Here is a 72,089-nt window from a genome sequence, read left to right as displayed (position 1 = left end):
TGGGTGTTGGAAACACAACTCGTATTTATGAGTTGTGTCAACAATTTTTTGGATTGGAACAGGGTGCTTTGGGTTTAGAAGAGTATTACTCTAAAGTGATGGGTATATGTGAAGAACTCAAAATTTATCAACCTATCTCTTCTGATGCTAAAACAATGTGAGGAGTTTAACGTTGTTCCGTTTCTAGTTGGCCTAAAACTTAAGTATGAGTCGGTTCGCTCTCAAATTCTGGCAAGCCCACAGCTCCCATCATTTCTTGATGTGTTCTCTCAACTCCAGCGAGCCATATTATCTGGACCTGGATCTCAGTTATCTTTTGACCAGAGTAATGAGAGATCCGCTTTAGTTGCTTCTTATGTTGCTCCTGGTGGGCATGGAGGCCGGGATGGTAGAGGTGCACGTGGGGGACGTGATGCCAGAGGTAACCGTACTTGAGGTTGTGGATCTCATAAGTGCACCCATTGTGGTCGCACTAACCACTCGGTGGACTATTGTTGGGATCTACACGGGAGACCATTTGGGTCCGCTAATCAGGCCATTTGCCAAGACTCTACATCACAGGCAACGAGTTCCAACTTGCCTCCAGAGATGATCAGCATATCAAAGGATAAGTATGATCAGTTTTTAGTTACACGAGCGGCTTCATCTTCCAGAGCTACTCTTACCCAACCAGGCACATCATTCACATGTCTTGTCTCGTCTATCCAAAATCCATGGATCATCGATTCAGGAGCTAATGAACATTTAACTGGTTTGTCTCATTCCTTATCTGAGTTATGTACTATGTCATTTCCCAAGAGTGTTACTCTTGCTAATGGTTCTCTTGCTAAAGTTACAGGCATTGGATCCACCAAGCTCATTGAGTCTATATCCCTGTCATCCGTTCTATATGCTCCTAGTTTTCCCTTTAGCTTGCTGTCCATTAGTAAAATCACTCAAAACCTTCAATGTTCTGTGACATTTTTTCCTCTGTATGTATCTTTCAGGATCTCAAGACGGGGAAGAAGATTGGTACGGGGCATGAAACTGGTGGTCTGTATTACCTCGACGTCGAGCAGTCACCCACTCGAGCCCTCACTTCCTCCTCCGCTTTTGAATGGCATTACCGTCTTGGACACCCATCCATTTCTCTTTTGAAACGTCAAGTTAGGGATCTTAGAAATGAGTCTCCCTTTCCTTGTAAAGCATGTCAACTTAGTAAACACCACCGTGTGTCTTTTGTACCTCGAGTTGATAATCGAGCATCTTCTTCTTTTGCATTGGTTCATTATGATATATGGGGACCATTCAACATTGTATCAAACAAGTTTCAATATTTTGTTACATTTGTTGATGACTATTCTCGTATGACATGGTTATTTATGATGAAAGCAAGACCTGAACTCCTTTCCATATTCAAAGTCTTTCGAAAAGAAATTAAAACTCAATTTGGACAAAAAGTTCAGGTTTTGCCTTCTGACAATGCTAAAGAATATCAATCTACTGCCTTTGATGCTTACTTAAGCAATAAGGAAATTGTTCATCAAACTTCATGTTCTTACACACCCTAACAAAATGGGGTGGCTGAATGTAAAAATCGTCATTTGTTAGATGTAACTCGAGCATTTGTACTGCACATGCATGTTCCTAAACCTTTTTTGAGTGATGGTATTCTTACTATGTGTCACCTTATCAACCGTATACCTTCATCTGTCCTCGATGGCTCCTCTCCCTTCTCCATTTTGTTTCCCTCATTGCCAACCTTTGCCCTTCCACCCAAAATCTTTGGGTATGTTTGCTATGTTCATAATCTTGGTCAAGGCTTTGATAAACTTGATCCACGTGCTACCAAGTGTTTCTTTGTTGGTTATTCCCGAACACAAAAAGGATATCGCTGCTATAGTCCTGCTCTTCGACGCTACTTCACAAGTACTGATGTCACATTTTTTGAGTCTATACCCTATTTCTTAGACACGTCTTCGGTTGTTGAGTGTGATCCTTTACCATTACCTACTCTGACCCTTTCTCCTCCACAGTCACCCACTATTACCCAACCTCCTTCAATGCATTCTCTTATCCCTCTACAGGTGTACTCGCGTTGCTCACAGACCCCAGCTCTCTTGCCTTTACCAACTTTGTCTTCATCTTCAGACCCTGAGTTACTCAGTGCTTCAGAATCTCCACCTATTGCTCTCCGAAAAGGTACTCGTTCTTGTGTTACTCAACATCCGATTAGCCAATATGTCTCCTGTGATGCATTGTCTCCATCTTCTTCATCTTTTACTTCTCAATTGTCAAAAGTTTCTATTCCTAAGACAGTTCAGGATGCTTTATTTGATCCAGGATGGAGGATAGCCTTTGAAAATGAAATGGATGCTCTTCACCATAATGGGACATGGGATCTTGTTTCTCTGCCGCTGGGTAAACAGTCTGTTGGCTGTAGATGGGTATACACAATCAAATTCCATCCTACTAGCACTGTGGAACGTCTGAAAGCTCGCTTGGTAGCTAAGGGTTACACTCAAATTAATGGCATTGATTACGATGAGACTTTTTCTCCCGTTGCTGAAATTTCATCTGTTCGGGTATTGATTTCTCTTGCTGCTAATTTGGATTAGCCCTTATTTCAGTTGGATGTTGAAAATGCATTCCTATGGAGCAGCTACCTGGTTTTGTTGCTCAGGGGGAGTGTCGAGGTACAGTTTGCAAGTTAAAAAAGGCATTATATGGTTTGAAACAATCTCCTCGAGCATGGTTTGGGAGGTTCTCTGATAGTGTATTGGCATTTGGTCTTCATAGATGCCAAACAGACCACTCGGTATTTCATCTGCATATTGATGCAGGTCATATCTTATTGATTGTATATGTAGATGATATTGTAATTACTCGGAGTGATTCAGTTGGAATCGCCAGGCTGAAACAATTTTTACATGATCAGTTTCAGACAAAAGACTTGGGTAAACTCAGATACTTTCTTGGAATCGAAGTTAGTAGATCTAAAAAGGGTATCAACGTATCTCAGAGAAAATATGTGCTTGATCTTTTGGAAGAAACTGGCATGTTGGGTGCACGGCCTATTGACACTCCTATGGATCTAAATCGTAAACTCTTAAAAGAGGAAGGTGAGTTGTTTGGAGATCCAGGTCAGTATCAAAGACTTATTGAAAAATTAAATTATCTGACTATCACGAGACCTGATATTTCTTATGCAGTAAGTGTCTCACATTGGGATGCCGTAATCCATATTTTTCAGTATCTTAAGCGAGCTCCTGGCCTTGGGTTGTTGTATAGACCAAATGGGCATCTGAGAATTGAAGCTTTTTCAGATGCTGATTGGGCAGGATCTCCTTTAGATAGAAGTCGACTACTGGATATTGTACCTTTGTAGGAGGCAATTTGGTTACATGGAAGAGTAAGAAGCAAACAGTAGTAGTTCGATCTAGTGCAGATGCCATGAGATTGGGTTTCCAGCTCCTGTCACCCTTCAGTTATTTTGTGATAATCAAGCTGCAGTACATATTGCGTCTAATCCTGTATTCCATGAGATGACTAAACACATTGAGATTGATTGTCACTTCATTCGAGATAAGATATTCAGTGGTGACATCTCTACACCCTTTGTGAAGTCTGCTGATCAACTTGCAGATGTGTTTACCAAACCACTTTGTCATAATCGGCTAAAGTTTATTTGTTCCAAGTTAGGTTTATATGATATATATGCCCCAGCTTGAGGGGGAGTGTTGGAATACATATTGTAATTAAATGTATAGTGTGCGGGTATAATGGTCACTACTTGTACATGTATAGTTGAATATTCATTAATAAAACAGAACACAGTTTTCTCTCTCTCTCTCTCTCTCTTGTTTATCGACTACAAACCAATATGAGTTCAGGGAACAGAGTTGCCATTTGGTAGTTTAACTGAAGTTTTAACAGTAGTTAAGATTTTAGTGATCCAAGTTTTACAGAAATTTGTAGCCCATGATCCAAGGTATATTAGAGAAAGCATTGGAAAAAATGGAAGTATGAAAAGAAGAAAAAGTAGAGTGAGTTTGAGAATCTGATGGAGGGAAAAATAAATGTTTACCTAACATTTCCATTAGAGATTGAGTTGGAATTGGAGTTAAAGAGTTGACCGAGAATAGCCTACTTAGTTTACAGAAGCATGACCTTTAACTTTAGATTGCTGTTGTAAGAAACTCAAAAGTTGTTGGCACTGTTTTTTAGTAATAGGCAATTGAGGAACTGTAACACCATGGTCTGGAAAAGATTCTCCAGAAACATTGTTGGCTAGAGCAAGTTTTGACTAGGAAGTCTTGAAACCAATGGATACCCAAGAGTTTGATAACATTTTCCATTGTATGTCCAATAATTTCACAGTGAGTACAACAAGGCTTACCCTTTCACATGTTGAAATTCTTGCTATCGAATTTTTGTGCAGGAGTTGGTTGACTCTTTGTTGCTAGTGCGGTACTCTCAAGGGAAGAAGAAAGTGAATAAACTTAATCTCTCGCTGCCTTTCTTCTTGTAAACAAGGAAAATACTTTGTTTAATAGTAGTAAGGGTTCCATAAGAAAAGGAATTGTGCAAATCCATCAAGAATTGCATTGTATATTTTCGTTGTTGGTGATTCATAAGAGTATTCTAAATCCCACTAGTGTAAGAACCACAAGAACATCTAGGCAATGGATTGTAATTTTCTAATTCATCTCAAAATGACTTCAGCTTGGGAAAACAAAGACTTACATATTCTTGATCTTGAGCAAAAGTTAAAATTCTTTTCTGCAACTGGAAGGTTCGTGGACCTTTGCTATGAGAAAATCGATTCTTGAGTTCATCCTATACTTCCTTTGCGGAATTCCCAAATAAGGCACTGTAGCCTATATATTTCAAAAGAGAGTTTATAATCCAAAATTGAATCATACTATCGCATTTGTCCCATGCTTCATATAAGGAAGTAGTCAAAGAGGGCTTTTGATTTCTTCCATTGATAAATCCTATTTTGTTTTTGTCTTTCTGTGCCATGATCATGGAACGACTCCGTGAATGATAGTTGTCACCCTTTAATGGCTATGACACAAGCACAGATCTTGGGATGTCTCCATTGTGGAGAAATAAGGGTTTGGACAATCTTCAATTACTACAAACAAAAATGCTAACATATTGACTGATGAATAAAACCTCACAAAAAAACATAGCAGATTCTTTGATACCATGAAGATAACAGTATTCTTAATTTTCGTTTGGAGAGCAAGAAAAAGTAGAGAGAAACAGAGAAGAAAAAACTTTTGTATATTTCATGATTACTGTATCTAAAAATTTGAGCTGATATGTATCCTTTATATCAACTACACCACGTCCACAAAATAACCAAGTAACTCAATATCACGCATGCACATCAGTCACGTGATGCCAATATTGTTCTTGATCGGGATCCAGATCGCCACAACTAAGACGCAATTCTACTGCCCTCCAAGTCCCAATTCTTGTTTGCTAGGTTGGGTTGCTCACCTAGTCGCAGGCTATTCTAGGAGATGGACCATTGGTTCTTCATGGGCCTCAGTGGCCCACATATTCAACAAAATAAATAGAGCATCCATTGAAAATATATAAGAAATAAGATAATAGGTGCATAGTGATTGACTAGCTCTTGCAAAAGGAAAAGCAGCCTCTGGAACCTAAAAATGGCTAATATTTGAGGTGAAATGATTTCCTTTTAATTGTTTTTTCATAAAATTTTTTGTGATGACATTAAATATTTAATAAATATTATATAACTCATTTAATGTGTCTGAAATCCTTACATTTTGATAACAATCCAATCCCAAAAGATTTCGAGGGTGCGTGATATCATGAGACGATTAAAGATAGGGGTAGTTTTTTTCAAAAAAAAAAAAAAAAAAAAAAAACCTCTTTTGGAGCAATTTGTGAGGACTTCAAAGTATAACAAAAAACCCAGTAATTTGCGAGGAATTCAACAACAGACTTCTTGTTTTGCCTTGGCAGCATATTTAACCTATTTTATCATCAAAATGGATTATATAAATAAAAGCACAATAACAGGTCTACCAGACAATACTATACCAAAATTTATCAAAATACAATAAATCTTGAATCAACTTTAGACTACAATCAACAAAACTACGTACCACTATCAATTGGCATCCAAATTAAACCAAAATATAACCAGGATCAAGTCCTAATTCTACGATGTTTTTAACCTCTGTTACAACTATAATCACTATCCTTATGTATTTCCAAAGTGTCCATAGAATCGTAGGTTTAAGCTCTTATACCACATTTGCAATGCCCCAAACCCAAAACCATAAAAGGATAGACTTCCGCCTATATTTTTAAACATTTCTCCTTATTTACAATATATATTAAATACACCACCTCCAAATAATTCATATAATGATCCGCAAAAACTCATTCAAAAGTTTGGCTAAAATCATTAAGTTCCAAATAATTACAATACAGATACTCCAACAAAAATGTAAAATAACTAAAATATGACCATAAGAAAACTCTTTGTACAACCATAACCATCTTCACACAACAAAACCATGAATCTCCAAAACTTCCAACCTCAAGTGACTAAACCAAGTCCACTTTGGAATCTTTGGTTCAAAAGCTATCACTTCAAATGAAGGAACTTTTTACAACTCTGAAAAATATATGAAATGAAGTAGTAAGCTGCCACGTGCTCAGTAAATAGTAGTTTAATGGGGATGTGGGAGTTGACAATTTTCTTGACTATAAGACAGTGAATAAATTCTAGATAAAATAATGTGAGGAATACAAATTTATTTCAACCAACATATTTAGTCAAATATCATATTCAAGTAAACATAAAAATAGGAAAATCACCAATATACCTCAAATTTATCTTGTCACAAAGACATTATGTCACGAGGGCATCAATATACCATAAAAATATCATGCCATGAAGACATCACGCTACAAGGGACATCAAACATGTCACAAAGACATTTATATGATGGGCTCAAGAATAAATAACATTAACTTTCAAATTTAATAAACTACGTAGAATTTTTTAAACATTCCATCCATTAAAAAATTTGCACAAATACCATAAGGAAAGCATAAATAGTATAAGAATGTGTACAAATCTAAAGTTTATACAAGTTTGAAATATAATACCCAAGTGCATGTACCATTCCAAACAAAACAAATAGTTATTTTATTAAAAACCCATTAAAGAGCCACTTAACTCAATTTCTAGTCAAAATAGTCATGGTATTCCTTCACCAAAGGTCACTCAGAACCTATTTCAAAGTCATTATAATTCGTCAACTTCTACTCCAAATATGATTTCACTTAATTCTAAAATTGCATACAATCCTTAATAACATGAATTTAGACTTGTTCTAAAGGATTATCTTCCAAAATTGATAAACTCCAAATTTCTAAATTACAAATACTAAGATTGTTCATCCGGGACGATTTTTACCTGGCTTGGTTTGGAACCCGGTTAACTAGATTTTGGCTTGAAATAATTCCAGATGTTAATCATCGTAGAAAAATCTGGATATATCCTATCCGGGTACCAGAATTAAATCGAAATCTGGATTTAAAATTTGATACCCGCTTTTTGAAGCAAACAGAATCTCTAGTTTGGACGGCAATGGATTTTCATGCCAATCAGCGATTTTTCCAAAGAACTGAAAAGACCATTGGTTCTGGCTATGATTTTTCGCTAAGTAAGCCAAAACGATGGAAATTGAGCTCCACTTTTTCTCTTTTTATGATTGACAGGGATGAAAATCGAGGCGCATACCTCCATTTTTTTTTCCTTTTTCATCATTGACAGGTTGCAGGTCCTTTGGATCATTAGTTATGTCTTATAGCCTTCATACCGCCCCATTCTTTTCATCTCTAGTGGAAGAATCTTTGAATATCAAGAACGAGTATGTAGATTTGGTATCTCCCTTCACTTTCTCATGAAACTTGGCTAGGATGTTTTTTTTTTTTTCGTTTCTACTTGTTTTGAAAGGTGATTTTTTTTTTTGTCCTAGAAATTAGATCTATGGGTCCTATATGGCGTTTAGCTCAGGTTCTTTCACTGGACTTCACTTGCGAAGTTTCTCTCCAATTTTTTTCTTCGTTTTTCTTTTTCCATTTGATTTTTCTCTTTCTTATAAGTTTGGCTAATGCCTAGATCAAAACAGAAAGGGTTTATTCTCGACTTCATTTTCATTACAGTAGTTTCATTTTCATTAAATTCTATTTCTTTCTTATTTGCTTTAAAATGTACTTCTTCTCCTAGGCTCTGTAAGACTTCTAATATAATTGAGGTTCTCATATATGAGAACATATTGAATTTGATGTTAAGTTACACACGGCATGCACGAAAATGTTGAAAAGTTTGAAGTCCAGTACTTTTCTACATTCTTACATACTATAAGAAGTCTATGTGTTTCGTTAATTTCTTTTTGATGTTTCCTTGAACTTTTCTTGCATTTTCCCTTGAACCAAATAGATACCTAAAAAAAAAAAAAAAACCCAGTTCAAATCGGAACCCGGATTTCGGGTTTTTAAAACCTGGATTCATACAGATTCCAGCCTGGATTTGACCCGGGATAACCCATCCCAGGTTTGAAACCTGAGTTTCAATCCGAGTATAGCCAGATTCCCGAGTTAGAACCTAGATGAACATCCCTAACAAATACGCTGTCAGATTGCACGACCTCTATCCCTTTATTATTTTAACGAAAGTAAGGTCTACACTCAACCATATAACAGGGACATACGCATAGATTAATTCTAACTAATACCCACTACTAACACTTGAATATTAAAATTCATTTTCAATATACCCTAACAGCCTAATCAACTAGGAATATTCTCAAAAATTCACAACACTAAATATTAACAAATTTTCTATTTAAAATTCATTAAATATACTATTTATGAGAGATGAGAATTTAGGTAACATTGTATTTAGTGGTGATGAAATAGCAATGAGCAATGGCTGTGGGTCTAGATTACAAAGAGAGAGAATATATATATGGGAGAAGGAATTGAGAGAGAGATACGGCGGATTGAGAAAGAGTGTGTATACATATACGATGGGGTTAGAGAGAGAGAGAGAGAGAGGGTTGTTTTGGATAAAAAAATCAGAGAAAGATAGAGGAGTATGAGTGGGTCTGGGGGTAGAGAAAGAGAGAGACGAGGTGAGGGAGTGGGGTTGTGCATAAAAGTGATAATTACTGGTAATGAATAGTATTCAAATATTGTCCCCTACAGTTTAATTGCATAAACGGAATATTATGTTAAGATTGTAAGTTTCCACTAGCAATAAGGAACTAATTGGACTACGGGCGTTGCATCTATCGCAATCGAAACTGGTATTTAAGCAGATACTAATCAATATCAAATACAAAGTTTTAATAATTAGTGGAACATGAGACTGAAAATGAATCCTCTGATTTTGATTTTTACCGAAACGACGAAGAAGTTCCACTGCAATAAATTTGATGGGGGCTTCCAGAAGACATGGTCCACTTATCTTCTATTTATTCTTATCCAAGATTCTTTGTTGACTTCACAATACAAGTAGCCCATCCATTTTATCCTTATTCAATTCTATCCTTCATTTCCTATTCTAAACTTTCCAATAATCATAAAGCTTTTGTTCATGCTATCTTTTCTATTTTTGAACCTAAAACCTTTAAACAAGTCATCTCACAACCTCAATGGCAACAAGCTATGGCAGATGAGATAAAAGTCATTGAAATTAATAAAACTTGGGAACATGCTATTTTGCCTTCAAATAAAACAACAATAAGTTGCAAATGGGTTTATCGCATCAAATTTAAAGCTGACGGTACAATGGATAGATATAAAGTTAGATTGGTAGTAAAAGGTTATACCCAACAAGATGTCCTTGATTTTTTTGACACTTATTCACTTGTAGCTAAAATGACAACAGTAAGAGTTTTACTGGCTATAGCTACATCAAACAAGTGGTATTTACATCAGCTTGATGTAAATAATTTGTTTTTGCATGGGGATTTGAATGAAGAAGTATATATGTAGCTACCACCTAGTTTCTCTACTCCTAATGACCCTCGAGTATGCAAACTCAAAAAGAGTTTATATGGCCTAAAACAGGCCTCAAGGCAATGGTTTTCAAAATTGTCTACCTCCTTATTTCAGTTTGGTTTCACTCAAGGAAAGTCAGATTCATCACTCTTTATCAAGCAAACTTCTAATAGATTTATGGCTCTATTGATATATGTTGATGATGTTATTATTGCCTCTAACAACTTAGAGCATATCTCTGCTGTGAAGAAGTTTCTACATGACTCATTCACAATAAAAGACTTGGGTGAATTGAAGTATTTTTTGGAGATTGAGGTGGCTAGGTCTGCCAAGGGCATTGTTTTGTGTTAAAGAAAATATGTCCTCAACATTCTACAAGATAGTGGTTTCTCTGGATGCATACCAACTGCTTTCCCCATGGAATCAACCTTGAAACTGACTGCAAATGACATATCATCTCCTTTACTTGATCCAGCTTCTTATAGAAGACTTGTGTGTCGTTTCTTGTATCTCACAATCATTAGGCTTGATCTTGCTTACTCAATGTAGGCATTGAGTCAATTTATGGCTAATCCTAGCACCTCACATCTCAAAGCAGCTGAAAGAGTCCTCAGATACATCAAGGCTACACTAGGCTAGGGAAGATTTTTATATGCTTAGTCACTATTGCATCTAAAGGCTTACTCAGATAGTGATTGGGGGTTGTATTTGTAACAGCCCGCTAGAAATTTAACGGTGAAATTTCTATTGGTTTTAGGAATCTCGTGAAGACCCGATAAGTTTTCACTAATCTCTTAATTGTATAGTTGATGTTATTACTCACTATGGTATCAGAAGTATGTTTTTGATTATTGGAGATAGTTAGAAAGTTTTAATAGGACACATGGAAAGATTTTAGCCACCTTACTCTTCCAAGTATACTCTCCACTTTTGGAAAATAGCCTAAGCTGATTTTGTGGATATTATTGGATAAAAGTAAAAATAAAAAGAAATATCTTGAGGTAATTTTCGTGAATATTATTGGGTAAAAATATTTTGAGTTGATTTTTATAGATATTATTAGATAAAAATATCTTAAATTGATTTTTTATAGATATTATTGGATAGAATATTATGAGATAATCTTTTATAGATATTTTGGGTAGGAGAAAACTATACTCAACTCTCAACTCCAGCTTTATCATCTTCCTTATCTCGTCCATAAGTAGCTCCAGCCATCACCTACAAACTTATCTTCATTTACATGTTCCTTTAAAAGAATATCAAATACTTTCTCTTGGACAGCTTTTAGGAGTTTTTTTGCACGCCCATTTCGAAGCTTTTGTAAGTGTTTTATCATAAAGTCTCATTCATATAAGTTGTTTCTTTTTAGTCTAGTTTACATGGATATCTTATTTGTCCCATTTGAAGATCATTTGATCAGTCAAATATTATATAAACTATAGAAAGGTCATTCTGGGAGATAAACTGAAGAATATGTTATAATTTAGAATTTTTGACCAAGCTAATGGATAGATATTGGTCCGAAATTTTTATGGAGTATTGTTAACATGTATATGTGACTATTGGTTGAGGATTTTTGCATGATTAAAGGTTTTGATGAAACATTTTCTTAGATTTAGAAACTTAGAAACTGGAAGAAGAAAAACAGTTTCTGTTTTGAGAAAGTTTAACTCTTTGGTGGTCTAAACCTATTCTAATGACTTTAATAATTTTATTGGAGGATTCTAAGCATCTTATATACATGTTATATTATTATTTTGAAGATATTTGATGCTAGTTTCAAAGATATGAAATTTTATGCAAAGAGATATTCAGATAAGCCAAAGTGTGGATATTCTTGGCTAAATTTATGTTTTGGTTAATTTCTAACCATGTGATCTTGAATTAGAAGCTTATATATGTTTTAGGACATCTTTTTAAACCATGTGATGGTTTGGTTTGAAGATCATATATTTATAAGTCATAGATCAAGAGATTTATCAAAACTAGTTGAGGAAAAAGTTTCTGTTTTTGGACTAAGTGTAAAACCAAAAACTCCAAATGTTATTTTGTGATTTTGGTGACTTTAGTTTGATGATTTAAAGCATGGTTGATGTTAGGATGATATTATGTTAGAAGTAAGATTTGATTTTTGAAATTCTTGGAGATGTTTTGATTTAAGGTCAAAACTTGTGATTCAAGTGCTTGGATCTTTTTACAAAAAAGTTTGGTGTTAATTATTAGCTTTTTCTAAATGGATGTTTTAAGTATGGTTTTGAACTTAGGATTGGAAGATGTTTGTTGTAAAATTTTGGTTTAAGCATGAGTTTTGAAATTGGAAGGAATTGCAACAAAAATCAAGGGAAATGGCATATGGATGTTTCGGCCATAGTGTGTTCTTTATAGTTGTGTTTTGTTTTAAATTTTTCTGAGTTGATATTTAAGTTTAGGATAAAATTTACATGAGGAATGTAAATTTTGGAAACTTTTGGAGTTAGTATGCAAAATCCTTAAGTTATGGGTAAAACGGTCATTTTCCCACATGTAGAGAGTAAAATGAAAATTTTACTCTTTAAGTTAGTATTTTCCATATTTTAAATTATTAGTAATTTAGTTCTAACTTTTAGAATCACTAATTACAGTTCCTCGTGATCGCACTTGAAGTTTTATAAGAAATGCGGAGATCGAGGTAAGTTAGCTTTTAACTTACTAGCAGCCTATTGTGTATGTGTGCTAAGTAAAGGAACTACAGTGTATGTATGTATGTTATCATATATGTCATGCCATGCCAAGTTATCACGTAATTGGCTATTATACATAATTTATTCTGTCATCAATTTTTATCTGTTATATAATATATTCTGTCATGTATTACTGTACATTATAAGTATGTCATGTTAAATATGTTGTCTATTATATGTTATGCCATGTTACGAAATGTTTCTATCTCAAGTTGGTCATGTATTTCAAGTTATGTTCAAATTACGTTATGTTACGTCAGGGCTCCAGTCCTTTCGTATTCCAGTCACGTTTCATCTTGAGTACATTCAGTTTATGTAAAATACATGGGGCCACAACAACTGTGGAGTATGTATTTAACTACATTGTGATGTGTAGAATACATGGGGCTACAACAACTGTGGAGTATGTATTTACACGTAGAATACATGGGGCCACAACAACTGTAGAGTATATATTTTTCATGTTAAGTCAAGTTTGTGTAGAATACATGGGGCCACAACAACTGTGGAGTATGTATTTTTCATGTTAATTCAAATTTCAGAGCAAGTTCATGCTAAGTCAAGTTTTAGATCAAGTTCAGATCAAGTCAAGTTCAGTTCATGTTTCAATTTAAGTTATGTCAATTATGCTATGTTGTACGCTAAGTTATGCTTTAATTACTTATGAATTTGATTATGCACTTATGCTTTTACTGTCATCCATGCATCATTAGCCTGTGTGGAAGTTTTTTTTGTTAACTTACTGAGATTTGTAATCAAATCTCACTGTGGTAGTCCCAACTACTATTCCCCCCGAATGGTAGATCTTGTTACAGGACCTGAAGGAGGATCAGGAGCTAACCAACTAGACACAGTCGACTGAACGACGGTGCGTCGTTAATGTTAATATAGTAGTTAAATTACTACTTGTACGATGGAGTTGCATCTCTAGTACTTTTGGATCATAACTATTTTGAACTAGTGCTGTGATCTTAGTTATTCAATGGATCTTTATATATGAAGTATGTTTTAAGTATTTGGGATATTTTCAGTTTGATGCATAGTATTGCTAAAAAAGAAAAAATTATCCGTTGCGAATATTGCATAATGTTAGATGCATGTTAGGAATATTGCATCTTATATGTCATTTACGGGAGCAGGTAACCTTGTGTTGCATGTCTCGACACTTCAAATGTCTGTTCAATCCCAAACAGAATTTGGGGGCGTCACTGGGTGGTATCAGAGCAATACGTCTCTGGGCAGTAAATCCACATGTCCTTAGGAAATGCACCAAATATTAGGTTTGAAACTTAGTCGTCATTAGGCTTGAATTTCTTAAAGGTATGAGAGGTATTATGTGGTTGTAATACGTATATTCGTGTGTTACAGGAAGGGACAAATGACTCGTGGTAGAATACCTCAAAACCCTGAAGATGGTATCAATCAGGAGAATCATAATTCCCCGATGGATGGAGGATTAGCTGAAGCTGTGCGTATGCTGACTGATGTGCTTAGACATCAGCAACAGCAACAAGTGAACGTACCTAGACCTGAAGTTAGGGGTTGTCCATATGAGAAGTTTATGATTTACCTTTACCCAAATTTTTTTGGTAATGAAGGGCCACTGAGAGCCGAGAAATAGATTATAGATCTCGAGAGAACGTACGAGATTTGTGGATGTCTTAAGGACTAAAAGGTTCTATATGCTGGATACCTATTCCAAGGAGAAGTTGGAATATGGTGGGATACACGTAGGCAACTTCTGGTTAGGGAACTAGGTAGTATGGCTGCATTGTCTTGGGAGAGGTTCAAGGAAGAGTTTGACAACAGATTCTTCCCAGACTCTGTCAAACAATTGAAAGCCCTGGAGTTTGCGTCCTTAACACAAGGTAGTTTGACTGTAGAGCAGTATGCCGCTAAATTCATGGCATTGGGAAGGTTTGCACCACACTTGATTTCAACTCAAAAGATGCAGGCACAAAAGTTTCAAGCAGGACTTCTGCCTAGAATCCGAAGTCAAGTAGCTTGCCTTAGAATAGAGAGTTACCAAGAGTTGGTAAATGTAGGGCGATAGCAGAGGCTGAGCAGAAGGAATTGGCGATCCAGAACATGACCGATCGAAAGAGGGCCATCCATTTACTACAAGCAGTAGTGCTGAGAAAAATAGGCCTTTTTCTAGTCCGGAGAAAGGCAAGGGAATAATGATAGGAGGACAGAAGCCGCCCTTTTATTCACCATGTCCTAAGTGTGGTAAGCTTCATCCTGGAGAATGTTACAGGGGATATGGAGTCTGTTATCGATGCAAAAAACCAGGACATATGATTAGAGATTGTCCTAACGCCAAGCAAGGTAGTGGAGCTGGTGATCGCAAGCCAAGGCCCCACATCCCGGCACACGTGTATGCAGTAACACCAGGTGATTTTGATGTTGACGCACCTGAAACTGATGAAGCTGGCGTCATGACTGGTATTTTTTATTTTATATTTTTTTTCTTTCCTTTTAGTGTTTATGATGTTGCAGGTATTATGAACGTGTTATAATTAATATTAATATTGGTGTATATATTTTTTTTTAGGAAGGGTTAATTTGTTTAGGTTCTCGGCTTGTGCACTATTCGATTCAGGTGCGTCGTAGTCCTTTGTGTCTGCAGCGTTTGCATGAATTTGTAGTTTGCAGATTGAACTCTTACCACGACGGGTTGTAGTATTAATTCCCGATGGGAATACAGTATCTTGTACCCGTTTAGTTAAGGAGTGTCCGTTAGAGCTAGAAGGAAGGACACTGAAGGCTAACTTGTTAGTATTCGGTCAGATGGAATTCGACCTGATTTTGGGGATGGACTGGCTTTTCAAGCACTACGCTAAGATAGACTGTCGGAAACGAGAGGTTGTGTTTGAACCTCCAACTGAAGACAGGATGAGTTACGCAGGAATATCAGTTAAGGCCACCCCACCTTTGATGCGTTGAAAGCTAGGAAGTGTATCGATGATGGAGCCTCAGCGTTTCTATTGATAACTGTAGAGGAGACAACCAAAACTATAGGAATCCAAGGGATACCTGTGGTTGAAGACTTTCCTGAAGTTTTCATTGATGAGTTACCTGGTTTACCACCGGATAGAGAAGTAGAATTCCAAATAGAGTTGGAGTCGGCAACAACTCCGACTCACAAGGCGCCATATCGTATGGCCCCTACCGAATTGAAGGAGCTCAAGCTACAATTGGAGGAACTTTTGAAGAAGGGTTTTATCCGCCCCAGTTCTTCGCCATGGGGAGCACCTGTGTTATTCGTGAAGAAAAAAGATGGATCTATGAGGATGTGTATAGATTATAGAGAGTTGAATAAGGTGACGATTAAGAATAGATACCCATTACCCAGAATCGATGATTTGTTGGATCAATTGCAAGGAGCAGCAGTGTTTTCAAAGATTGACCTGAGATCCGGATATCATCAGCTAAAAGTCAAGGATCAAGATGTGCTGAAAACTGCCTTTAGGACAAGGTATGGCCACTTCGAGTTTTTGGTGATGCCTTTTGGGTTAACCAATGCTCCAGTCGCATTCATGGACATGATGAACAAAATATTCAGACCTTATTTGGATAATTTTGTTGTCATATTTATTGATGACATCTTAATCTACTCTAAGAACAAGGAGGAGCACAGACATCATCTAAGCATGGCTTTAACTATACTTAAGGATCAGAAACTTTATGCCAAACTTAGTAAGTGTGAGTTCTGGCTGGAAGAAGTAAAATTTCTAGGTCATGTGATCTCTAGTAGAGGAGTAGCAGTAGACCCGAGCAAGATTGAAGCCGTAATGAATTGGCAGAGACCGACCAGTGTGCATGAGATCCGAAATTTCTTAGGACTGGCTGGTTACTATAGGAGATTTGTGGAAGGATTCTCCCGTTTGTCTGGACCACTCACTACCCTGATTAAGAAAAATGTGAAATTTACTTGGAATGATAAGTGCGAAACAAGTTTTCTTGAGTTGAAGAAAAGACTTACCACCGCACCGATACTTACACTGCCGGAACCTCTTAAATCTTTTGTGGTATATAGCGATGCATCTAAGGCAAGACTCGGATGTGTGCTAATGCAAGAAGGGAAAGTGGTTGCTTATGCTTCACGACAACTGAAGAATCACGAGCAGAATTATCCTACTCATGATTTGGAATTAGCTGCAGTAGTTTTTGCTCTTAAGATTTGGAGACATTATTTGTATGGCGAGAAGTGTGAAGTCTTCACGGATCACAAAAGCCTAAAGTACCTGTTTGAGCAGAAGAATCTTAATATGAGGCAAAGAAGATGGCTGGAATTAATCAGCAACTATCAGTGCGACATCAAGTATCATCCTGGAAAGGCCAATATGGTAGCTGATGCTTTAAGCCGCAAGAGCAGACAAGAAGCTTCATCAGTTCCTTCATCAGAAGTAAATTCCCTCTTATGTAGTATGAGAAAACTGTTGATTAGAAACCGTAGTCAGGAAACCATGTTGACTACAATCCAAGAATTCATTCCATTGGACTGGGAAGAACTGAAAGACCGTCAAAAGAACGACAGTAAACTTGCGGAAGTTGTAAAAAAGATCGAAAAGTTAAAAGGACCAGTGGACTTTAGCCTCAGAGAGGATGGACTCTATATTACAAGGACCGAAGAGTCATTCCAGCAGACGAAGAATTAAAGGAAAAAGTACTAAAGGAAGCTCATAACACACCTTACACTGCTCATCCTGGTAGTACAAAAATGTATCAGGATTTGAAATAGTCTTTTTGGTGGGAAGGAATGAAGAAGGACGTAGCAGAGTTTGTGAACAAGTGTTCTGTCTGTAGATTAGTAAAAGCAGAACACCAAAAGCCAGCTGGTAAATTGCAGTCATTGCCAATCCCAGAATGGAAATGAGAGGATATTTCCATGGATTTTATAGTAGACTTTCCAAGGACCTCAGCCGGAAATAATACTATCTAGGTAATAGTTGATCGTCTGACAAAAAGTGCTCATTTCATACCCATCAAGAATACAGATTTTCTAGAAAGATTGACGAGAATTTATATAGCAGAGATTGTCAGATTGCATGGAGTGCCTAAGACGATCGTATCAGATAGAAACCCTCGTTTTACATCACGCTTCTGGAAAAGTTTACAAGAATCAATGGGCTCTAGTCTGAGGTTTAGTAGTGCATACCACCCACAAACAGATGGACAGACAGAAAGGACGATTCAAACTTTGGAAGATATGCTAAGGGCCTGTGTTTTGGATTACGAAGGGAGTTGGGAGAAACAATTACCTTTGGTAGAATTTGCTTATAACAATAGTTTTCAGGCCACTATTCAAATGGCACCATATGAAGTCTTGTATGGTAGAAAGTGTAGATCACCTCTGTATTGGAATGAAGTAGGGGAAAGCAAAGTAGTTGGACCAAAAGTCTTACAAGAGATAAAGGACCAAGTACATTTGATTAAAGAAATGATGAAAACAACACAGAGTCAACAGAAGAGTTACGCTGATAATCGAAGGAGGAGCATAGATTTTAAAGTTGGAGATTGGGTCTATGTGAAGGTATCTCCTATGAGAGGAGTAAGTCGTTTCGGAGTGAAAAACAAGTTAAGTCCGAGATATGTGGGACCCTATGAGATAGTGGAGAAAGTGGGAGTAGTTGCATATCGTTTGGAATTGCCAACTGAGTTCCATGGAATTCATAATATTTTCCACGTGTCTTCGTTGAAGAAGAGTTTTGGGAATCAGACACAAATGATAGTGGATCCCGATAGCATACCTTTACAATCCAACTTGACCTATGAAGAGAAGCCAATGCAAATTCTTGACTGAAAAGATAAAGAGCTGCGGAACCGTAAGATCCCATTGGTCAAAGTAGTTTGGCAAAATCATAATATTCAAGAGGCGACTTGGAAGAAGGAAGTTGATATGCGAGCCAAGTACCCCCAATTATTTGATATCTAAATTCAATCTTCTAGAGTTATGTTGGGCTTTTGCTTAATTGATACTTTGTGGTTCACTTGTACGAGACTGACAATATCAGATGTTGTACTTCTTTGTTCGGATATCAATAAAATATATGTATTTCCTTAACTCTTGAATTGTTACTTATGTCGATTTCGAGGATGAAATTTTTTTTTTTTGGAGAAGGTTGTAACAGCCTGCTAGAAATTTAACGGTGAAATTTCTATTGGTTTTAGGAATCTCGTGAAGATCCGATAAGTTTTCACTAATCTCTTAATCGTATAGTTGATGTCATTACTCACTATGGTATCAGAAGTATGTTTTTGATTATTGGAGATAGTTAGAAAGTTTTAATAGGACACATGGAAAGATTTTAGCCACCTTACTCTTCCAAGTATACTCTTCACTTTTGGAAAATAGCCTAAGCTGATTTTGTGGATATTATTGGATAAAAGTAAAAATAAAAAGAAATATCTTGAGGTAATTTTCGTGAATATTATTGGGTAAAAATATTTTGAGTTGATTTTTATAGATATTATTAGATAAAAATATCTTAAATTGATTTTTTGTAGATATTATTGGATAGAATATTATGAGATAATCTTTTATAGATATTTTGGGTAGGAGAAAACCATACTCAACTCTCAACTCCAGCCTTATCATCTTCCTTATCTCATCCATAAGTAGCTCCAGCCATCACCTACAAACTTATCTTCATTTACACGTTCCTTTAAAAGAATATCAAATACTTTCTCTTAGACAGCTTTTATGAGTTCTTTTGCACGCCCATTTCGAAGTTTTTGTAAGTGTTTTATCATAAAGTCTCCTTCATATAAGTTGTTCCTTTTTTAGTCTAGTTTACATGGATATCTTATTTTTCCCATTTGAAAATCATTTGGTCAGTCAAATATTATATAAACTATAGAAAGGTCATTCTGGGAGATAAACTGGAGAATATGTTATAGTTTGGAATTTTTGACCAAGCTAATGGATAGATAATGGTCCGAAATTTTTATGGAGTATTTTTAACATGTATATGTGACTATTGGTTGAGGATTTTTGCATGATTCAAGGTTTTGATGAAAAATTTTCTTAGATTTAGAAACTTAGAAACTGGAAGAAGAAAAACAGTTTCTGTTTTAATAAAGTTTAACTCTTTGGTGGTCTAAACCTATTCTAATGACTTTAATAATTTTATTGGAGGATTCTAAGCATCTTATATACATGTTATATTATTATTTGGAAGATATTTGATGCTAGTTTCAAAGATATGAAATTTTATGCAAAGAGATATGCAGATAAGCCAAAGTGTGGATATTCTTGGCTAAATTTATGTTTTGGTTAATTTCTAACCATGTGATCTTGAATTAGAAGCTTATATATGTTTTAGGACATCTTTTTAAACTATGTGATGGTTTGGTTTGAAGATCATATATTTATAAGTCATAGATCAAGAGATTTATCAAAACTAGTTGAGGAAAAAGTTTCTGTTTTTGGACTAAGTGTAAAACCAAAAACTCCAAATGTTATTTTGTGATTTTGGTGACTTTAGTTTGATGATTTAAAGCATGGTTGATGTTAGGATTATATTATGTTAGAAGTAAGATTTGATTTTTGAAATTCTTGGAGATGTTTTGATTTAAGGTCAAAACTTGTGATTCAAGTGCTTGGATCTTTTTACAAAAAAGTTTGGTGTTAATTATTAGCTTTTTCTAAATGGATGTTTTAAGTATGGTTTTGAACTTAGGATTGGAAGATGTTTGTTTCAAAATTTTGGTTTAAGCGTGAGTTTTGAAATTGGAAGGAATTGCAACAAAAATCAAAGGAAATGGCATATGGATGTTTCGGCCATAGTGTGTTTTTCATAGTTGTGTTTTGTTTTAAATTTTTCTGAGTTGATATTTAAGTTTAGGACAAAATTTACATGAGGAATGTAAATTTTGGAAACTTTTGAAGTTAGTATGCAAAATCCTTAAGTTATGGATAAAACGGTCATTTTCCCACATGTAGAGAGTAAAATGAAAATTTTACTCTTTAAGTTAGTATTTTTCATATTTCAAATTATTAGTAATTTAGTTCTAACTTTTAGAATCACTAATTACAGTTCCTCGTGATCGCACTTGAAGTTTTATAAGAAACACGGAGATCGAGGTTAGTTAGCTTTTAACTTACTAGCAGTCTACTGTGTATGTGTGCTAAGTAAAGGAACTACAGTGTATGTATGTATGTTATCATATATGTCATGCCATGCCAAGTTATCACGTAATTGGTTATTATACATAATTTATTCTGTCATCAATTTTTATCTGTTACATAATATATTCTGTCATGTATTACTGTACATTACAAGTATGTCATGTTAAATATGTTTATTATATGTTATGCCATGTTACGAAATGTTTCTATCTCAAATTGTTCATGTATTTCAAGTTATGTTCAAATCACGTTATGTTACGTAAGGGTTCTAGTCCTTTCGTATTCCAGTCACGTTTCATCTTGAGTACATTCAGTTTATGTAAAATACATGGGGCCACAACAACTGTGGAGTATGTATTTAACTGCATTGTGATGTGTAGAATACATGGAGCCACAACAACTGTGGAGTATGTATTTACACGTAGAATACAGGGGGCCACAACAACTGTGGAGTATGTATTTTTCATGTTAATTCAAGTTTCAGAGCAAGTTCATGATAAGTCAAGTGCAGATCAAGTTCATGTCAAGTCAAGTTCAGTTCATGTTTCAATTTAAGTTATGTCAAATATGCTATGTTGTACGCTAAGTTATGCTTTAATTACTTATGAATTTGATTATGCATTTATGCTTTTACTGTCATCCATGCATCATTAACCTGTGTGAAAGTTTTTTTTGTTAACTTACTGAGATTTGTAATCAAATATCACTGTGGTAGTCCCAACTACCATTCCCCCCGAATGGTAGATCTGTTACAGGACCTGAAGGAGGATCAGGAGCTGACCAACTAGACACAGTCGACTGAACGACGGTGCGTCGTTAATGTTAATATAGCAGTTAAATTACTACTTGTATGATAGAGTTGCATCTCCAGTACTTTTGGATCATAACTATTTTGAACTAGTGCTGTGATCTTAATTATTCTATGGATCTTTATATATGAAGTATGTTTTAAGTATTTGTGATATTTTCAGTTTGGTGCATAATATTGCTAAAAAAAAAAAATTATCCGCTGTGAATATTGCATAATTTTAGATGCATGTTAGGAATATTGCATCTTATATGTCATGAACGGGGGCAGGTAACCTTGTGTTGCATGTCTCGACACTTCAAATGTCCGTTCGAACCCAAACAGAATTTGGGGGCGTCACAGTATTAATACCAGAAAAAGTGTCACTGGCTTTACAGTGTTTTTGGGAGATTCTGTCATCTCCTGGAAGTCAAAGAAATAGCCCACAACCAGTAGGTCTTCTGTAGAATCAGAATATCGAGCATTGGCTTCAACTACATGTGAACTTCAATGGTTAATCTACTTATGTCTGACTTAAGCAATGAACATACTCAAGCAGCATTGTTATACACAGATAGTTAACTTGCTTCTAAGATTGCATCAAATCCCGTACATCACGAGAGGACAAAGCACATCCAATTGAATTGTCATTTAGTTTGAAAAAAGCTACAGGAGGGCCTCATAAAGATCATCTACATTCCTTCCAAATTTCAAATAGCAGATATCTTAACCTAACCTCTTGGCTCTCTCAACTTTCATCACCTTATTCGCAAGATGAGAATGATTAATATCCATTCTCATCTTGAGGGGGGGTGGGGGGTGTTGGAATATAGAAAATCATGTAGAGAAATTAGAATTGAAATTTGTAGAAGCCAAACAAAGACTTCATCTCAAAATAAAAATGACAGTTAAGTTAGTTAAAGTTAGTTACATAAATATTCTATGGTATGAAGTGTATAAATCGACCCTTTGTACAGACTTTAAAACACACGAAAGTAATGAGAAGTATTCAAGATTTCATTTCTTCAATCCTCTATATTCAAGGTTCAATTTTATGCAGTTTTACATGCCCTACCATAGCGGGAGAGTGGCGGTAGGTCTGACCCAGGCGCGATCCAACACACCACGATCTGGTCATGGGTTTTGTGAAAAGACCCACAACCATTCTTGGTTGTTGTTCTTTGCTCATGCCCACAACCACGTTGTAGTCCTGCTGGAGCAGTTAAGATTTTTTTAAGTTTATTTTTTTTTTATTTCTGTTTGTAATTGACGTATGATGGATATGTAGATTTCACGGACAAATTTGTTGATTTATTGTTGTTTTCAGTTGGTTTTAATTTTTTTTTGTAGTTATAGTTTTGGATCTATGGACTATTTCGCCATTGTTGGGCGGGGTGCAGGAAGGAGGCCCACACCATGGGTTAGCACCCCTAGCCACTTGTCCCTAGTTTGTTTGTTTGTTTTTTTTTTTTTTTTTTTTTCCATTCCTTCACTTCCCTAGTCCGTATCCCTACTTGCCACGAGGGAGGAGGAGAGGGGCACAGAGGAGGTGGGAAAATGAAGAAAAAAACTAACGTGGCACTTGACCAATGCGTCATGTCATGTCAGATTGTGAGATCTTTTTGTTTATCTAGTAGCCCACAATACATTATAATGCCTTCCATAGCTATTACTTTTTGGCTACCAAAAACTCACTTGTGCCCACATTCCAAAGTTGCCATTCCTCTAATTCAACTAGTAATGCCCCATTTCGACCAATGCATATGTCTCCTATAATGCCCTAGCTCCACACATCTAACTTTCATACGTGTCGTATTATAGTTTCACAGGTTGAAATAGATCATATCATTTTGATTCATTTCTAATTTATTATTAAATATGATGTGTTGTGTCCCGCGTTATTTAAATGAGTCGTGTTAAGATTTGAAGGCCTAACTCAGTTAGCTTAACAGATCATGTTCTAATTAATCTATAGAGTTAAATATTCATAATTTCACACGAACACGACTCAAAAATATAAATTGCCACAACTAAAGCTCATGCTTGCATAACGGTACAATAGCACATCAACTCAATTTTCATTATATATTTATCTTCCTCATTTTCCTAACAACTAAGGCTTACATACTTGTGATAAAGAAAGATATGTTATCGGTGAAATGAATTTACAGCATCAAATCATTTATTTGACTCAGTTTGTCAAGAAATGTTTTTTTCTCCTTGTAATATGTTGTTGTTGTACCTGTAAATGAATTTATTGAGATTCTCCATTGCCAGTTTACAATTTTGAAGAGAAGAAAAGTGGAGCTTGCAAATTGTTATCATTTTAAAAAATAAGTAAAACAAGGGATTGGTACATTTAAAACAAAACCAAGAGGATTCTTTGTTTTATATATATATATATATATATATATTATTTAATAACAAAAGGAGGGGTCAATCCAAGACCCTCCAAAATCTTGACCCCACACCGTAAACCTTGCCGAAGGGGAGTCACTCCTCCCTTTCCTCCTCCTCAACCGTAAATTAGTTTGTTTTCCAGTTTGCTTCTCTGACCGGTTGCTGGTTTTCCCTTTTTTTTTTTTCCTCTTCTTTTTCCACTAGATTAGACATGTCCAATTTGTCGAGTTCAGACCAACAGAATGCCACAAACACCCCACAATTGTGTTTGCCATTTGCCAATTTTCAAACCCCTGTGGAGGAGCCACTAAACGACTGTTGTGTGATTCGCATGCACCCCAAAGTTGTGCGGCTTTCCAATGTGCCATCCCATTTTTTGACTTCCTATCACCACACGCGCAACACAACTCAACTGCCCCCGCCTCTAGATCATTTGAACACGAGTCCCCAAGTTCTCTGTTCACACCAACATGTATAGTACAGACGTTGGCTCTGCCGTGTACCTTCAAAAGGCCGCGGGCGATTTGGAGGGTCTGATTCTAACTATTAGATTATGTAATTGCTTTTCCTAACCGAAAATCTAAGGAAACATTATGTGAACACATTTGTCAACAACTCCAGATAAGATGGTTGCAGTGATGCTTTCACAAATGCGGATCACAATTGCCTCTACAAATCTACCAGTTGAATTTTAAAACCACTATTACAAGTCCTCTGAATTTGGGACCACTTTATTGGTCACATTGTCCTTTTTTATTTTATTTCCTATTTTATGCGTTGCAATTTTTTTGAATGGGTTTTTGTCAGGGTCCGCCCTCTCCTCTTGTGTTCTCTTTTTGAATTCAATGTAAGTTTGATAAAAACAAAAAACAAAAGGAGGGGTTGAGAGAACCTACACTACAAAACAAATTTTACAATGGAAAAGATAGAAAAGGAAAGAGAAAATCAAACTTAATAATTTATAAATAATTTAATATAATCTCAGTAACCAAACATGTTCTAATCAATTGACTTCGCGCGCCTCTTCAATTAATGCTGTGCTTATTTTTCCACGGCTTATCACTGTAGGGAGGGGTCCACCTGTTTTGACCCTTTGACTTTCGGTGACGTCACATTAGTCTAACTGGGCTTCACCCTTATCATAGCAGGAAAAAGCCGCCTTGGTGGTATTGTTCAAAGGTACTGATGTGCCGTTTGAGAAATTTTTTATTTATTTAATGATTAAGAAAATAATTTTAAATGTATTGGTAAATTTTTTTATTTTTTGAAAATATTTAAATATATTAAAAAATATAAAAAAAAAAAGAAAAAAATTTATAACTGGACAGCACACCAATCAATAATTGCTGGACGCCATAGTAATTCGGTCCTTCATAACATGCTTGAATTTACAAAAATTTAGAAAAAAAAAAACAAATAACGTGAAGACTTGTCACTAAAAAAAAAAAAAAAACTAATTATGTGCCATAAAATATAATTAATGTGTTATTTTGTAAGACCTCGTATTAAAAGAAATGTAAAAAATTGCTTTGTATGAAAAGAAAAAGTATTTAAGTTGTGATATGCACTTAAAAGAAATATTAACCCAAAAGTCGTATCCAGTCCCTTACAGATTTTTGTGGTCAACATCTTGCTGTGCAAAGCTTAGCCACTGGTAGACCAATTAACTAACCAGCCAAAATCTTCCAATGGTGTTGCATTCATAAGCTCATCCAATAATTCACTAGCTGGAGCGCGCATTTGCATTAGTAAGCACATTCAATATTAAGGATGGTTGAATTATTTGCATACTTCTTCTGAATCTAGATTTCATTCCTGGAATTTACTCCGATTTGATTTCCCAGCCGTGCTTACACTTTCTTCCTCTAACCCAACGCTTTTGAATGCTATTTCCGAATGCCTCTACCAATCTCGTACCAAACAGTGGCCAAGAAGCTTAGATTTTTCTCTGTATTTATCTTCCTTTCAATCCCAGTTTCATCCCAGCCTACCGAGCTCTTCTTTCGGGGATTCAAAGATGTGGGCACCGACAACTTGACCTTAGACGGCAACGCTGAGATCCTGAAATCCGGTATTCTTCAGTTAACCAACCACACCGCTCAGGTGATGGGCCACGCCTTCTATAACTCGCCGTTTCGGTTCAAGAACTCTAGCAGTGGTAAAGTTCTATCTTTCTCTACCTCGTTTGCTTTTGCTATTGTCCCTGAGTATGCTAAGCTCGGAGGCCATGGTCTCGCTTTCACAATTGCCACCTCCAAGAATCTAAATGCTGTGGGTCGGCAGTACCTCGGTCTCCTCAATGCCAGCAACATCGGGAATTTCTCTAATCATCTCTTCGCTGTTGAATTCGACACTGTCCAAGACGCCGAGTTCTTCAGAGACATAAATGACAACCATGTTGGCGTCGACATCAATAGCTTAGAATCCAACGCTTCCGCCGCCGCAGCATATTTCACTAGTGATTCAACCAAACAAGATCTTAACCTCAAGAGCGGGAGTGCTATTCTAGCTTGGATCGACTACAATTCAGCTGAAAATGTCCTCAACGTTTCGGTTTCGCCATTCTCTTCAAAACCCAGTAAGCCACTCTTGTCACTTAAAGTAGACCTCTCTCAGATCCTTCAAGAATTTATGTTCGTTGGGTTCTCTGCTTCGACGGGTTTGCAGCTCGCTAGCTCACACAGCATCTTGGGCTGGAGCTTCAAGATCAACGGGCAAGCAGCAGCCCTTGATCTCTCTTCTCTACCGTCCCTACCAGGACCCAAGAAGAAGCGCACAGCTTTTTTAGTAGGGGTTTGTGTTTCAGCTGTCGTTCTTTTACTATCCGCCATCTCCGTTGCCTTTTACCTCTTCTGGAAGATAAAGCACGCCGATGTAATCGAGGATTGGGAACTTGAACTTGGGCCTCATCGTTACTCTTACCAAGAACTGAAGAAAGCAACCAAACGTTTCCGAGACAGAGAGCTACTTGGTCGAGGTGGGTTCGGTCGAGTTTACAAAGGGACGCTTCCAAATTCGACGATCCAAGTTGCGGTGAAGAGGGTCTCTCACGATTCCAAACAGGGTCTGCGGGAATTCGTGGCGGAAATAGCCAGCATCGGTCGGCTTCGCCACCGGAATTTGGTTCAGTTATTGGGCTGGTGTCGCAGAGGAGGCGATCTTCTTCTTGTGTATGATTTCATGGTCAATGGGAGCTTAGAGAAGTTCTTGTTCGATGAGCCAATAACAGTTCTCAATTGGGAGCAAAGGTTCAAGATCATAAAGGATGTCGCTTCTGGGCTTCTGTACTTACACGAGGGCTACGAACAGGTCGTGATTCACAGAGATATAAAGGCTAGCAATGTGTTGCTAGACAGTGAACTCAACGGGAGACTAGGCGATTTTGGACTTGCAAGACTGTACGAGCACGGCTCGAACCCCAGCACGACCCGGGTGGTGGGAACTTTAGGGTATCTTGCACCAGAGCTGCCTAGAACAGGCAAGGCCACGACAAGCTCGGATGTGTTCGCATTCGGTGCACTGTTACTTGAAGTTACCTGTGGTCGGAGGCCCACTGAGCAGAACGCAACGCCTGAGGAGTTAGTTCTGGTGGATTGGGTCTGGGACAGATTCATAGAAGGGAAGGTCCTTGATGTTATAGACCCTAAGCTGAATGGAAAGTACGAGGAGGCTGAGGTGGTGATGGTGCTGAAGTTGGGGCTCATGTGTTCAAGCAACACGCCACTGTCACGGCCAAGCATGCGGCAAGTGGTGAGGTATTTGGAAGGAGAGGTTGAGATCTCGGACAACTTGAAGGCGCCAGGTGAGTACGTTAATGGAGGCAAGGGTAATCTTGTAGAGGGTTTCGATGATTTTGTGCACTCGTTTCCGTCTACGTCCGTTGATCGATCGAGGTCGTACACATTGTCGAGGAACAGAGAGATGGATGCTAGTTTTGCTTCTTTCTGTACTTCTCCTCTCCCTTCTCAGCGGCAGAGGAGAAACTGGCTAGCTTAATTTTGATCAGGAAATAAGTTCATAATTGATGTTCATTATAGTTTTTCGTAATTTCCTTCCTTATTGCACTCTGATTTCTCTCAAAACCCTAATTCTTTAGGAGGAGGGTGAATTAGATCATGATCTTTAGTTGTCGACGATGTTTGTTTTCATGATTTTAGCCTCACCTGGAGTTTTACAGAGATCAATATTTGAAGAGATCAATATTTTAGGAGTGAAATAAGATGAGATGATATGGTTTTAGATGAGTTGAATAAAATATTGTTATTATAATTTTGATACTTGAAAAAGTTGAATTATTTATTATATTTTGTAAAAATTTAAAAAATATATAATAATAAAATAAAATAAGATGAGATGAGATGAGATGAGAATAGATGAATTGAGAATGTCTCAATCTAAACAAGGTATAAATGTTAGTGGATTCGGACAATGACAAAAGAGTTTTGCTGTCATGTACATGATATAGAAATACCAATTTCTTCCTTTAAAATACCTAATAAGAGGAGTATGGTAACTCCTTATAAAGTCTAGGATGAGTTTTTTCCTAAGTTGTGTGGGACTTCTCAATATGCTCCTTCACGTGTGGGCTGGTATTTCTGGTACCATCATCGTGGATAGGTCGCAAGAGCCCATCATTGGTTATAGGTTAGCATGCTGTGATACCATATAGAAATATCTATTTCTTCCCTTAAAAAGCCTAATAAGATGAGCATAGTAACTCTTTATAAAGTTTAGGATGAGTTTTTTCCTAAGCCTTGTGGGACTTCTCAATACATGACACTCTCATGCGGCAATCACATGGCAGTCCCACATCAGCATGAAAATAGCTTTTTATTTTTTTATTTTACGCTATGAAAAACCACATATAAGTTTTTAAACAATAGAAATTAGGTTGTAGATATTATTAACGTTGTAAATAGAAAGAAACCAAAAATTACGATATGTGATTGTTATAGACGTGTTTCATTGTCACCGACTCACGATTACCTGCAACCAAAGAGTAAAATGCTTTGGAGGTTCAAGGGAACACCTCCGATGCCTACGTCAGTGATCTCCCATTATACCTTCTCACCAAAGAGTAGAGCGGTCGAGGGACTCTCCTGCCAAACTCTTCTCGCCAAGGTGACGTGGTCGAGTAACTCTCCCACTAACCTAAAATTTTGAAGGGAAAAACGGTCGAGAGATCTCCCGTTACACCTGAGAAGGAGGCAGGGAGCACCATGGCTATGGCCATAACAACAAGGGAAAGAACCAAAGGTCGCACAAAGGCAGTCAGCACCACCGCTTGCCTAAAGGGAAGACGAGGAGCCAACTCTTGCCGAATCAAGTTTAGGCTCCTAACGGGTAGTCGACTGCACTTGAGAAGGAATTGACTTGACACCACTGCTCGCCTAAGAAGGAGGCGAGGAGCTACGCTTCATCGAGACGGGATCATCCGAACGGGAGGAAATATGAGCCCTCTTACTCTTCTTTTTCTTCTTTCCACTAGTGTCACGTCAGGACTTTCTCTTCAAATCGCCAGCAGACGACGGGGCACCCAAAAATTCAAGAGCCAATATGTGGGCTCGACTAAGCCCCCATCAGGAGCCTCTCAATGTTACTGGGAGTTAAAATGATGTCTGGAAAACACAACTTGGGATTATCTTGAACCCAATTCCTTACCAACTGCACATGAGCCTCTTTACGTGGGGAAAGAAGCACCTCAAAATCATCCTCATTGGGAACAAGGGACCAACAAGCCCTGATTGGGGGTCCATTTGCAGGAATTCCCAACTCAAACCAGAAATTAAAAAAAAAAAAAAAGAACTTATTTCCCCAGTCTTTAGCATGAGAATATTTGCCTTCTAGTTGCACTGATTCACTATAGGACCTAAAACTACAAAGATACTCATCCAAACGCTTGAACTTGTGAAGCGACAAGAATTCACGGGCTGTTAAGTTAGGGTATTCATCACCCGTGGGTTCCAATATGCTTCGCCACAAAATGTAGCATGCCACCAAGATTCTCTAGGCATGGAGCACTTGTTGGGTTGGAGCAAGCCCTAGAACATCCAATACATCGCAGACTGGTTGTACAAAAGGCAATCGAAGCCCTATAGTGAACATTGACAAATAAAGGGCAATGGAAACCGCCATACCTCTTGCATTAACGGCCCTCTGGTTTGGAGTAGGGGCCCTCAAGACAATGGAATCGAGAATGTTGAAGTTGTTTCAAGCATTCTCAAGCTCTCGAGAAGAAATAATCGAGGACCATTGATGGCCTGCAAATATAGATTCTGGAACATTTCTCCCTTCTTCGCTAGGGTTTGCAGGAGCATTAGTGATGTGAGTGGAGGAATCGCGGGATGGTGAGGAACCAGTACCCCGAGTGGAAGTTGGAGCCTTGCCCTTAGAAGAAGAAGAAGAAGCCATCAGAGGAGTTTAAGAGCTTGTAGAAAGAGAGTAATGCCAACAGAGCAAGAACCCAAGACCAAGAATGGCAAGAATTTTGGAAGGAAGAGAAAAAAAGACTCAGGAAAAGGAGTGAATATTCACGTTCATGAGCATTAAATAGAAGCAAAGGTTGAGACATGAAAGGTCATGAATTTGAAACCCTTGGCAATATCCCTCAATTCACTAGACGCCACCCTGACACTCAGATCTGATTCAAGTATCGACATCATGAAAGTTGATCTTGACTCACGAAAAGGGGGCATGGGTTTAAGTCCCATCAAATCACATTCGATGAGACTTCGCGGGGTAACTAGAGGGTACAAAATATCCATAAGGGCCTGAGTCAATTTGGGCTGTCGGTTAAGCATTCGGCCCACAACGTTAGTAAGAATTGGGACCAATTTCGGTGGCCCAACTTGTGGATCCAATCCGTTTGCCACGCCGACAAGTAACCATTTGAAAGATGTATTGGATAAGGGTGGTTACTATTTGACTCAAACCTTAAATATATCCCTTATCTGGGAACTTAAAATTCAAATAGCTGATAAGTCCATTATTTGCTAAGCAACGAACTAACCACAACCCCTATAAATATGAAAAACTCAAGAGATTACTTGATCATTGACTTAAGTATCGAAGGCGTTGTCTCGAACCCCCTAAGTCATTTCACACTTTGGTTGCAGGTGATTGTGAGTTGGTAGTGGTGAAACATGTCCATAACAGTGATGATATAACATTGTGATGTGCAAAATTCTTCTAGTTTATCTGTGCTTTTATCGTCATTTCTTTGTTAATTAGTGTTAGGCCTGTTTGGAATTTGGACTGAACCAAGATTAATTTGGTTCAATCTAATTTCAAATTGAGTCTAACATCTAAACACCTAACTCTTAAATCACTAAAATTCCAAACAGGTTTGGTAAATACCAAGTTCGTGTGTTTCATTCTCTCAGGAAACACTGGGTTGGCAGCAATGTGGAGGGTTGCTTGGTTGTCACAAAAAAGAAGGGCAGCTTGAGGATGATGGATACCAAGATCAGTGAGGAGGTAACGAAGCCAGGTTAATTCGGAACATATGGCTACCATATACCTGTATTTAGATTCAGCTGAAGATCGAGAGATGACCATTTCTTGGAGTTCCAAGAAACTAGAGAATCTTCTAAAAGGATTCAATTACCCATTATGGAGCGACGAGTGTTGGGAAAAGATGTCCAATCTAAATCACAATATGCCTTAAGCTGTAATTGAGAAGAAGAGAAGAGTAGAATGCCTTGACCAGGGGATGTTTTGATGTCTCTGCATGAGGACTTTGTCAGCTATTGCCAAATGAGATGATGTTGGCCTATCCATGAATTTACTTAAGAGTTGGACAACAAAACAAAGATTTGGTCTTGTAATTGTCAAATACAGCAATCTCCCAATTAACCTTTGAAACAAGCTTGGATTAGTTAGAAAAATGCCTTCATCTTTACTTAGTTTAAAATTCTGATCCAGGGGAAGCTTGAGAGGCTTGCAACCAAGCATGCCTGAATTAGCCAAGATATCCAAAGCATACTTCCTTTGACATATTCGTATGCCTTGAGAGGATCGAGCAATTTCCAAGCCTAAAAAAATACCTTAAATAGCCAAGGTGTTTAATTTTGAACTTGCGATTCAAAAACAAATATGAGTGAATCAATGGATTTTTGACAAGTACTAGCAACTACAATGTCATCATAAACCAATAAAGCAGTGTAAGAGGTCTCATCATGTTTAGTGAACAAACTATAGTCAACTTTGGATTGAATGAAACCAAATTCATTGAGGGAGGAAGAGAATTTGGAGTACCATTGCGTAGAGGCTTGTTTAAGCCCATAAAGACATTTGTTCAACTTACAAACTTGGTTGGGTTTTCCTTTGTCATACCTAGGTGGTTTTTTTTTTTTATATAAATTTTCTCAGTTAAGTCATCATCGAGGAAAGCATTGTTTACATCAAATTGATGTGAAAACCATCCTTTAACTATTGAAACAATAAGCAAGCACCTCACAGTGACGAGTTTTGCAACTAGTGACGATGTTTCTGTATAGTCAATACCTTCAAGTTGGGTATAACCCTTAGCTACTAAACGAGCTTTTAATCTCTCCATAATACCATCAAATTTAAATTTGACTTTGTAAACATACTTACAATCTACTGCTTCTTTTCCTACAGGTGGATCAGTGACTGTTTAGGTATGGTTTTGTTCCAAAGCTTCAATTTCAGCTTTCATACCTTGGCACCAACTAAGGTCTTTTAAAGCTTGCTTATAAGGAAAGAAAACTGGTCCTCTCTCCGCTGAGGTGAGGTGAAGTCTTTGCACTGCAAAGAGACGTCTCTTGGACTAGGTCCGAAGAGAGCAATAACTATGGAGGAAGAGCTGCACAAGCTATGGAAGGGATTCACGTTAACAGAGCAGGAGTCGGGCTTAGTGAGGGTGGAAAAGGACGTGACAAAGGTCCTTGTAGCTAAAGGTAAGCGATGCCTCCTTATGATGATCAATGCGGATAGAGTGGTAAACAAAGAGGCCCTCAGAACCACTATGTCAAAGGTATGGAGACCTGAAGGATGGATCCAGTTCAAAGAAGTAGGAAATAATGGGATGCTGGTGGAATTCCAACATGAAAGTGATAAAACAAAGGTCCTGCAAGGGAGGCCATGGTCTTTCGATAGAAGCTTAGTGTGCCTTCAGGAGATTGATGGGCAGGTCCCACTAAATGAAGTAGTCTTCACCAAGGAACCCTTCTGGGTTCAAGCTCATGATATGCCAATGGCATGCATGACAAAGGAAGTGGGAATGGAGCTGTTTTCAGGTATGGAAGCGATACTTGAAGTGGAAACAGATGAAGGGGGCTGTGGCTGGGGCTGTTCCCTGAGAGCAAAAGTCGAAGTTGACATTACCAAACCACTGATCCGAGGTCGTTTCTTAACCGTTGACAATGTTAAGCGATGGATTCCTTTCAAATACGAACGCCTCCCTGCTTTCTGCTTCGCCTGCGGCTCAATCAAACATGTCAACCTTTGCTCTGGTACAAGTAGATACAACAAACAGGATGAAAGTAGCCAGTATGGCCCTTGGCTCAGGGCTATCCCTGTAAAGCCAAATGTCTTTGTTGCTAAACGTTACGGCGGAGAGACGACCCAGAAAGCTCACCACAACCACCAGGAAGGCAGCTCAGGGACAAAGACAAATGAGGAAACTCAGAAACCAGGCATAGAAAAGGTGGTCGAGCTGAGTAAGGAAATAAACCTATCACGTGATGTGAAAAACCAACGAGGGACAGTGGTGCAGGAGGAGACCTTCTCAGCACAGGTTGATGATAGGGGACAAGAGAACTGCAAGGAACCTGTGGAAAAGCAGGTGGGGGGAAAGCTAAAAAAGGAAGTTCTGCTTGATACAAGAATGAAACAGGAAATCCTGTTTAACACAAAAAAGGAAGGTGGTCCCAAGCAAGCAGACTGCTCCCTAGCTAGCCAAATCAGATCTCTCGACAACTTCATGGACCAGCAGATAAAGGCACTGGCTGAGAACAGACAAAACAAAAGGTGGAAGAGGCGAGCTCGAGATAGGTCTGTTCCCCTTGACTCTCATCTCTTTATAGAAAATTCTAAAAATGGGGGAAATAAGAGGAAAGTAGAACCTGGTTTCCTGCCTGTCTCTAAGGGAAATGCTAGTAAACAACTTAGAATTAGTGGACCATGTGGGGAACTGAAAACTGAAGAGTTGGTGGTGGCTGCTAGGCAGCACCATCAACACCAATGAGGTGCCTAAGCTGGAACTGCCGAGGGCTTGGGAACCCTCGGACAGTTAACATTCTTAATCTTTTGATTAAGGACAAGTCCCCCAACATGGTGTTTCTGATGGAAACAAAATGTTCAAAAAACAGAATTGAAGAAGTTAGTAAGATACTGAAGTTTGAATCCTGCTTAGTAATTGACAGTATAGGAAGCAGTGGAGGACTAGCCTTGATGTGGAACAACAAAGTTGATGTGGACATTTTTAATTACTCTAGATGGCATATAAGTGCTCATGTCAAACCTGGTCCAGATAAACCCAGATGGCTCTTCACAGGGTTCTATGGACACCCTGAGACAGCCAAAAGAAATAGGAGCTGGGATTTGTTAAAGACTCTCAACCCCGGGTCCTCAATGGCCTGGCTGTGTTGTGGAGATTTTAATGAAATTCTTGATCAAAGTGAAAAGGCAGGGGGTTGTCTCAGACCTTATAGACAACTGGAAAGTTTTCGAGAGGCAATCATGGATTGCTCTTTGAATCCTATCAAGACTCAAGGCCCTAAGTTTACTTGGGCCAACAACAGAAGGGATGGGAATTTCACTAAAGAGAAACTTGATAGAGCCGTGGCAAACCTTAATTGGTTACAAACCTTCAGTGAGTCTTGCTGTCATGTGCTCCCTGCCATGAGGTCTGACCATTCCCCCCTTCTGGTCCAAGTGAATGGCAAAGATGGTACACCACCCAGCAAACCTTTTATATTCAGATTTGAAGCTGCTTGGAACCTGAAAGAGAGTGTTCTGAATCCCATTAGAGAAGGATGTGGTAAAGTAACAATGAGGGGTGATGTTGCCTCTACTATGAGCAAGAGGCTACATAACTGTGGCCTAGCTCTAAAGAAGTGGAATCTGTCAACCAATAAACAGGCTCCCATTAATCTAAAACAGAAGATGAAACTGCTGGGGGAGTTGCAAGACTCAAATCAAGGGGACAACACAGATGCAGTGTTCCAAATTCAGAAAGAAATTGAACAAGCTCTAGGTGAAGAGGAATTAAAATGGAAACAAAGAGCAAAACAACACTGGCTACAAAATGGGGACAGAAATACAAAATTCTACCACCTACATGCCACTCAAAGAAGAAAGATTAATAAAATTTCTCAGGTGCTGGACCACAACAACTCACTAATCACTCAGCAGCAGCAAATTGGTGATATTTTTACAACTTTCTTCTCTGATTTGTTCACCACATCAATCCCATCTGATATTGATTTGTGTCTTGAAGATTTTCCCCACAAACTTACCCCATCTATGAATGAAAAGCTGCTAGAAAAATTCTCTGAAGATGAGGTAAGGGCTGCTGTGTTTCAGATGAAAGGAATGGGGTCCCCAGGCCCTGATGGATTCCCAGCATTGTTTTATCAATCCCATTGGGATATTCTTGGCAAGGAAGTGAGCAGGTTTGCACTTAACATACTAAACTGTGGAAAATCTTTGGAGGGAGTTAATGAGACCTACATTACTCTCATCCCTAAGATCAAAGAGCCCTCTAGAGTCCAAGACTTTAGACCAATCAGTTTATGCAATGTTATTTATAAAATTGTTGCTAAAATGCTCTCTAACAGACTAAAGCTTGTCCTACCACTGCTTATATCTTCAAACCAAAGTGCTTTTGTACCAGGCAGAGCTATCACTGATAACATATTGGTGGCATACGAAACACTCCACTCAATGACAACTAGAATGAAAGGGAGGACAGGATTCATGGCTACAAAGCTAGACATGAGCAAGGCTTATGACCGTGTGGAGTGGGATTTCTTGGCTGCAGTGATGAAAAATATGGGGTTTGATCAAGTCTGGATCTCTATCATCCTAAACCGTGTTTCCACTGTCTCATACTCCATTCTCCTGAATGGTGAACCTCAAGCCCCTTTCAAACCAACTAGAGGGCTAAGGCAAGGGGATCCCTTGTCCCCTTACCTGTTTATCATATGTGCTGAGGCTCTATCTTGCATGCTACAAAGGGCTGAGGCAGTGGGAAGTCTATCTAGTGTTCCCATTGGGAAAGGTCCCCAAAGAGTAAGCCACCTGTTCTTTGCAGATGACAGCATGATTTTTTGCAAGTCAAATTCTCTTGAGTGGAGTAGGCTGATGAGAATTCTGAGTATCTATGAGAGGGCCTCGGGTCAGGTACTTAACAAGGAGAAATCCTCCATTTTCTTCAGCAGCAACACTCCTCTAGACAATCAGCACATCATACTGAGTATTGCTGGAGTCAAGTCAACCGGTTCATTTGACAAGTACTTGGGGCTTCCTGCAATGGTGGGAAGATCCAAAACTGCTGCATTCCATAGCCTTATTGATAGGACTTGGGCTAAAATAACAAACTGGAAGACAAAATGCCTCTCAACAGCTGGCAAAGAGGTTCTTATTAAATCAGTGTTGCAGGCCATACCTACCTACACAATGGGGATCTTCTTACTTCCTCAATCCATCACAAGAAGATTGGACCAATTGTTGAGAAAATTCTGGTGGGGCTCAAATGAAGATCATGCCAAGATTCAATGGGTAAAGTGGAACAAACTGAACAAGAGAAAAGACCTTGGTGGGCTGGGATTTCGAAACTTCAGTAGCTTTAACCTGGCCCTCCTGGCCAAGCAAGGTTGGAACATCCTCACCAATCCTAGCTCCCTTTCTGCCCAAGTGCTTAAGCAGAAGTACTTCCCCTCGGGAAACCTACTGCATGCTAAACTGAGCTATAGACCATCTTTGGCCTGGAGAAGTATGCTGGCAGGAGTAAAGTTATTAAAAGAGGGCCTACAATGGAGAATTGGAAATGGTCACAGTGTTAGGATCTGGGAGGACAGATGGTTACCCAGGTCTATCTCTTTATCTATAGGAAACAGGAGCAATGGGGATAGCAGAGTGGAATGGGTATCAGAACTTATAGAACCTGTGATGAAGACATGGAATGAGACCTTACTCAACCAATGGTTCCCTACACAGCAGGTGGATCTCATAAAATCCATCCCTATCAGTTTGGGAAATAGAGAGGACAAGCTGATCTGGTGTGGTACAAACAATGGTCTCTTCTCAGTAAAAAGTGCATACCACTTACATAGGCAAATTCTCTCCCTCGAGGAAGAAGGGACTTCTAGTGAACATGATCAGAGTGAGTTCTGGAAGTCTATGTGGAAATTACAGGTCCCTCACACGGTCAGAAGCTTCCTTTGGAGAGCATGTAATGAGGTTCTCCCCACTTTTGACAATCTGCAGAGGAGAAAACTGAGAGAACATAGCCTATGCCCAATCTGTGGAGTTGAAAGAGAGACATCAAGCCATGCACTTTGGGGATGCACTGCAGCTAAGGATGTGTGGGGGCAAACCAGTACTAAAACAATGAAGATGTCTATCTAATGTGACCTATTTAGAGACATTTGGGAGCAATTAACACTAAAGCTTCCAAAAGATGAACTTCAGATGGCTGGTATGATTGCAAGACTAATATGGAACAGAAGAAATGAGAGTGTGCATGGAAAAGACCCGAGACACCCTAACTCTATTCTAGTCAAGGCTAAAGAGGACCTGAGGTTATATCATCTAGTCCAATCCAAGGAGAGGTCCAATGGTGCTGTTGTGTGTCCCAATCTAGTGCAGAAGTGGAAAAAACCCCCAGCAGGTAAACTAAAACTTAACTGGGATGCTGCTATTAATGCCTCAGTGGGAGTGATAGGTATGGGAGGCTTAGTAAGGGATTGTCAAGGCAGAGTTTTGGGGTCAGTAAGGGCAAACAGAAAGCTAAAATTATCACCCCTTGATGCTGAGGCCTATGCCTTACTGGTGGCTAGTCAGTTTTGCAAAGATAGTGGCTTATCTGAGCTAGTCCTTGAAGGAGACTCAATGCAGGTGGTCCTCAAAATGAAAAACTCAGTCAGGGACTGGAGCCAAGCAAGTCTAATTCTCGAAGAGGCTAAATCTATCCTGAATTCTTTTACAAGTTGGAAGATTGAACACACAAAGAGGGATGCTAATATGGCTGCTCATTTGCTAGCCAAGGATGCCCTCAACGTGGTAGATGACATTTTTGATCTTGAGTCTATTCCTGATTGTATTAAGAGTGCTGTCCTTAGTGACTCTATGTAATCAGTTTGCTTAAGTAATGAAATGAGAATTGTTCTTGTCAAAAAAAAAAAAAAAAAAAGCTTGCTTATAAGATGTGGGTTAAGAGTGGATTGAAACAGAGGAAGTGAAAACTTGAAAAGATGGGGTAAACTTTTGATAGGAGATGCAATTAGATAAAATAAAAGACTTACCATGAGAAGCAGCAGGAACCAGGGACCTTGATTGGTGAGGAGAGTTAAGCAACACCTTTTGGCAATGAAAATCTTGTAAGTATTTTGGTGTTGTCCTAAGTCTAGTGGACCTTCGAAGGGTGGTAAGCGAATGTTGTTCATGAGTTGTGTCAATGGAAAGTCCAAGGGAAAGAGACAAGGAATTGTTGTTGAGTGGGGAAATAGAGCTGGCAAAGTCATTAAGAGAAGTTACCAGTAGTGGATTGAGAGGTTGGGGGAGGAAGATTAGTGGGAAAAATCCAAGGAGCAGGGAAATGAGAATTGAAAATGGGAGTAGATTGAGGATGTTGAGAAGAGATGGATGAAGGTGTTTGGAATGGGAAAATGTACTCATGGAAGACAATATCCCATGATATGAAAATGGAGTGAGCTTGAAGATCTAAAAGTTTATATCCCTTGGTTCCAAAGGAATAACCAAGGAAGATACATTGGTGATCTCTAGGGTCAAATTTCTTCCTACCATTGGAAATGGTTGCTGCAAAACACAATGATCCAAAAACTCTTATATGAGCATAAGTCGGTTTGGTATCAAAGAGAAGCTCATATGGGGTTTTATTCGCCAAAAGTGGAGCTGGAATTGTGTTAATGATGTAAGTGGCTATTAAAATATATTCATTCTAGAATTCTAAAGGTAAAACAGCCTGAAATCTGAGGGCACGGGTTACATTTAATAAATGTTGGTGTTTCCTCTCAACAATGCCATTTTGTTGAGGGGTTTCAACACAAATTTTGTGATGAATGATGCTTGTTTTATTAAAGAAATCATTCGTTTGAAAATCAACACCATTATCACTTCTTAGAACTTGAATTTTGACACTAAACTAAGATTCAATTAAGTTGTAGAAAGATTCAATACACTTTTTGGTTTCAGCTCTAGTCCCAACTAAATATAGCAAAGTTGTTCTTGAAAAATCATACACTATTGTTAAGAAAAATTTAGAACCATCATGAGCAATAGTAGAACTAGGGCCCCAAAGATCACAATGTATTAGTTCAAATATCTAAGGGGATGCATGAGAACTGTTTGAGAATGGAAGATGACGAAATCTAGCCAAAGGACAAATAGTGCAAGGCTTGTCATTAATATTTGAAATATGGTTCTTCACAATAGGATCATAGATCAATTGTAGTCGAGATAAAGACAAGTGACCAAGGCGATAATTCCAAAGGTCAGAACCATGTACAGTATGTGTAATAGGATTAGTAATGTTAAAAACTTGAATATCTTGATGAGAATGTTGTGAAAGAAAAACGGCTAAAGTTGAAGGAGGGACTATCGTGCATAATAGATGGTAGAGACCATTCCTTAGCTCACCCTTCCCAATCGTTGTCCAAGAATGTAAGTCTTGAATAAAACAATATTTTGAGAAGAAAAATAAGCAAAAATTGTGAGATGTAGCAGCCAATTTGGTTCCTGAAATCAGATTAAAAGAAAAAGATGGTATGCATAGCACATTACTCAAAGTGATTGTATCGGTTGATTTGATATTACCACTATTAGTGACAGAGGTTGAGTTGCCATTTGGAAGAGTGATTGAATTTGAAACAGGTGAGGTGATATGTGTGAAAAAGGAAGTGCTACAAATCATATGATCTATGGCACCTGTGTCTAGAATCCAATTGAAAAATGAAGTGTGTGAGTGTGAAGATAAGCAAAATGAACGAACAGACATCTTAGAAGAGGAAGGTGGAAGCAGAGAGGATGTAGACTTGATGCTCAAGTTTAGAACAGTAACAACAATAGAAGTATCTTTGGGTAGGAGCAAAGCTATGAGTTGTTGGTACTGCAACTTGGTTAAGTCCACCCTTTCGTCACTAGGACCATCGAGGTCAGAATTAATAGAAAGAGTAGCTTGATTAGCAAGAACACTAGAGATTTGAGGTTTGGAGTAGAACTTGTGGCTTGGGGGATAGCCAAGTAGCTTGTAGCATTGTTCAACTATATGACCAGACATATTGCAATGGGTACAAACAGGTATCTCAGCATTACCAAGGTTAAAACAGTTGTCCACAGAGTGGCCATTGATCTTGCAGTGGCTACAAAAGGGTCTTTCTCTTTTTGAATGAAGGTTAGGCTTAGATGTTGGTTTTGAGGTGGGATTAGGTTTTCTGGTTGCTAAAGCCATGCATTCAGAAGAGGGAATGTTGGTGGTCATAAGGTGATGATGTTCCTATTGTTGTATAAGGGAAAAGACTTTTGTAAGAGGTGGTACGGGGTCCAATAACATGATTTGATCATGAACAGGGGAGTAAGATTCGTGTAGCCCCATCAGGAATTGAATAACACAATTACGTTGGTATATGTACAAGAGAAATTTCATTATGCCACAATTACAAATAGGTAATAGGTCATATATTGAAAGCTCATTCCACAGAGTTTTTAATTTTTCATAATACAGACTCACCGAATTGGGATCTTGAAGAAGACCTGCGAGAGCTTACTGGAGTTGAAAGCTCCGAGGGTCATTTTGCTGGAAAAATTGATCATGAAGATCCATCCATATTTCCTTGGCATCATCCAAAAACAAAACACTGGATTTAATAGAAGAGCTGACTGAGTTCTGAATCCATGAGACTATCATATTGTTGCAACACTCCCAAGGTTCAAGTAAAGGATCGGATGGGTCAGTTGGTTTCGGAAGAGAGCCAATGATGAACCCAAGTTTTTTTTTTTTTTTTTTTTTTTTTTTGCACGGAGAGCCCTACTTATGGCATGAGACCAAGTTTCATAGTTGTCTGTGGTGAGTAGGTCTAAAACAAGGGTGATGGCAAGGCTATCACCATGGTCAAGGCGGAAGAGGTTGGCTAGGATGCTAAGATTTGTGTATCGGTTCAGGATGTTTGTGTTAAGGTCTAAATGAGGGTTGGGAGAGTTGGTGAGGAAGACAAGTTAAGGTTCTCCATGAATACAAGCTCTCAATGGCTCTATGATACCATGTAAGAAAGTAAAACTAAGAAGAAGAAAAATAGAGAGCTGGGTCAATGGAGAAGAAACTTTTCCTCTGGTATATTATATTCAGTGTGTGTATGTACATATAAGAATCATAACCAACTAACAGAATTGTCCTAGCTGTCATATTGCTAGCTGGTAAATTATAAGAAAAGTAAAAGAAAATGCAACAAATGCAGAAGAACAGTTAACGACTTGTAGCTTTCTTTGCAATATGACTCGTAGCTTGACTCGTGTCCTCTAACACACATGTTGAAATACTTGCCATCAAATTATTGTACCGGAGTTGATTGACTCTTTGTTGCCATGATCATGGAATGGCTCCATGAATGATAGTTGTCACACGTTAATGACTACGACACAAGCACATATCTTGGGTTGTCTCCGTTGTGGAGAAAATAAGGGTTCTAGCATATTGACTGATGAATAAAACCTCATAGAAAATCATAGTACATTCTCTGATACCATGAAGATATCAATATTCTTAATTTTCATTTGGAGAGCAAGAAAAAGCAGAGACAAACAGAGAAGAAAAAGCTTTTGTATATTTCATGATTACTGTATCTAAACATATGAACTGATGTGTATCCTTTACATCAACTAAACGACATCATGAAAATAACCAACTCAATATATCTCATACTTAACATGTACTCTGTAACAATATCACGCATGCACATCACCCACATGATGCCAATGTTGTTCTCGATCGGGATCCATATCGCCACAACTACGACGTAATTCTACTTCCCGCCAAGTCCCCATTCTTGTTTGCTAGGTTGGGTTGCTCACCTAATCGTGGGCTATTCTTGGGGTTGGACCATTGGTTCTTCATGGGCCTCAGTGGCCCACATACTCAACAAAATAAATTGAGCATCCATTGAAAATATATAGGAAATAAGATAGTGGGTGTATAGTGATTGATTAGCTCTTGCAAAAGGAAAACAACCTTGGAACCTAAAAATGACTGATGTTTGAGGTGAAAATATTTCCTTTCAATTATTTATTCATAAATTTTTTTGGGGATAACATTAAATATTTAATAAATATTATATAACTCATTTAATGTGTCTGAAATCCTTACATTTTGATAACAATCCAATCCCAAAAGAATTCGAGGGTGTGTGATATCATGAGACAATTAAAAATAGGGGTAGTTTTTTCCCCAAAAGACAACTTCTTTTTCTTCATTGGGCTTGACTTTTTTTTCCCTCAAAATTTGGAGTAATGTGCGAGGACTTCAAAGTATAACTAGAAACCTAGTAATTTTCAAGGATTTCAACAACAGACTTCTTCTTTTACCTTGGCAGCATATTTAACCTATTTTATCACTAAATGGGTTATATAAATAAAAGCACAATAATAGGTCCAACAAACAATACTATACCGAAAGTTATAAAAAAAAAATAAACCTCAAATCAACTTTGAACTATAATAAAGAAAACTACCACTATCAATTGGCATCCAAACCAAAATATAGTGAGGATCAAGTCCTAATTCTACGGTATCTTTAACCTGTGCTACAACCATAATCAACATCCTTATTTCATTTCTATATGCCTACAGAATCATATGCTAAGCTCTAATACAACCTTTGGAAAGCCCCAAACCCAAAAGAATAATGGATAGAGTTCCGCCTATATTTTTAAAACTTTCTCCTTATTTACAATTATATATCAAATACACAACCTCCAAACTATTCACAACTATAATACAATGATCCTAAAAAACCCATTCACAATTTTGGCTAGAGCTCAAAAGCTATCACTTCAAATGAAGGAACTTTCTACAACCCTGAAAAATATATGAAATGAAATGGTGAGCTGCCACGTGCTCACTAAGTAGCAATTTAATGGGGGTGTGGGAGTTGGCAATTTTCTTAACTATAAGAGAGTGAATAAATTCCCCATTAAAATAATGTGAATAATACAATTTTATCTCAAGCAAATTATTCAACCAAATATCATATTCAATGCCACATGATAATAGGGAAATTACCAATATACCACAAAGATATCATGCCACAAAGACATTATGCCTCAAGGGCATCGATATACCATAAAGATATCATGTCATGAAGACATCATGCCGCAAGGGATATCAAACATGTCACAAAGACATTCATATCATGGGCTCAAGCATAAATAGCATGCTCAAATTTAACTTTCAAACTAAATAAGTCACATAGCCTTTTTCAAACATTCAAACTATTACAAAATTTGCACAAATCCCGCAAGCGGAGCATAAATAGCACACGAATGTACACAAATCCAAAGTTTATACAAGTTCGAAATATAATATCCAAGTGGACCATTCTAAACAAAACTAACAGTTCTTTTATTAAAAACCGATTAAAGAGGTACTTATCTCGATTTTTAGTCAAAATAGTCATGATATTCCTTAACCAAAGATTACTCAGAACCTATTTAAGGCCATTATAATCCGTCAACTTCTACTCTAAAAATGATTTCGCTAAATTCTAAAATTTCACACAATCCTTAATAAGATGAATTTAGACTTGTTCTAAAAGATTATCTTCCAAAATTGATAAACTCCAAATTTCTAGGTTGCAAATATACTGCTGGTCAGCACGTACATCGGCCTCTATCCCCTTATTATTTCAACCTAAATAAGGTCTACACTCAACCATATAACAGTACTAACATACACATAGATTAATTCTAGCTAATACTACTAACACTTGAATATTAAATCTATCTTTAATACACCCTAATAGCCTAATCAACTAGGTATATTCTCAAAAATTCACAACATTTTATGAAATCATTGAAAAGAGAAAGCCATAACGTGTTATAAAACTTTCAAAAGGAGAGAGAAAGAGATAGAGCTCATAGAGGTTATGAAAACTTATGAATTCCTTAAAGGATACGGCGATATATATAGGAGTACAAAAGAGACTATGCCTTTGACGATTAGTACTATGCATTTGATGACTAGCACTATGCATTTGACGGCTAGCACTATGCACTAGCACTATACATTTTGACGACTAGCACTATGCATTTGACGACTACCACTATGCATTTGACGGCTAGCTAAATGTGGTCATACAATTCAAGATAGTTTATAACACTTCCCCTTTGGATGACCATATTTAAAGAATATGCCTCGTTAAAACCTTACCAAGGAAAAACCCTGTGGGAAAAAAACCAATGGCGAAGGAAAAAGAGTACAGTATTCATGTGTATCACCGAGTGCTTTAGGATTGCCTCATTAAAACCTTGTAAAGGAAAACCCAGTAGGATAAAACCTTAGCGAAGGAAAAAGAGTACAATCAGCACAAGTCTTCAAGATATTACTTTCCCTAAAAAGTGCATGATAACAGGTCTTCAAACCTCCCCATTCCAATGTTCTGCATAATCTTTTTAAATGTTGCAGTTGGTAATGCTTTAGTGAATAAATCTGCCAGATTTTTACTTGACCGTGCCTTCTTGATATCAATTTCAACTTTCTTCTCATGAATTGCAATGATCTTCTTGTGTGTATCTGAAAGATAACTCGCATTTGTACATCCAACTAATTGTAGACTTGATCCATGTTGATAAAATAATCACAACTGGATCTTTCTGGTCATCACTACTCTTCTGGAGTTGTACTCTTCTGAAATTCTTGTAAATAACACAGTTAGTGGAGAATTCATCAACATTAAACCGCTAACCTCATTTTTTAATAAAAACGGTGGCCAGCCTTTTAAGATCAGACAAGCACCGCGGATTTTCAACTCTTCTGTAGGTGTCAGGCGCCGCAGCTGTCAGGCGCCGCAGAGCTATGAAACTATATTTCGTCTCTTTTCTCTTGCTTCACGAGAGATGTTGTATCATAATTTTCTCTATAAAAGAGATATTTAGCTTATCTTCATTCGCATCTCATCTTCTTCACTTTTCTGTAATCATACTGCATTTTTACTCTGCAATCTCTTTCTGCATTCTTATCCTACAATGGTTCAGCGATCTTCTCATGGCCAATATATGAGGTACTCTGCACCTCGTTCATCAGTTGTTCTTGCTTCTACCACAGGTGCTATCATGCAATATAATGATCTGACTCATAGGTCAGATAATGAAGCTATCTATGAGCTTGTGAGTCTCGGTACTCGATACTCATCATCCATTGTCGCATTTTCTCAGCGACTGCAATCTAGAACTTGTGGAGTTGACAATCTCCACGAGAATATTGCTATACTTCAGCGACTTCTTCTGGAGTCCAACATGAAGATAGAATCAATAAAGCAAGAGAATAGGAATTTAAAATCCTTGCTTAAATCTTCTTTTCGATTGCTCACCCCTTTAGCTAGGGATGCCATGCAGATTCTTGAAGAATAAGAGCGTCTGAAGAATGAGGCAAAGTGCCTCAAATTTCTGTAATTCTTGCTTCAAGATAAGAAAATAATATTTTACAAATATTCATATTTGTATTTCTATCTTTTGGTAGATGTTCTGTGTGTTTCATTTTATTTCTTCTTTAATAATGCACACTTCTTATCAAACCCATAATATGAATCTGAAATACTAATTGTATTAAAAGATGGTATTTCATGACTAATAACATCATCCATCTTTCCCTTGAAGCCGCAAGGGTTTCAGATTTATATTTCAAATATGTGCAGTTTTCATGAGCTCTTCTGGAGCCTCAATGACATTTAAATCATATATATAAATTGCAATAATATATTATTTTCATTTGCGTTTGGATTGCTTTAGATCATATAAGGATCTTTGAAACTTGATAGAATACATATTTCCAGATGTATTCATATTAGAAGTTTCAGACATTTTCTATCCTTCAGAGATTTTCATATATATCATGATCCAATGATCCATATAAATATGCAGTTAATCATGCATATCCAAACTCTCGGTAACTTTCAAGCTAATAAAAATCTCAATATGATTTCAACCACTTTAAAATCATATCAATATTGTTTCTTCGAGAAACTAATTTGTGATTTCTATATCACATTTTCATATTAAAAGGTTCAGGCTTTTTATATCATGTATATAAATATCCATTGATATTTAACAAAAATCACCTCTTTAGGTGTTTGGACTTCAAGTCCATATTTATCACATTTTACTTAGTGATATCAATTCTGCAGCAATTGAGAAACTGACTCGTGATTTATATATTACATTTTTATTTCCTTTCCATAAATATCCACTGACATTCAACAAGCATCATCTCTTTAGGTGTTTGGACTATAAGTCCCGATGCATCATATTTTACTAGTGAATCAATTCTGCAGGAATTGTTTCTTTCAAATTTGGCCAATATTTTACGTCGTATTCTTCGACGATTCTTGATTCACTTTCATCATTACTTCTGATAATGTCAATTGCCATCTCATATGGAAATACGTTGTCGACAACGATTTTATTTCTATCCATAATTTCTCCATTATTCATGAAATGTAACAAGATCTCGTTATTTTCAGGTACCTGTCCCTCTTTAAGGGAAAACATTTTCATAAAAAACCTCTTCAGGAGGCACTCTTCAAGAGTTTATATAGGAGAATTTTATAAAGAGAATTTGGATGGACTTTATTGTTTGTTTTGTGGGTATGGCCTCTTCAGGAGCACCAAATTATTTGTGCCTTTCTCTTTTGAGATGCAGTACCTTTTGTATCAATAGGTCTCACATGCTTTCAGACTGCTGAATTTCTTAATTGTCCTACAGGGACTTCAATCCTCGTTGGGATTTTAGCAGCTAGAATATGAGACATTTTTATCTTATTGCATCCAAAATTTAATTATCATCTGAACTTTTGGTTCACATATGATAATCAAGATAACGTCGAATAATTTCATCTTATTTGCTTCAAGCAAATTTTTCTTTTCACTTCTGGTGGTAAGGCTTTATAGTAAAAGAATCTTTTGGTTATTTTATGGATGTCCATATGAAAATCATTCGACTTATCGTAATTGATTTTGGATGATCAAAATAACCATGAAAAGATACAAATATTTTGAATCATATCACCTTTTGATGCATCATAATATTTGATTCAATAATTTGTATAATATCATCTCAAAGAGAAAGCTTACAGCTTTTCCAATACGAGCTTCTGGCCCGAAAAGATATTCATTATCACGTCCAATCTCTTAGTTTCTTTGAATGAAACGCATCATTCTTTTCACTTCAGGGAATAGAATGATATAAATTCATTACCATTCATTTCAGGGAATGCTATAGATCTAATAAGACATGACTAATGATTCTTATCAAAGCTCATTATTTTGCTCAGTCACTGAAAGACCTGATACAAATTTAGAATATATTGTGAACGTTTGCATTTCATATTGCTACTTCAGGAGCATACTCGATATTGCTACTTCAGGAGCACATTCGAGACGTTCATTCAAATATATATTCTTTCCACAATTTCAATTATGCAACTTCAGGTGCATAAATCATAATGAGCTTTCGGTACAAGTATCACTCATATGAGATACTCAATAAAATTATTGATTTAGGGCGATCCTTCAGAGATGCTCCATTTCCATTCTTAGATAAATCATATCATCAATAATTTATAACAAGTATAAAAGAATAAATAAAACTTTCATTACTACAAAACATTGCAGAATATAAAAATATTTTATAATAAGATAAAGGAAATACATTAATTAAAAAGGAACACTTCTATGATCAACTCCACCACTAGAATTCTCAAAAAAATCAGAAACATCAAGGCTTATAATATCTTCTCCATCTATAGAATCTAAAGCATATGATGGTTCAGCAAAATTTGTTTCAAATTTCTTTATTTTTTCTTTTATAGAAGATTGGTATAAGTTAACCAAGCGCTTATCTGTACGACAGACATGAGCCCAATGTCCAGTCATACCACATCTATGGCATCCATCTTCATCTTTCTTTAAAAATTTGTTTTGAGGACCTTTGCCCTTCTCTGAGTTGAACCACTTCTGGTGGTATGGTGTATATCTATTATTGTCCCTTTTAGTGTGGTCACTTCTAGGATCTCCACTTCTATAGTTTTTCCTACCACGTCCACGCCCTCGTTTTCTTTGAAAAGATGCACCATTCGCTTCTGGGAATGATGTAAATCTAGTACCATTCACTTCAGGAAATGATATAGAACCAGTAGGACGTGACTGGTGATTTCTTAACAAAAACTCATTATTTTGCTCAGCTAATAGAAGACAAGATATAAGTTCAGAATATTTTTTGAACTTTCGCTCTCGATACTGCTGCTGCAGGAGCATATTCGAGGCATGAAAAGTAGTATATGTCTTCTCTAACAAGTCATCATCAGTGACTTTTTCACCACATAATTTCAATAGCGAGCTAATTTTAAAGAGTGCAGAGTTATACTCACTAATACTCTTGAAGTCTTGCAACCTCAGGTGCATCCAATCATGACGAGCTTTTGGGAGGATTACAGTTTTCTTTTGACGACTAGTACTATGCATTTGACGACTACTACTATGCATTTGACGGCTAGCTAAATGTGGTCATACAATTCAAGATAGTTTATTAGAAACATCAAATATTAACAAATTTTATATTCAAAATTCATTAAATATATTATTTATGAGAGACGATAATTTATCTAAGATTGTCTTTAGTGGAGATGAAACATCAAAGCACAGTTACTGGGGGTCGAGATTTCAAAGAGAGAAAAAAATATGGGAAAGGAATTGAGATAGAGATATGGCGGATTGAGAGAGAGAGAGAGTATATATACATACAGTGGGGTTAGAGAGAGAGAGAGAAAGAGAGGTGAGGGAGGGGGTTGTACGAGAGAGTAGGGGGAAGGAAAAGGAAAATAAAAGGGGCTATGCAAATCTCCAATTTTTTCGATTCCGTCCAACCTCCACGACGATTCCCACTTCTATGGAGTTGGAGTGGTCAGAATGCAGAGTCGAAATCGGAGTATCTCCGAAAACATTATTGGAGCTCGGAGTCAGAATTATTCTGAACTCTGAAGTTTTTTTTTTTAAAAAAAAAAAAAAAACACACACACAAATGCGAAACAACGTGTTTTTTTTTAGGAAAATTCTTCTTATCATCCTCACACTTCACACACCACACTTATTTTAATTTTTTTTTTCATTTTTTCTATAATAAATATGTAATGTGTAGATGATAAATAGAATAATTTAATTAGTTTAATAAGAATAAAATGAAATAAAAAATAAAAAAAATAAAAAATATTATTTTAATATATAAAATTTGTGGTGTGGGATGATGTGTAGCATTTCCCTTTTTTTTAATACTAACTTAAACGATGCCAATCCATTTAATAGGAATGACATCATTTTCTCGGTGATGCGTGATGCCCTTCAGCGCCCAGCGGTTCAGCCCCTTGCGAATTTCTTCTTCATTTTATTGTTCTTCTTCTCGCATGCGGCCTGACACTTTTCTCTCAGTCTCACTTCTCACTTCAAATTTTGGGCATCTTTGATTCTCTCTAATCTCGTGCCGTTCCCTTCATGTCGTTGTCGCCACAGGGTTGTTGTCCTGCCGTCTTCACGCAGCCGTCGTAGCATCAATTTTGCACAATGGTAATTTCAGGTTTTAAATTTAGGAATTTTAGTTACACGTAATTATATAATGTTATTGACTTTGGTTATTGATTTTGGACAGTGAATGAAAAGTGTTTGTGGAAATGTCACTGAGAACTACCCCTGCTGTTTTATGTTATGTTTACACAAATAATGATGTTTCTTTTCAAGTTTTATTCAACACTAGTATTCTTTGTTTATGTAGTTCAGATTGTGGTTAAATGAAGGGAGTTTAAAGCAAGGATACAACAAAGTTGTTGGCTGTCCAAGTTCGTGCAGAAATTTTCTGCTATACACTCTTTTTTGGGTTCAAACCGGCCAGTTCATTTTCATTTCTATTGTTCATTTCATCCTTCACTCAACCAAAGTTATTTATTTGATGTATTAATAACAACAGTTAGGAAAACACCTTGATTTGCGTGGACAGTTATATTTATTACTTTTGTAGTGTGCTCCTAAGGCTCTCGATTTGTGTTATTGTACACTGAGTTTCCTTGGCAGTCAGCCTTAGCAAGTCTGTTTTTTTATGGGGGTTATAAATCAAGCATGCTTGATAATGAAAGCCACCCACGTGCATTGTTAGTCCTGAATTCAGCAGTAAAATGAGAAAAAAGTCCTTATCAACTTCAAGGCAAGTGTCAATTCAGTTTACATGCAAACAGCAATCAAATTAATCTCACAGTCCTTATCAACTTTTACATATTTTACTTCCATCTTCTCCACTTAAGGATGGAAGTAAATTGTAGTGAAAGAGCTGTGAGTGTTAAATGGGGTTTTTTTTCTTTTTTTCTTATTTTTTTAGGCTTGGAGCGCAGGCTTGAATTGGAGAATTCTGGGTTTATCAAAATTTTGACTTCTATTTTAGATTTGCATAGATTAGGATCTCGTGTGATTGAGTTTTGATTTTGATATTACTGTTTTGATGTGCATGAATTTTCATCTAGTAGTTGTATTTGTGCAATACAACAGCAGACACTACAAGAAATTGCTCCATTTCCGGCGGGTCCAGTAGCCGGAAAAAACATAAGGTTTCGCCGATATTAGTTATTACCCGCTATTTCTAGTCGCCACCAGATAGCCGCTATTAAAGAGCCAAGTAAAACATTTTCCGGCTACTTTTATAATAGCCGGAAATATAACTTATTTTGCAACAATAATAATAGCCGCAAATAAATAAAATGTTGTCGCAATAACTTTTGCCAAAATCCATCAAAAATAGCCAAAAATAATTTCCGGCTATATTTTTGAGCCGAAAATATTTATTAGCGTCTAAATTTTTTAAGCCGCAAATACATATTGGCTAGTTTTTTAGTCGCCAAACTAGTTTCTGGCTATATATTTTTAGCCGGAAATATGTATTTGCAGCTACATTTTATAGCCGCAAATAGTTGCCGCTTGGTTATGTTGGCCACTTTTATTTTCGGCTATATTTTTATCGCCGAAAAAATTTATTTGCGACTAATTTTTAAGCCGGAAATAGTCAAGTTTTGCTGTTGTTTCATTTATTCCGGCGAAATATTGTCGCCGGAAATGTTTGGAAGCAATCCCGGTTTAATTTGTACATTCATATGTTGTTTTTCCCTGAATATTTGTTTGTTAATAAACAAAGCAAGTTAATAAGTTAAAAAATACTATATATAGAGAAATTCATTTTTGCTTGAAACATCATTCATATAATCTCAAAGTACATATTTAAAGCTTAACCACTGCACTGCCATTGTATTAAGTTTTACATAAAACCATCCAACATATCACAATGTAACAAAAATTTACAAGTGAAGGTTTTTCTATATGGGTTTAGCTAGCTGTTCCATCAATCTTTGACAGCTTATGAAATGTTTTTGCTCTATTTCTTGATATCTTGGTTCAATCCTGTGAGAAACAAGAACAAAAAATAGGTCATGAGCTTTTAGAGATGTCATCAAACACAAGCTAGCTAGCATGCACAACCAGATAGAATGCAAAATGCAATAAATCAAAGTATTCAACAATGTTGTTATTTTTCTCGTACATGTTTTCTATACCAACTATGTGAAGAATTTTCTAATCAGATTTTTTAACAATGTAGCAATAAATTTCCCCATGCATAGTTTTTATAAAAAGGAATGTAACATAGAATGCAGTATATTCTGCTACCTAATTGATTTCAATCATCACATATGTATCACAAGATAGATAAGAGGCCTTAAGACGTTTTTACCCTTAGTGCTCTGCTAGGGTTATTTCACGTTCTTTGCATGGCTGCCGTGAGGGGCTTTGATGGCCCCATGCTGGCGGCCAACAGATCCTTTGCAGAACTGGTTTCTGCAGCCCCTCAGCCGTTTACTGATGTGCAGCTGCCACCGAGGGTTCACAAAACCATGGATGGAGAAGTTTATTTCCTGTTTTCAAAGGAGGAGATGTTGAAGTCGGCTGAACCGTTTCGGTTTTCACTGGTGCTGAAGTTCCTTAGGCAGAGGCCATCGCTGGATGCGATTCGGTTATTCATTAAAAGCAGATGGGGTTTGTCTGGTATGGCGGTGGTTTCAGCCATGAGAAGGCCACGGAATGTGTTTGTCCGGTTAACCACGGAGGAAGATTTTAATAAGGCATTCTCGAGGGAAGCATGTGATGTAAACGGAGTGGTGTATCGTCCGTTCCATTGGACGCATGAATTTTCTGAGGAGGAGGAACCATCGGTGGTTCCCGTTTGGGTTTTTCTCCCTGGATTGGCTCCCAATTTCTATCATCCATCGATCTTGAAAAGCATTACGTCGCCTATTGGAAAACTAATCCGGATTGACAATGCGACAAGGTGTGCCACTAGAACAGATGGTGCAAGGGTCTGCTTGGAGGTTGATGCTGCGAAATCTCCACTGAATTCGTTCTGGATTGGTGCACCGTCCTGCCCTACTAGCCGGTTACAGGAAGTTGTATACGAGACGCTGCCGGCTTTCTGCTCTTTATGTAAAGTCCAGGGTCATAACACGAAGACATGTATGAAGGGAGCTTTACGGAAGGAACAAGGGAAAAAGCAGGTTCGGATGGAATATGTGCCGAAAAAGTTGAAGGAGGCAGAGGCATCGGGTTTGGCCACTGCAGTGCAAGAAATGGCTGAGCAAGGTACGTCGGATGTGGTAGTGGAGGGCAGGGTTGAGCCTATAATTAACATGGCAGAACAGGAAGTGGAAGAAATGCAGTGGAAGGAGTTGCAGGATCAAGGTTCTGAGGATAAGGTAACGGCTGGGAATGAAGAGGTTCTATGCTCTGTTTCGGCGGTGATGGTGCCAGAGATTACAGAGGTGCTGGAAGGACAATGTTTAGGTTCTGTGGAGGAGGTTCCGAGAGCAGTGGGGTGCAGTGAGATGGCTCACGAGTATTCCATGATGCACGTACAGGGAATGTCTGAAGAACCGGGTCTGGAAGCTGATATGGGGCATGCAGAGAATGATGCTGTTGTGCAGGTGCAGTATATGACTGAAGAACCGGGGCTGATTCCAGTTGATGTGTCGCAGGAGGATCTTGTTTCTATTGTGGTAGCCCATGCAGAACAGGTACGTGATTTGCAGCTGGTTGAGCCGAGTACAGAGAAGGAGTTAATAGGGGATAGTAATGCAATTATGACTTGTTTATCGGAACCGGAGATGGAGGGGGAAAAAATTGTTTTGCTTACTGAGGTGTCCTCTGATTCGGATATAAGGGAGGAAGTCAAAAAACAAAGTGAGGAAGGTCACAAGAAATTACGAAGTAGTAAACGGGTAATTACCCGAGCCTCTAAACTGAATTTATGATTAGTCCAATATTGTATTGGAATGTTAGAGGGGTGAAGTCTTCTAAAAGTAGGTTGAAAAAAATTATTAAAGTTTATAAGCCGAAGATGTTTGTGATTGCGGAGCCTTTTTTATGTGATGAACAAATGGATGAAGTTAAAAAAATGCTTGGTTTTGACTATGGGTTTTCAAATGGTGCGTGGAATGGGAAATTGTGGATGCTGTGGATGAATGATGTTAATGTAAGCATGGTTAGTTGTGGAAGCCAACAAATTTCTGTTCTTGTGGCTAATGGTGGGATGAAATGCAAAATTTCTTTTGTTTATGCTAAATGTTTATGTGAGCAAAGGAGGGTGTTGTGGGATGAGCTTGCAAGGGAGAGTAACTCTAATGATCCTTGGTTGGTGACAGGGGATTTTAACATTATAGCGAATGATGGAGAGAGACGTGGTGGTAGGCCTAGATCTATGGTGGCTATCGAGGAGTTTAATTCTTGGATACATAATTGTGGTTTAATGGAATTGAAATATTTGGGTAAATGTTATTCTTGGTGCAATGGGCATGTCGGAAATTCAAGGAGTTGGGCTAGGTTGGATCGTTCCTTGGTTGATCAACATTTTCTTGGTGCTTTTCCAGATTCAGTTATGAGATATTTACCTCGTACATCATCGGATCATGCTCCTATGGTCATTTCGTTTGTGAAGTGTTTTGAAGGCTATGGGCCGGCGCCTTTTCGTTTTCAGCAAATGTGGGTGGATCATGTTGATTTTGATAGATGTGTTCGTGAGGCTTGGGACCAAGATGATGCTGGTAGTGCTCTTAGAAAAATGGTGGCAAAATTAAAAAGGGTAAGACTTGCTCTAAAAGCATGGAATAAGGTAGTTTTTGGGTGGACGAGTGGGCACATTCAGGAGTTGGAGGCTCGTATAGAGAGGTTGGATGAACAGTTGCAAGTGAGATATGAAGAAGATGTGGAGCTAGACCTGTTGGCTTCAAAGATGGAACTGGACACCTGGACCAATCGTGAAGAGATCCGGTTGGCTCAGTGTGCCAAAGTTAGATGGTGGAATCATGGCGATAAAAATTCCAGGTATTTTCATGCTCTTCTTAATAAAAGGAAGCAAGCTAGGATTATGGAGATGAGTCTTTCTAATGGTACTACGTTAAAAACACCGCAAGATATTCATGATGGTGCTGTGAAATATTTCATGGATTTTTTGGGTGAATCTAATAGTGTAGTACTCCCAGATTTGGGGGATTTAGTGTCTAATGTGATCTCGGAAGAGGATAATTTGAGGCTTTGTTCTTTGCCTACCGAAGAAGAGGTGAAACAAGCTGTTTTCAGTATTCCTATAGAGAGTAGTCCTGGCCCAGATGGGTTTGGTTCAGGTTTCTATCGTGCTTGTTGGGATATTGTGCGTGTGGAGGTGGTGGAGGCTGTAAGGGAGTTTTTTAAGGGAGTTCCTTTCCCTAGATTTTATACGGCTTCTTTTGTTGTGCTTATTCCCAAAATGGCTCAGCCGACGGGTTTTGATAAGTTCCGTCCTATCAGTTTATGTTCTGTTTTCTACAAAATCTGCACTAAAGTTTTGGTGGCAAGACTTGCTCCTCTATTGCCTGCTATGATCTCCTCTGAACAGTGTGCCTTTATTCAAGGTAGAAGTATTTTTGATAATATCAGTCTCACACAAGAGATGGTGCATTCTCTTAACAAAAAGGCTTTGGGTGGTAATGTTATTTTGAAGCTTGATATGGCCAAAGCTTATGACAGAGTGGAGTGGGAGTTTTTGTTGCATGTGATGGCAGGATTTGGTTTTTCTCCTTCTGTTATGGCTCTGATTAAAAATTGTATTGAGTCGCCTTGGTATTCAGTCATGATGAATGGGACGTCTCGTGGTTTTTTTCAAGGAGGGCGTGGTTTGAGACAGGGGGATCCTTTATCTCCCTATCTTTTTATCATTATGGAGGAAGTTTTTTCCCGTTTACTTCAGAAGAATTTTTTATGTGGTAATATTATGAGTTATTCACATCCGAGAGGTGCGCCTCTTGTTTCTCACCTTCTTTATGCAGATGATGTAGTTATATTCACAAATGGAAGGAAAAAGTCGATGCGAGAATTGATGAAAGTTATTGAGACTTATGAGTCTTGGTCCGGGCAACGAGTGAGTAAGGAAAAGACAGCAATATATTTTGCAAAGCAATTCTCTACAAGGCGGAAGAGGGATCTAATGAATAGCACTGGTTTTATAGAAGGTAATTTTCCTTTTACCTATCTTGGTGCACCGATTGTTACTGGAAGACTTACAAATTTACACTTAGATCCTATTCTTAATCGGGTGAGGAATAAGCTTGGGGGTGGAAAGTGAAGTGTCTATCGGTTGGGGGCAAATTGATTTTATTGAAGCATGTTTTGTCGAGTATGCCAATTCATATTATGTCTATCCTTCAAGTGCCAAAAGGTATTTTGAAAATTCTAAACAGGTTGCTTAGTTCTTTTTTTTGGGGTGAAAAAGATGGTAAGGGGAAAAAGAAATGGGTGGGGTGGAAGGCGATGTGTAAGCCAACTGAAGAGGGGGGGATTGGGCTGCGTGATTTTGATGAGGTACAGCTTTCTTTACACATGAAATTTGCATGGAAAATTATGACTGGGACTGATCTTTGGTCACAATTTTTTCGTGCTAAATATGTTGGGGATAACCATATCTCATTAATGGATCCTAAGAAGGGGTCAAGATTTTGGAAAATGGTGGTTAAATGTATTCCAGCGGTGTTAGAAAATTCAAAATGGAAAGTTCGTGAGGGGAATATTTCTTTTTGGTGGGATAACTGGTTAAATGAAGGTCCTCTTGCTAATTCTTATCCAGTGATTGATGAATCTAGTATGAGGTTGGCTGATGTTAGAATTGAAAATGGTTGGGATATTGATGTGTTGCACAGATTAGTGGGAGCGCAAAAAACCGAGGAGATTTGTAGCTTTTTGGGTGCTCACAAAGATGGTCAGGATTTACTTGTTTGGATTCATAATAAAGATGGATGTTTTACTACTAAAAGTGCATGGCAATGTGTTCGGGTTAGTGCACCAAGGGTGACTTGGGCAAAGTGGGTTTGGCATGAAGCTCTACCAAAAAAAATCTCTGTTTTAATGTGGAAGGCTTTCCATGACAGTTTAAGTGTTGATGATAGATTGAGGAGGGTGGGTATACCCATTACTTCCAAGTGCAACTGCTGTGCTCGAGGAGGCTATGAAGATTTAAACCATGTTCTTGCTGCAGGTGATGTGGCTTCTGAGATTTGGAAGAGGTTTTCTCTTGTCTTGGGATTTCCTTATGATCCAAATAGACGATGGTCTGAATTGGTATTAATGTGGTTTAGACGGGCGACTACCAAGTCTCAGGTGGGTAATCTTATGGGCCTTATTCCTTCTATTATTATTTGGAAATTGTGGCAATGCAGGTGCAAGGCGCGGATGGAAGGTAAAACCATATTGATAGAAGAGATCTGGAGGTCTATTTGTGTGTGGCTAAGAAAAGTGCAAAATTCCTTAACAACTATTACAAAGATTGGTGTTGTTGATGAGGAGAGGTTGAGGGATTTGAACATACCAGTGTTACCTATTAAAAAGGTGCAGGCGAAATTGGTTTGTTGGGAAAAGCCAAAAAATGGTAGAGTGAAATTGAATATAGATGGGTGTAGTCTTGGTAATCCAGGAAATTCAGGTGCGGGGGGTATTATTCGGGATGTAAATGGCAATATGGTGCTGTCCTTTTCATGCTCTCTTGGGGTGGGTTCTAATAACCATGCGGAATTGAAAGCATTGTTAATAGGGTTGAAATATTGTCAAACTTTGGGGCTACATCAGGTGGACATTGAGTCTGACTCTTTGATCTGTGTATCTTGGATTCAGAAGAAGCATTGTGGAGTTTGGTATTTGGAAGATTTCTGGGAGGAGGCTATGAGATTGTATGCAGGTGGGGATTTTACCATTCATCATGTTTATAGAGAAGGAAATGCACCGGCGGATTTCTTAGCTAAAATGGGAGCTCAAGGCTCTACCTTAGTTTGGCGGTCTTTGTCACATGTTCCAACATTTCTTAAAGGTTTGATTCGTTTGGATAAATTGTCTTTACCTTATGTTAGGGGAAGTTATGTTGTTTAGAAGTCTTGAAGTTGGTTTTTTGTTTATGGGTATGTCTTTGTGGGTTGGGAGTTTATTTTAGGCATGTATTGTTTTGGATTTCTCGTTTGGTCCTTATGTCTTTTTGGTATTCCTCCGCCGGAAGTGAGGGCTTTTGTTAATAAATTTGGGAAGGGGTCACTCTTGGACATGTGGCCCTAACTCTTCCAAAAAAAAAAAAAAAATCATCACATATGTATCACAAGATAATCATGGGTCTCAAAAACGTTCAGTTCCAAATCAGATAGATAGTCATACTGAGTTATTTAATTGGATCTTCGGATCAAGAACCATTATTCTGCTCATAGCATCCCTGAGATAACATGGGATTTAAAAGGTTGGATGCTTCATGTGTTCTTTACTGATTGGTGGTTGCTAGTGCAAGTTTGGCTTGTCTCCTTTTGCATCAAGTGGACATTGAACAATCCCTTCTAAAAAAATGCTTTAACTTGGTCTAAGTTGAATCATCAGTTATGTTTTATATGTTGCAACTATTTGATGCTTCTGACTCGGACAAGAGAATGATTAAAAGCAAAGAAAAGCAAGCAAAAGACTACACTCCTAAGTTTGATATATTTGTTGGTCAACGGCCATGTTTGAACACTGGTCAGTATAAGAGGGCTTCGAGAACTCTTCATTTTTCTTTTGTAGGGTTGGGTTGGGTTGGGTTAGGTGGGTGGGGTTCTCAATTTATCAGGAGAGTTTTTTTTTTAACAATGTAGCAACAAATTTCTCTAGTGCCAGGAAATTCTCCATATAACACTAGGAGTTTTGATCTTTTTATTTCGACAAGTAATGTCATTGATATTAAGAAATTACACATATTTGGCAAACACCATAGTCACGAAAACATCTCCATTTTTCCACATTTAATATCAACATTAATTATAATCGAAAGACAACCTATTCAAGTTTTCACTTGAATTAAACCATATATACAATGAAGACTAAAAGGGAATAATTTATCTGATTTCTAATCTGAAAATGAACATAAATTATTTAATTATCGCATGACTAAAATGGAAAAGTTTAGCTCGAAAACAGCTTGGGTTTGAACCGATTCAGAAGGAGGGAAAAATTTGGAAACAAACTGGTTATTAATCAGCTATATTCTAATATTAGCCAGAAATTAATTCTTAAATACTCATTCAAATTGCAGTGGTTAGCTTGTTGTTGTTCAGAACTAACACCCACACATTTAAATAAAACTATATCTAATCCTGTGTAGGGAGACACCATTCTTTATCACCAGAAACTCTGTATGCAAAGCAATCACTTCTCACCTACAGCATCCATCAGTTCTAGAAACTTTACCAACAAAATAGAGAAAAATAAATCTTGGCCAATTAAGCATCTAGCTCTCTTTCAACCAATTAGTGAATGCACGAACAAGTCAATCTTCATAAATCATAGTCAGCTACGTACTAGCACGCTTTAATAAATAGCATATATGTTCCTCTATAAGTAAAGAGGAGTGAGAGAGGGAGAGAAACCTTGGGCTGCCATAATCAAAGAGCTTTCCGGTAGCCCTTATGACAATGAGCGCTATTTCAGCCTCGCAGAGAGTTGAGAGCTCCAGAGCCTTTTTAAATATGCACTTCCTCCTCTCAGAGAAAGTCACTTGCCGTGCTGTGGTGTTGTCGATCCTCTTCATCTGAATTTTCTTTCTCGTCATTTTCCTGGAAACCATCATCCGGCGCTTCATTGATAAAACCAAATAGTCAGTCTATAATACTAATCGACAGAATTTTTAAGCTCTTAACAAGGAAATCTGAATAGAAAGATACTAAGTGATACAAAAAAAGGAAGAGATACGAAATAGGCCTCATATATACTTCATAGGTTTCCAGATGGTTTAGGAGAAATCAAAACTGCAGTAGCACCAAAGAGGGATGATTTTCTTTCTTAAACTATTCAATCGAATTCAATCATAACATGCAAATAAGTATGCAATGCTAATCGTTAAGAATTCAAATCAGAACATAAAAAAGCCTATGGGTGTAGGACATTACTTACCTTGTTGTAGTAGCTTGACCTGACATCCAATGACCAATAACTTCCATGTGAGCAGTTGGTGGCAACAGAAATGTAAAATGGCATAAGCTACAAAATATCCACAAAACCTAACCTTACACTACCTACCCCACACCATTAGACCCTAAACAAAATATTAACTAAGTAGGAGGCATTTTGTGAAAAGTATATTACTTTCACCTTCATCTCCTAATCAAAATTCACAAAAAATGGTTCATGGCCAAATATTAACTATGCAGGTCCCTGAGTCTCTCTATGAGACTCTCCCTGCGTCTGCCGCTCTGACTCATATCTCTCCATGAACTTGTCGTATTCAACTTGTCTCTCCATTAGCATCATGACATTCGCTCGTAAGTCATCAAGCTGGCCCTTATAATCTGAAGCAGCTTTCTCAAACCTTTCTGCACGTTCAGATAATTCCGCTATTTGGGCATCAGCTGCTTCTCTAGATGACTCCAGAATAACCATCTCGCTAAGCCCCCTTACATACCCTGATCTTTGGCCCAAAACTTCCTTAAAGATTGTTGCTGCAGCCTCATTAGTCCTCTTCTCCGGCTCCAGCTCTGACATCTTTGCAGCCATCTCCAGCTATTAACCATTGGAAAATCACAAATGTTAGTAAGTTGGTTGTAGTTAGACAACACCATATAATAATTTGCACAATTAAACCCATATTAATTTAGCTAGCACTTTAACACTCACATATTTCTCTTCAGCAATGGGAGTCACAAATTTGTTCTTTTTCTTTGACCACCTCACTTCTTTAAAAAAATCTACCAAATTCTCCTCATTCCCAGACTGCCAATACAAGCAAATTAAATTCATTAGACACTTAAACATTATCACACTAAGTTCTCATTGATGTGCATCTTGCATGTCGAGCTTAATTGACTTACCCTCATCTCCATTAGGCGTACAAATGACCTTCGTCCAGCCGTGTGATTGTTTTCTTGCTTATCTCTATTACCTTTATTTCATTCAGACATTCGCTGCACTCACACGAGACATTATATACATGAAAGCAATCACACATGTCAAGCTTAACAAGTATCAAACAGTGTTGCAAAAATATTCTGATAAAAGCAACGGTAATTCAATATTTTTGTGACTTCCAACTTACCTTATACTCCTCGCTTGCATATCGAGCGCATAACTTCACCCAGGTGGTTGGTGTCACCAACGGTGGCACATTCGCGAGTGCTTGTTCATTACTCTCGTATTTTTTGTAGGTTTTATGTAAATCATACCGAATATGATTAAACCGCTTCTGAAGTGTCTTCATAACCGTATCACGGTGATTCTTCTTGGTCCAATCGAGGATAAAGTCAGCCTAGGGACAAACATCAAACATATTAATTTGTTATAGAGAATGCTACGAGTTGAATATTTCCAACCTTGGGATTTCAACTACTCTATTTGAAAATGTATGAAATTCCAAATCAAGTTAACCTGAACGCGTGTTACCAATTCTTCCTTCTCATTAGCTGGAACGGCATGCCAGCTAGCATGACTCAAGTCCATATGGTGCTTAACCAACCATGTAACCCTTGTAGTAAAAATTGTAGCATTTTCACAACAAGGTGCAGTCTCACCATCCTTAATTCTCAAAGGTATCTTTCCATGCTTTCGTAACTTCTCAAACTCTGTGCTTTTTGCTGCTCCTCGGCCACGCTTCTGGCTTGGTGGTACTAATGTTTTCAATTGACATGTTAGCATCATATAGATCGTGTAACAATCAAATTAAGCTACCACTAACATACTATGTAAAACAACACCTCAGAAAATTAGAAATATACCATCCGGGTTTGCACTTTGTGAATCAACTGCTGGCATGTCATTGGGTTCTGTGCTCGGGACGCAATCAGGTGGCTCAGTTGAGTCATCTGAGCTTGATAATGCATCATTTTGGGCATTAAGGGCAGGAATGGGTACTGTATCTTGAACTTCATCATTTTGGGCAGTAAGGGCAGGAATGGGTACTGTATCTTGAACTCGGTCATTTCTTTGAGATCTACCTCGGCCTCGGCCACCCCTCACTCCACGTGATCGACCTCTACCTCTTCCAGTGACTGGCATATCCAAGGCGAAGGCAACCAATAGATGTTCCCTGCAATCACACTACGTATATACAGGGGTGTGGGGATTCCTCAGTTGTTGCTTGAACTTAATATACCAATAAACTTTGTCAAAGCTACTGAAAAATAACAAACTATTATATTGTCAAGCACAACACACAAAATAGTTACTAAAGTGATAAAAATCTTCTATGCAACAAAAATACATAAAGGGTGCGAACTCATCCATTCAATGGAATATCTGCTATTCTTGAAGTATCTTTGGCATTCAAACATCAATACAATAAGATATTGTCACGCTGCAATCAACCTGGTTATTTCCTGCATTAGATAAGAAACGATGGAAAAGACGAGAGCATAATTAGTGGCGAAATGAGGATCAAATTGAAGTAAACACAATGGGTTATGTGGAATCACGAGATTATTACCAGCACACAATTCGCTAGTTCATCTCATCCTCCGTTGAGATACTATCTTCTTCTATGCTACCCTTTAGTTCGGCGCTGTGATCTGAATTGTCTTCGCTGGTATCGTCATTGATAAAACCTTGCTCAAAGTGGTCCCGATTAGACCTTTGCATTACCAATGTGTCAACATCAACCTGCTCCGGTTCAACATTCGGCCTGTGCATGTCTGTTTGCAGTGGGATGTCATTAGCATGGACACTCACGTAAGCATCACCTATATTATCCTCTTGGTATGCATCAACGTCACTAGAATCAGATTCATCATCTTCAATAAGGGATGATCGTGGAAGGTCATAGACATTTCTATGTATGACCTTTTGGACTACATACCATTCCCCACGGATGCTGCGATTTTTCAGGTAAAATACCTGTGATGCTTGGGACGCCAAAACAAATGGATCGTCCTTATAAGCTGTCCGCGACATATTCACACTAGTAAGATGTGGTTCCATACGTATCCCTCGTTTGGAATCAGAGATGTCAAACCATTCACATTTGAATAAGTAAACACGACGCCAACCCATGTAGCGGAATTCCAAAATGTCTATTAGTCTACCAAAGAACTCAAGTTTTTCAGATCCTGGTTGTTCACTAATGACCATGACACCAGAGTTTTGGGTGCGACGATGTTCTTCCCGTTTTTTTGTGTGAAATCTTATACCGTTGGTTATGCAACCAGGATAGGACGCACCCCAAGGGTCAAGACCACATGCTAAAGCATATAGATCATCCGAAACTTCTTCGGCATTATCAGCACGCCTAGCTTGAATCTATCACAAGTTCAAATAAGGAATTAAATAAAGTATAAACAATACATGTTTTCGCATTAAACAAACATATGTGGCCAAAGGAAATAAGGCTGAACTTGCAAATGAGTTTGCATACTTGTAACTTGAACCAGTCTGGAAATTTTGCAGCATGCATACTATCGGCATTATTGGGATACTCTTCACTCACTTGCATGTAGTGCTCACTAGACAAAAGCCCATATAACAGTTAATAAGTATATGTAGGGGATGCAACATAAATTAGTATATTGAGAATGGAAAGTTACTAAGTTGGTAACTAGTTTGGTTACTTACTTTAGGTATTCTCCAATCTCTGTGCAGTTATTAAGAACATACCATCTGGCTTTTATGAAAGCATCATCATCTAATTGGTGACGTGATGCAAAACCCATGGGTCGCACCTTATGTGAAAAAACATCAAGTCCCTCTCGTACACCCTCTTCTCCTTCGTCGACGTTACGTTCAGGAGGATTGAATCTAGTTTCAACATCATGGAGGTACATGGAACAAAAATTCAAGCATTCAACATGGATATAGGCCTCAGCTATTGAACCTTCCGGGTAGGCTTTATTCTTAACATATCTCTTGAATTTTCCGAGATATCTCTCGAAAGGATACATCCACCTATATTGAACTGGCCCTGCAAGCAGGGCCTCACGTGGCAAGTGATATGCTAAGTGCACCATTATGTCGAAAAAGGTAGGCGGAAAAATCATCTCAAGCTTGCAAAGAATAACGACGATATCAGCTTGAAGCCGCTCTAAGACTTCCTTCTTACATGTTCTAGCACACAATTCTTTGAAGAAAGTGCTTAGCTCGAAAAGTGCCAATCGTACATCTTGGCGTAAGTATCCAGAAATTGCAACAGGAAGTAATCTTTGCATGAAAATATGGCAATCATGACTTTTCATCCCTGAGATTTTGCAGTCACTTACACTAACACATCTAGCAATGTTTGAAGCGAAGCCATCCGGAAATTTCACACCGTGCAACCAATTACAAAAACCAGTCCGCTCAGCTCCATACAACGTATAACATGCTTGTGGCATACTAATGCGTTGTCCATCCTGAATAAGGTGTAACTCCTCCCTGATATTGAGAGTGGAAAGGTCACGACGTGCATTAGGATGATCTTTAGTTTTGCCAGAGATATTCATCAAAGTTCCCAAGATGTTGTCACATATGTTCTTCTCAATGTGCATCACATCCAGATTATGTCTAATCTTTATAGTCGACCAATATGGCAATTGAAAGAAGATACTTTTCTTGGTCCAATTGAATTCCTCTGTGGTACGCTTTCTTTTCTTTATGGCTTTGCCAAAATTTGCATTAGGAATACTTTGGAGTTGAATGAGTATATCTTCTCCTGAATACATTGTAGGTGGGTCACGATGCTCTGCACTGCCATTAAAAATAGTCTTTTTCTTTCTCCAGATGTGGCCCGGTGGCAACCATCGGCGATGACCCATGTAACAATGCTTTCGGCTATATGGCAACCACATCGAATCTGTTTCTTCCTTGCATGATGGACATGCCATCTTCCCCTTAGTACTCCACCCAGAGAGGTTTCCATAAGCAGGGAAGTCGTTGATTGTCCATAGCAATGCTGCATGCAATTTGAAAGTCTCTTTGGCCTTTGCATCGTATGTATCAACACCATTATCCCATAGATCAATCAATTCCTCTATCAAAGGCTGAAGATAAACATCGATTTCATTTCCTAGTGATCTTGGTCCAGGAATCAAGAGTGAAGTGATAAAAAATGGATCCTTCATGCACAACCACGGAGGTAAGTTGTAAGGGACAAGAATCACTGGCCATACGCTATAAGGCTTAGCCAAATTATTAAATGGGTTGAAACCATCGCTAGCTAAACCAAGCCTGACATTTCTTGGATCTTCTGCGAACCAAGCATGCTCTTGATCAAATGCCGTCCACACCTCAGAGTCAGCAGGATGACTTAGAAACTCTTGCTGAATGACACGCTGATCCTTGTGCCACCGCATATCAACTGATGTTTTTTGTGACATAAACAATCTCTGCAACCTTGGCTTCAACGGAAAGTGTCTTAAAACCTTTTGAGGAATTCGCTTCTTCTTAGTGTTGCTGAATTTCCACCTTGAAAGTTTACATTTCGGGCACTCATCTTTATCCACATTTTCCCTCCAATAAAGTATGCAGTCATTCAGACACACATGTATCTTGGTGTAACTAAAGCCCAGCCCTTTTTCCAAGTTACGTGATTCTTGATATGAATTTGGCAAAAGGGAATTGGGAAAAGCTGACTTCAACAAGTGTAAAAGCATGTCGAACGACTTTACACTCCAACCACCAAGTGTTTTAATGTGCAACAACTTGACAGTGAATGATAGTTTAGAATACTTTGTACAACCTTCATAAAGAGGATGCCGGGAATCAGCCAACAGCTGGTCAAAAGTCCGATCAGAAAAGGTATCGACCGATGTGGAACCCGTAGCATGGAATGAATCGCTTATGGGAACATCAGGAAATCCCCCAGCCCGAATATCTCGTAACATAACATCAACGTCATCAATGAAGTCATCCTCTTCATCAGGATCATGTACATTATCATCATCATCACTTATGATTAAATCTTCTTGTTCACCATGAAAAATCCATGTCGTGTAACTCTTGTCAATACCTTTAATAAACAAGTGTCTCTCTACCTGGGTTATTGGTAGGAAGTAATTATTTGAACATCTAACACATGGGCAACGAATTTCCTCACCCTCAGCTAAAGTTTGGGCCAAGGTAAGGAACTCCTTCACTCCTTCAGCATATTCCCTAGATCCAAATCTATCAGTGATTTGCATCCAACTCTTGTCCATCTAGAAATAAGTAGAGGTGCAAGAGTTGTTTAATAAGGAATGACCACATGCACAATGCCACGTAAATCATAGGTTAAGTCAGTTTGTAAGAACAATAAAAAAAAAAATGTGGGAAGAGAAAAAAATGTGGAAACATATTACTGAGAAAGGGAAATAAAATATTAATCTGAATATATAGTAAGTAGGATATATGTGCATACAAAAAATCGTTATAAATGGGTTTTCCATGCATGAATATATAGTCAAGATTCAATTAATTTATCTAGTGCCAGCAGTCACAACAAACATATGAATATCAGAAGACTAAATGAAAGAGCATTAAATTTTCAGAAAGGATGCAGCAATGATTTACAAAGAAAAATTTAGAAGAAGATTATATAAATTCAAAGCAAAAAATTAGGGATAATCAAAACAAAATCAAGAGTGTATTAAAGGAGAGCAAAATCAAGTGTATAATCAAGGATATAAGAAATGGAAGATGTTTGAAGAGACTAAAGACTTCCACAAGCAGGAAAAAAACAAAAGGATCTGAACCAAATGCAAAAATAATATCTAGATAAAAGGCTTAAAAGCTAAACACATTTTTAAACACTAGGTTGAAAAACTATAAGCTGCTACCCATTCAGTAGAATTAGGGGAATTTGCCCATCTGTCCAACTTATGATCTTTTACATATAGCTCAATTATATAAAGCTACTCACCCCACCAATGTCGATGAGTACTAAAAACAGGACACCCAAAGTAATTCAGCCTTTTGACCTACTGCATGGTTAAAAGCCTAGCTACACAGGAACAGGTAGCTATCTATCAGCTATTAATAATTACGAGAGATGTCTAATTAATTAATCATACTTTTTCTCATTTCTTGTATTATATTCAACATATATTCCTGATCAGTTTCTGCATATACGAAGTTGGAAACAACCAAGATAGATCATAGCCAGCTATTCTTGCAAAATGAAAGTTATAGAGGCATTTATATATATAAATATATATATAAATATTGTCCTAGCACGCTTACCTTGGATTAATACAAGTACTTAATTGGTCTAACACATATTTTAGAATATTATTATTAAATAATTACGTGCAGGCAGCTTCTGAAACTTGAAAGATTTAGTACTTGTACGTATAAAACTCTTCAACCTATTTGAACTTTAATTTCTAATTTATATTTACTTGGGGTTTGAAATATTTAATTAATCGCTTGAAATTTCACAATGTTATCCCTTGATCATCAAGCGGCCACTGTGTAAATTTGAGTGAAAGTTAGTCAAATATGTACATATATAGCCAAAAATGGTTCAAACAAGGATGCATGCAGTACTACTTACGTGTGTCATAATTAAACTATCTATAGTTAGTTAGTTATATATAGATATAACAGATTATGATAGAACTAATTATGAAGTTCATTGTGAAGAGGAACTAATTATGATAGAAGAAGCACCTCAAAAAGTGTGATTTTCTAGTATGGACGATGTTAGGATGTTCTCTAAATATGCCCCTCAACCCCATCTGATCTAGTGTATTTTCATAAGTTAATATGAAAAAATATTCACACAAATTCACTAGTTTGTACTCTCCTAAACCAGGCCAACTGGACGAACGGTTGTAGTTTGCAACTTTGCACTGTTTGGGCAAGTATGTTGTACACTTTGAAAAACAAAAACATATATATAGATTAATACAGAAGTTATTTTCGACAAGTATTGGTAGATTATTGTAGGTCTGTCCAGTTTTTTTTTTTTTTTTGTTCACATCTTCCTTTGTACCTTGACTAGAAAATAATAGTTTCTAGTCGTCGTGTTTGTATATCTATATTTGAAGTAGCATGCTTCCAGTTTCCTTGCTCTACATTAATATATTATTAGTCTATAGGACTATATTCATAGTAAGTTGAATTTAAGTATATATTATCATTAATTATATTAATTGATGACACATATTTTAAATACAACCAGCAAATGTATGAGGATCCAGGGGATTAGAGTATGTGTAGAAATTAAAAATATTCACAGATCCTTTATCATTGAATAAGCCAAAAGCCAAAATCACAAGAGGTACATTTTGAAATCACGAGAGGTACATTTCAAGAGATCAATGGGTGTCATTTTGGCCTTGTTGTCAACTTCAGCACCACATTTAATTAATTCCCTCCATGGGTTTTATAAGAGGGCTTTTTGCTTTCCCTGCTGGGTGAAATGATCGGGAGGGTCGCCCTCGTCAACTACGGCGAAGACTATGGCAAACTCGTTGTCATCGTCGATGTAATTGACCAAAACCGAGCTCTCGTGGATGCCCCTGATATGGAAAGATCCCAAATGAATTTCAAGAGGCTCTCTCTCACTAACCTTAAAATTGACATTAAGAGGGTTCCTAAGAAGAAGGAATTGCTTGATGCTATGGAGAAAGCTGATGGTAAGAAGAAGTGGGAGAATAGTTCCTAGGGCAGAAAGTTAATTGTTTAGAAGAGAAGGGCTTCTCTAACTGACTTTGATAGTTTCAAACTTATGTTGGCAAAGATTAAGAGGGCTGGACTGGTAAGGCAAGAGCTTGCAAAACTGAAAAAGGAGAATGCTTCCTAAGCATAGTTTTTATATCTGTTTCACAATTTTGTTATGAATTTTCTGCTGTTGTATGTTTGGATGGTGAGAGTGTTTCAATGAAATCAGAGTTTCAGAGCAGCTTGAGTTTTTATATATTTCCGACAAGACTTAATTGATAGTCTGTTTTAAAATTGACATTAAGAGGGTTCCTAAGAAGAAGGAATTGCTTGATGCTATGGAGAAAGCTGATGGTAAGAAGAAGTGGGAGAATAGTTCCTGGGGCAGAAAGTTAATTGTTCAGAAGAGAAGGGCTTCTCTAACTGACTTTGATAGTTTCAAACTTATGTTGGCAAAGATTAAGAGGGATGGACTGGTAAGGCAAGAGCTCGCAAAACTGAAAAAGGAGAATACTTCCTAAGCATAGTTTTTATATCTGTTTCACAATTTTGTTATGAATTTTCTGTTGTTGTATGTTTGGATGGTGAGATTGTTTCAATGAAATCAGAGTTTCAGAGCAGCTTGAGTTTTTATATATTTCCGACAAGACTTAATTGATAGTCTGTTTTAAAATTGACATTAAGAGGGTTCCTAAGAAGAAGGAATTGCTTGATGCTATGGAGAAAGCTGATGGTAAGAAGAAGTGGGAGAATAGTTTCTGGGGCAGAAAGTTAATTGTTCAGAAGAGAAGGGCTTCTCTAACTGACTTTGATAGTTTCAAACTTATGTTGGCAAAGATTAAGAGGGCTGGACTGGTAAGGCAAGAGCTCGCAAAACTGAAAAAGGAGAATGCTTCCTAAGCATAGTTTTTATATCTGTTTCCCAATTTTGTTATGAATTTTCTGCTGTTGTATGTTTGGATGGTGAGATTGTTTCAATGAAATCAGAGTTTCAGAGCAGCTTGAGTTTTTATATATTTCCGACAAGACTTAATTGATAGTCTGTTTTATTGGTAGACCTTTTCTTATCTGGATGTTCATGTTACTCAATATTTTAATCTTAGTATGGGTATTCATCCTCTTTTCTTAAAAAAAAAAAACAAAACAAAAAATCTGTTAGTAATGGAATAATATGTTGGTGAGTGTTTCAAATCAAATCAAGTTATATGTGAAGAATCAATTGGTTTGGTATTTTGAGGAATAAAGCAACTGATGTTAAGAGGTATAACTACTGGACAAGTAAACTACATTCCTTCAATTCTCAATGTGTCCATGATATCAAGACTAGGCGCAATCCAATCCAATCCAAGTCAAGTTTAAACCTCAACTAATGAAAAACCCAATGCACACCCAACCCAACCCAACTGAGCCAAATTCAGGCTAATAATCACAAATTTTTGTATCTCTGCCCGTAGGAATCCAAGGTGATGTCTTTAGCCCAGACTTTCTATAGATCCCATCATGGACTAAAACAACCCTAATATATTTACTGATCCGAGTAGAGTGCCCCTGATACAGTTTCAATGTTGGGCTTAAATGCTTTTGTTATATATTGGAACGAATTAAAATACCCATACAACAAATAAAATTAGAGAGAAACACTCATTATTAAAAGCAAACCATCCAACTACAAATCTTTAGAACCATTGACAACCAAATATCTTCACAACCATAAAGCAACCGAAAGGGAGGAAGAGATACAACACCGTGGGTCTCAGTTTATTTACCATTTTTTCCCCTTTTATAAGCAAACTAGACAATCCATATGGCTAAATAACGAGAGGTATATTTTAAAATCAAAGACTAAAACGTAAAACAACTAAACTAGATACATCTATCAACCCCAAAATTTCAATCGATACGACCGATTGATTCGGGTGTTTAGAAACAAATGAGTTACAGAGAGAGAGAGAGAGAGCGAGAGAAACTGATGGAGCATAAAAGAAACTCACTGGCGGGAAGACGGTGGCGAGACGACGGTGAGAATGCGGTGGCGAGACGACGACGAGAAGACGGTTCGGCTACCAGTGAACCAAAACCCCCGTGCAGAGAGAAAGAGAGAGAGAGAGAGAGAGAGAAAGAGAGGGAAAATGGGTCCGCGTGGGAAAATAAGAGGCGGGAGGAGTAAGTGTAGAAAATCTATTAAGGCGCCTATTAAGTCGCCTTAATAATACAAAAAGTCGCTGTAACAAAAATTTTTTAACGGCGGAAACTTTGTTATGACAATTTTGTTTTACAGAATGGGTTATTTGCGGCTATATTTTTTCCGGCTGTTTTTTTAGCCGCAAAAAAAGGACTTCTTGCGGCTACTTTTATTATTGACTCAAAAGATTTACCAAAATTTAAAAATCGGCTTTTTGCGACCATAATTCTATCGCCGGAAATAAAAATAGCCGCAAAAAGTCATTTTTCTTGTAGTGAGAACACTCTAAGGTTATACACATACTCCCTCAGTCCTAACAACCATTTTCTAGATCTATTCCCAACTTCACCTGTACCATATTGTTTTCCATTCCATCTTGTGAAACAAAGAAACAACATGATCTGCAAATCTGCATCACCCTTAAATTGCTTAACCACCGTTTTAATGACTTAACAAGAAATTAGCATGATATATGCCCTCGGTGCAGAAAAAACTATAATTTTAACTCCCATGTTACTTTCTTTGTTAAACTCGTATGAGACTATTGTATGTTCTAACTTACATGTGTCTGACTTAGTGTTCTATTAATATATCTAATTATCGTGCATCTTTAGCCAGTTTTTACTATTTGTTTATGCATTTTATTCATTTATCCATTGGCCTTTGTTTTAGGGATTTGGATAGTTGCCTATTTGTGTTGGGTTTTGTATTCCTAAATGTTAGGCAATTTACTTGGTGTGGCCAATCCACATCAACATATCATTTGAAAGGAGAAGAGTGTTGTATTTGCACTTCTTCTTTTTTTTTTTGTTTTTTTTTTCATAAACGGTTTTCTTCACCTTAATAACATGGAAAGATTCCTTCCTCTCAATCATATAGCATAGTGATAACTAACCTGCCCATTAAGCTATTAAGACTAATTAACCATTAAGTGGATGATAAGTTGATGCGTACTTTTCCTTTCTTTCTTGTGGAATATACAAGTTTTAAAAGAATTATTTATGGTTTAATTTTTTTTCTACATATTTATAGTAACCTCATTTTTTTTAATGATATGGATGCTTCACCTAGTGGAAGGTCACAAGGGAAACTGGATGTCAAAACTCCGTCACCGACACCAAGATCTAGACCCACTTTTAGAGCAGCTGTTTTTTCTGCAAGTAGTCAATTGTCATTCCCAGGTGCTTCATGCATGCATTTACTCATC

The 72,089-nt window shown here is 37.6% G+C and overlaps 4 protein-coding genes and 1 pseudogene across 4 annotated transcripts; 4 read left to right on the top strand and 1 right to left on the bottom strand.

Annotated features, from left to right (window-relative positions):
- The first annotated feature begins 25,692 nt into the window (after positions 1 to 25,692).
- Positions 25,693 to 28,333, top strand: LOC122275048 (annotated as a pseudogene).
- A 4,573-nt stretch (positions 28,334 to 32,906) lies between these two features.
- Positions 32,907 to 34,301, top strand: LOC122277085. Its single transcript, XM_043086968.1, has one exon. It carries the CDS (start codon positions 32,907 to 32,909, stop codon positions 34,299 to 34,301), a length of 1,395 nt encoding a protein of 464 aa, XP_042942902.1.
- A 3,449-nt stretch (positions 34,302 to 37,750) lies between these two features.
- Positions 37,751 to 38,413, top strand: LOC122277084. Its single transcript, XM_043086967.1, has one exon. The coding sequence runs from the start codon at positions 37,751 to 37,753 to the stop codon at positions 38,411 to 38,413; it is 663 nt and encodes a 220-aa protein (XP_042942901.1).
- A 24,179-nt stretch (positions 38,414 to 62,592) lies between these two features.
- On the bottom strand, positions 62,593 to 66,254 carry LOC122277083. The gene is made up of 3 exons (XM_043086965.1): positions 63,700 to 66,254; positions 63,503 to 63,590; positions 62,593 to 63,387 (listed from the first exon to the last, which is right to left on the bottom strand). Exons 1-3 carry the CDS (start codon positions 66,252 to 66,254, stop codon positions 62,593 to 62,595), a joined length of 3,438 nt encoding a protein of 1,145 aa, XP_042942899.1.
- Positions 66,255 to 68,458: 2,204 nt separating this feature from the next.
- Positions 68,459 to 69,331, top strand: LOC122277082 (60S ribosomal protein L14-2-like). Its single transcript, XM_043086964.1, has 2 exons — positions 68,459 to 68,620; positions 69,000 to 69,331. The coding sequence occupies exons 1-2, from the start codon at positions 68,459 to 68,461 to the stop codon at positions 69,219 to 69,221; spliced, it is 384 nt and encodes a 127-aa protein (XP_042942898.1). The 3' UTR covers positions 69,222 to 69,331.
- The last annotated feature ends 2,758 nt before the right edge of the window (positions 69,332 to 72,089 follow it).

Source organism: Carya illinoinensis, chromosome 9 (assembly GCF_018687715.1).
Source record: "Carya illinoinensis cultivar Pawnee chromosome 9, C.illinoinensisPawnee_v1, whole genome shotgun sequence".
In the NCBI taxonomy this organism is placed as follows: Eukaryota; Viridiplantae; Streptophyta; class Magnoliopsida; order Fagales; family Juglandaceae; genus Carya; species Carya illinoinensis.
Note: the sequence above shows the minus strand (reverse complement) of the source record. Positions and strands in the feature narration are given on the sequence as shown.

What these genes read in the sequence shown, in the direction of transcription:
- LOC122277083 (XM_043086965.1), bottom strand. Translation starts at nt 66,254, where the DNA reads ATGGACAAGAGTTGGATGCAAATCACTGATAGATTTGGATCTAGGGAA. An exon ending in GAGATTGGAGAATACCTAAA is followed by an intron (nt 63,591 to 63,699) that starts GTAAGTAACCAA and finishes GCTTTTGTCTAG; the next exon opens with TGAGCACTACATGCAAGTGA. An exon ending in CAGACTGGTTCAAGTTACAA is followed by an intron (nt 63,388 to 63,502) that starts GTATGCAAACTC and finishes AACTTGTGATAG; the next exon opens with ATTCAAGCTAGGCGTGCTGA.
- LOC122277084 (XM_043086967.1), top strand. Translation starts at nt 37,751, where the DNA reads ATGGCTGGTATGATTGCAAGACTAATATGGAACAGAAGAAATGAGAGT.
- LOC122277085 (XM_043086968.1), top strand. Translation starts at nt 32,907, where the DNA reads ATGGAGGAAGAGCTGCACAAGCTATGGAAGGGATTCACGTTAACAGAG.
- LOC122277082 (XM_043086964.1), top strand. Translation starts at nt 68,459, where the DNA reads ATGATCGGGAGGGTCGCCCTCGTCAACTACGGCGAAGACTATGGCAAA. An exon ending in TCACTAACCTTAAAATTGAC is followed by an intron (nt 68,621 to 68,999) that starts ATTAAGAGGGTT and finishes TTTAAAATTGAC; the next exon opens with ATTAAGAGGGTTCCTAAGAA.